Source organism: Anolis carolinensis, chromosome 1 (assembly GCF_035594765.1).
Source record: "Anolis carolinensis isolate JA03-04 chromosome 1, rAnoCar3.1.pri, whole genome shotgun sequence".
NCBI classification, from domain to species: domain Eukaryota; kingdom Metazoa; phylum Chordata; class Lepidosauria; order Squamata; family Dactyloidae; genus Anolis; species Anolis carolinensis.
This window is the reverse complement of record NC_085841.1, coordinates 267,104,614-267,176,702: the sequence shown is the minus strand read 5'-3', so window position 1 is coordinate 267,176,702 and position 72,089 is coordinate 267,104,614. Positions and strand designations below refer to the sequence as shown.

The 72,089-nt window shown below is 40.6% G+C and overlaps 1 protein-coding gene across 2 annotated transcripts; it reads left to right on the top strand.

The window, feature by feature from the left end:
- Positions 1–21,997: 21,997 nt before the first annotated feature.
- Positions 21,998–47,713, top strand: igf2 (insulin like growth factor 2). 2 transcript variants are annotated; one of them, XM_008107927.3, is made up of 4 exons: positions 21,998–22,364; positions 33,756–33,918; positions 42,231–42,397; positions 43,514–47,713. In XM_008107927.3, the coding sequence occupies exons 1-4, from the start codon at positions 22,206–22,208 to the stop codon at positions 43,751–43,753; spliced, it is 729 nt and encodes a 242-aa protein (XP_008106134.1). In that variant the 5' UTR covers positions 21,998–22,205; the 3' UTR covers positions 43,754–47,713. The 2 variants fall into 2 exon arrangements, with proteins under 2 accessions (XP_008106134.1, XP_003214806.1); XM_003214758.4 differs by lacking the exon at positions 21,998–22,364 and adding an exon at positions 22,511–22,659.
- Positions 47,714–72,089: the final 24,376 nt, after the last annotated feature.

Sequence of the window (72,089 nt, the reverse complement as noted above, 5' to 3'; positions counted from 1 at the left end):
AGAGAGGGTGGGTGGGCACTGGGCGGGCTGTGAAAGGGAATTTTTAGAGAGTGTTTGTTTAAATATTTTTTAGCTTTGTTGGGGGGTGTTTTAAGAAAAGGAGGAGATAGCCTGACTGCCTTGAGTCCCCATGGGGAGAATTCAATTCCTCCCCAGCCCTAACTATTTCATTGCTTCTCTACTCTGTCTTGCACCTTCCTTCCCTACTCAAAATATATATATTTTTTTACAAATAAAAGTCATTTTTTCTTCTTGTTCACCTCTTTGACTGACTCATTTATTCCCCTCCCCTGCCCTACCTTCTGACTTGTGTGTACTCCTGCCCCAGTTTACCTGGTCTGACAACCGTGTAGAAATACAAAAGCTTGGGAACAGTATTTATTTTTATTAATAAAAAACTTTTTAAAATTCATATAAATTGTAGGATGTGTGGATCTTTGTGACAGTTAGCAGGAAGGATGCCCTGCTGCTGCTCCTATACTGTCACTGTGCAGAAAATTCAGGGGATACCTAATTGGGTTTTTTTTAAATGAGATTTTATTTTTAGAAACTAAGAATTTCCTAAAAATCAGTGGATGATACAGATGTGTGATCTATTAAAAATGGTCCAAAAATCATTGCAAAATGGGGGTGGGGAGGCTGGCATTTCTTTTCTAAAGTGTTTTCAAAGTATAGTTATAGAAAAAGTTATTACTATAATGAGAGTAGCGAAATTTTGTTACTAATTCGTTATAGTAATTGTGCATAAATTACTATAATTGGGGAAACTTTATAGGTTCCTTTCTCCCTCATTTTTAAAGCTATTGGAGTGAATCTTGCTACAATGGTAGAACACATTTACCACTGTTAGCCCACCAAATTTCAGAATGTTTCCCTTATCCATGGACTTTGGGGGAATTTTCAAGGTTTTTATAAATGACATTATAAAGAAAACTACAAGAGCTACTGTGTTTCCCTGAAAATAAGACAGTGTAAGTTTCGATTCTTAATTTTTTTGGTGTGGGCCATGCCCATGTATTAGATATTGCTTTATAAGTACAAAATGTAACAAATTTGATCAGAATTACAAAACAAATGAAAACCTGATATAACCTTTGACCCAAAGATTCTGACCCAAACATTCTGAAACTTGGGGGGCTTGCAGTAATAAATGTGTTCTCCAAGTGTGGCCATTTTCAACCTGATAGTCCTAAAATTGATGGAAAGGGAAGCTGTCAATGGGCTGGAACTTCTGGCTGATGAATCGAGCAATGGTATTTTCCCCCTCCCAATTTCGAGTAGTTTCTGAAAAACGGAACACCAAAAATGGCACAGAGTTTTCCTGAATTGCACACCCCTATATACCATAGTACATATTCTGGAAGCAGTAAAGTCCTTCAAGAGAATGTCATATTTACCATACCCTCCAGCTGTTCTGACGTGAGAGAATTAATTGCAAATAATCCCCTGCTGTCCCACCTTTTCAGATTCATGTAAAATGGGTGAACATTTGCTGTCAGTCAACTGAGAAGAGGGGAGAGGAGAGGAGGCAGCAAAATTTTGCCCTTCCCTTTAGACACAGGAAAAAGCAAACTACTGTATCCTCTCCTTGCCTGTGTGTCCTTTCTCATTAATAGTTTTTGCCCTCTTGATCACACTCTGATGTTGCTTGGCCACGCGTATCCCAGTTTTCATCCCTAAACAATTGAAGAATATCTCGTCTTTTCACCACTGCTGCCCCCTCTCTTGATGGCTGCTTCTTATTCCCCACTGGCTTCCCTCCCACTCTCACAGCTGCCACTGCTCCCAAACCAGAATCATAATTGCTTCCTACATCCTCTTAATTCTCCTTCTCACTCAACAGCACATCTTCTTTAAAAATGTTCATATAATACAAGCTGGATATGTGTGTGCATCCTAGAATCAGTGGTGTCTTACAATTGATGAAATATGGTATAATAAAATAATGAATATATGAAATTGCCAAAATCAATTCAAACCAGAACATATTATTTTGGGTCTAATGGATGAACAGTTGGAAAAGAGTAATAGAAGACTATTCCACTGAATTACCATGGTGGCAAAATTGTTTTATTCACAAAGATGGAAGAATTCAGTATTATTTACCAGGGTGTGTGTGTGTGTGTGTTGAAATTACCGAATTTATCTGAATTTGATAAATTTGCAACTTTAATTAGAGAGAAAAAAAATCATGGGTGACATTCTTAAAAGTTTGGCAGCTCCTCATAGACTTTTTTTGCAGAAAAAAGAAAATGATCTGATAACTTTCAATTCTGTTGGTTAGTAGGAACTAGTTAGCAGAGGAAGTGTAGTTGTCAAAAGAGAAGTGCGAATGCACATACCATATATATCTTTGTGTACATTGACTTCATGAATAAGTTGAAGGCAAGTTTGGGTGCAAAAAATATGGATTTTGATATGTTCTATGGATGCAAAAGGGGAAAGCACCAATGATAATTCAGAGGGTTGGCTGCCTTGGGCTCCCACCACCATTTCCTCACCCAGGCATTCAAAAAGTCCAGAAGCAACACCACGGTGCAGAGAGTGCTTCTTTTACATTCTTCCAGGATTATATATATATATATGAGTTAAGATTGAGTACTCTCGTAAGGTCTTTTTGGGTTGATTTTTTACTGAAAGTGACTTATACATGAGTACATAGAGTATGTATAACCACTAAAAGAAACTGCTATTCTATTTTTTTAATTGTAAGAAAAATGTGCAAAATGTTTTTAAGCTGCTTGCACTTTCCTAGCACAGATATTCTAGCAGTGAATTACAAATGGATAAAGTATTAGTTTGGAGCTTTATCCTGCCCTGATACTCATAGGATTGTCTAGGTCGTTGGTTCTCAACCTGGAGTCCCCAGATGTTTTTGGACTTCAGCTCCCAGAATCCCTTAGTCAGCATAGCCAGTTGAATTACTCAGAATGGCTCACTTCTTTTCCTAACTCACAGGGGTTTTTTTGTCTTGTTTTGTTTTTGATTGTTGCTGCAAGGATAGAAAATATATAATCTATATAATGCTCTCTGGATAAATATTTGTGAAGTATATTACTTTCATATTGCTTTGTTAGTCTCTTACAACACAAAAAAGAGAAAGGGAGGGAGGGAGGGAGAGAAAAGCAGCACCTTTAAGACTAGCTTTTTAAAAATTTACAATGAACCTTTGTGGCTATAAACACACTTCTTCAGATGCAGTAGAGTGAGAGATCAAAGTACAGAGTGAGATTGCAGTGACATTATAGGCTTCATGAATGAAGGGGCAGTGAATTCTTTTCCTCATTGAAAAAGGTGTTTGGTGGTCTACACTTTCTGAAAGACACAGGGTGGCCAATAGGTTTAATTAGCAAAAGCCCACCCAGCATTCCCTACTAGAAAGCTATACAAACTACTAGGAAAAAAAGTGTGAAAAGGGGGAGAAGAGAGAAGATAATACAGTTACACAATAGCCAGGTAGCCTTTGAAGGAGCCTCATACACTTTAAGCCCTGGGTTTCCCTCCATCTAGATTAATTCTGTTTACTCCTTCCCCCTTTTTTTACCATCACTCACAGCCATTAGCTCTCTTGTTTCTCCTATCTTCATCCTACCTTTTCTCTTTATTACATATCTACAGAAGCAATCCCAGCCAATGACTTTCCCAGATGTCATCAGACATCAGCTCTTAGAAGCTTCAACCAGGATGGGCAGTTACCAGGAACATTGGGAGCTGTGGCCCAACAATTTTGTGGGGACACAAGCTTGGGCATCACCAGTGTAGAGGACGGGATTATTTAACTAAAATAGCAACAAGGTCATTGGGCGATGTTGGTAGTTCTGGTGGAAATTGATGCTACAATTTTCTATTTTGTGCCATTGTAGTTTTATTGCTGCAGTACAGCATGACAACAGAGAGTCCAATGCCTTAGCAAAAGATACATTTTCTTTTAAAAACCCGTATGTCCCATGATGAATTGTGTCCTACCATCTCTTTTTTTTTAAGGACACCATAAACAGATGAAAAGGAGGTGAAAATTTCCCAGCTTTAATTTGTCCCCCCCCCCTTTTTTTTTTTTTGCTTAACATTAAGTAAGCTCTAAATGTTGGATCCAAGAGATGTGAAGCAAGCCACTTTCTCTAAACAAGGGCCAGAGATGTTATGGTTGACACATACAGGCTTGCTTATATTGGTTCACATGATAGTCATCTCTATGCGGTAAGCCATTCATGTGGATCAGGCAATATTTTTGACACTACAAAAGATTCAAAAAGAAAGAAGAGAAGAGAGGAAGGGATGGGGAAGGGGAAGGGAAAGCGAAAGCGAAAGCGAAGGAAAGGAAGAAAGAGAATCGAAGGCAAAAAGAAGGTGAAAGTAGACCTGCAGGAGCATGGAGAAAACTATTCCAATATGTGAGTCATTGCACTTGAACTGCTGCATATTCCATGATGGTAGCAGCCATCATACTGAGCAGTTTATAAGTTCCCAATGAAGTACTCATGTACTGGCCCTTGGATTTTAAGGTTTTCCATATAACACACAGCAATGTGGGCTTGATGAAATTGACAGCAACCAGGCAATAATATCATGCAGATCAAAGGGGGAAATGTTGTCATGTCAAAATAATAATAATAATAATAATAATGATAATAATAATAATAAGGATGTGTCACACCTGGAGCTTCTTCATCTATTCTCTGCTCTTTTCATGTTTCAGTAAAGCACTTACTGAGATCTACAAGGGAGCCCAACTCTCTGAACAGCTTGTAAATGATACAACTATATATTTTTTACAAGCTGTTAAATTACTTCTCGTAAATAGGTCCACATTATACACAACATCACTTCCTGAGAGTCCCCCTTCTCTGCCACACAATATCAATGTAAGGGGATGGTTATTTAAGGACCTATATTTAATTAAAGGTAAAGGTAAAGATGGGGGTTGGTGTTCATCTCCATTTTTAAGCCAAAGAGCCAGCATTGTCCGTAGATGCCTCCTAGGTCATGTGGCCGGCATGACTGCATGAAGCGCTGTTACCTTCCCACCGGAGCAGTTTCTATTGATCTACTCACATGTTTTCGAACTGCTAGGTTGGCAGAAGCTGGTGCTCACCCTGCTTCCAGATTCGAAGCAAGTTCAGCAGCTCGGCAGTTTAACCCACTGCACCACTGGGTTAATTAGGTTGGAATTATTTGCTATCAGATCTTCAGTTTATGGTAATGCTATGAATAAGAGATCCTCAAGACCCCTGGTTTTTTTTTTAGGAAAATTATTTTTAATATAATTAATTTTTATTTACATACATTAACAACTTACAGTGAAACAAAACACAAAAACAATGAACATTTTACAAACACATAACTCCATCACCAAGGCCTGAACAAGTATCATTTCCTAAGATCCCTGGTCATCCAATATGTAATGTATTTGAAAGTTCTCAATAAAAGATTTTTTAAAAAACAAAACAAAAAACAAAACACACACACAAACAGGATCACCGGTCATCAACAGCCCTGCTCAGGTACTGCAAACTCAGGACCAGGACTTTCTTGATTGAATCAGTTCACCAATAATGTGGTCTTCCTTTTTTGCTACTATCTTCCACTTTGCCAACCTTTATCATGTTTTCCAGTGAGTCATATCCTCGCATATGTTCCGTGTGATAGCCTTACTTCGATTATTTCAGCCTCTAGGGCAGTAGTTCTCATCCTTCCTAATGCCACAATCCCTAAATACAGTTCCTCATGTTATGGTGACCCCAACTATAAAATTATTTTCGTTATTACTTCATAACTGTAATTTTGCTACTGTTATGACTTGTAATGTAAATATCTGATATGCAGGATGTATTTTCATTCACTGGACCAAATTTGGCGCAAATACCCGATATGCCCACATTTGAATACTTTTGTGGTGGGGGGGGGGGGGGCTTGATTTTGTCATTTGGGAGCTGTAGTTGCTGGGATTTATAATTAATCTACAATCAAAGAGCATTCTGAACTACACCAATGATGGGATTGAACAAAAATTGGTACACAGAACTACCATGACCTTGAGTTTTAGAGTTGTAGTTCACCTACATCTAGAGAGCACTGTGGACTCAAATACAGTAGAGTCTCACTTATCCAACACTCGCTTATCCAACATTCTGGATTATCCAACACATTTTTGTAGTCAATGTTTTCAGTACATCATGATATTTTAGTGCTAAATTTGTAAATACAGTAATTACTACATACCGTGTTTCCCCGAAAATAAGACAGTGTCTTATATTAATTTTTGCTCCCAAAGATGCTCTAGGTCTTATTTTCAGGGGATGTCTTATTTTTCCATGAAGAAGAATACACATTTATTGTTGAACAAAAAAATTGAACATTTATTATATACTGTACAGTAGTTGTCATCACAAACTAGCATAACCAGATAAACTATGAATCCCATCAAGAATTTCTTGTTACTACAATTATTTCCATGTACAACACTCTATGGTATCGGTGTTCTGTTCGGAGGTCATGCTTCCAAACAAAACCTTTGCTAGGTCTTACTTTCGGGGGAGGCCTTATATTTAGCAATTCAGCAAAATTTCTACTAGGTCTTATTTTCTGGGGATGTCTTATTTTAGGGGAAACAGGGTAGCATTATTGTGTATTGAACTACTTTTTCTGTCAAATTTGTTGTATAACATGATGTTTTGGTGCTTAATTTGTAAAATCATAACCTAATTTGATGTTTAATAGCTTTTCCTTAATGCCTCCTTATTATCCAACATATTCGCTTATCCAACATTCTGCCAGCCTGTTTATGTTGGATAAGTGAGACTCTACTGTAATGATGGATCTGGACCAAACTTGACACAGATATTCAAAATGTCCAAATGGGCACACGGGTGGAGTTTGGGGAAAATAGACTTTGACATTTGGGAGTTGTTGCTGGGATTTCTCTGCCAAAGGGGTTCCTAAGCCCATCAGAAATATGTGTTTTCTAATGGTCTTCAACGACTCCTCTGACACCCCTCTTACAAGCCCCCTCCAGGGGTCCCGACCCCCAGGTTGAGAAACGCTGCTCTAGCGAGAGTTTAGGCTTGATTTGATCTAGGATCTATGTGCTTGCTTTTTTTTTAAAGCAGTGGATATAACTCTTTAGCATCACATTTCAAATGAATTGGTTTCTTCTTATCAGCTCTCTTTGCTGTTCAGTTTTCATGCCCATACATTCACATTGGATTTATTGATTTATCTGGATAGTTTTTCAATAAGAAGTAGGTATAGTTAAACCACAAGGTTTATTTATTTATTGATATACAAATACTGTGGACTATTTATATAATTGAACAAAATATTCTCTAGTTACACTGTCTTCATAATATCCCCACTGCTCCCACTCAAGCTGTGTGATATTCCCATATCATTAAAAATGGAATAACCTTAATTGCTATTCACTATTCTTCTAAAATACCAACAAGATAAGATCCATGGTTCAATTCTACAGAATAGTATAAACTGTGAATAGCAAAATCCTTTTATAAATAGGGAGAAAGATGCCTCTAAAGGGAAAGATGAAGTCTAATGTTCTCCCCCTTTTTTAAATGTGAGTATAGTTGTACAGGTTTTTGTGAGAAGGGATTAAGAGTACTAAAGTTGTGAAATAATATAAGAGGGACCTGAGTTTTCATCATTAATATTGTCAAAAGACTTATAATCATTAGACTGTAATTATAAAATTACAAACAACAGCAGCTGTATTTCCCTATAGTATGTCCATTGTATAAAAAAAATGGAAACTGGACATCAGAACTGTCACAACAACCTGCTCTGCTTTAAAAAATCTTGTAATCATTCACCAATTAATAAGAAATGTTCATTTTCCTCAATTAAAACAATTGTTAGTAAAAAAAAAAAAAAAGCAGCTGAGCAATTTTTTTATCTTTCCCCACAGAAAAATATATATGTTGAAATACAATGACAATCTGTGTGTGTGTGTGTGATGGAATTAAAATTATTTTTCTATGAGCAATGGCCCATGTCATTCATTGGTAAAGTCAGGTATATAACATGATCTACCCCATAACAAAGGAGCCCCGGTGGCAAAGTGTGTTAAAGTACTGAGTTGCTGAACTTGCAGACCGAAAAGTCCCAGGTTCAAACCCCGGGAGTGGCGTGAGTGGCCGCTGTTAGCTCCAGCTCCTGCCAACCTAGCAGTTTGAAAACATGCCAATGTGAGTAGATCAATAGGTACTGCTCCAGCGAGAAGGTAACGGCGCTCCATGCAGTCATGCCAGCCACATGACCTTGGAGGTGTCTACGGACAACGCCGGCTCTTCGGCTTAGAAATGGAGATAAGCACCAGCCCCCAGAGTCAGACATGACTGGACTTAACGTCAGGGAAAACTTTACCTTTACCTTACCCCATAACAAGGGTTCACTGCAAACTTCTAGAGACTTGTTGCCACTAATAGCTGTCCACTTGACCTCACAGAGAAAGTACAATTCACCCCAAACACTGAGGTCCTCAGTTTTTCAGAACCTGAGTGGCAACCACCTTTTCATCAGCTGTCCCAAGACTGTGAAATGACCTGCCAGTCGGTAGAGCTCCAATAACTAAATCAGCTGTCAGAATTTAAGACATAAGTGAAGACCTGTCTCTTCTGGCAGGCCTCCCCAGACAGTTTTAATGACAAATGTTAAATTTCCATTCTATGACTAATTTTTGTGTGTGTATTTTAATATGTATTTTATGGAAATATGTTTTAATATGTGTATTCTATGGAGTGTTTTTAAGTGATTATGTGCTTTGATTATGTGTTTTAGCAATGTTATTACCTGACTCAAGCCATGAGGAGAGGAGGGTAAGAAATGAAATTAATAATAATAGATTTGCACAGTTAAGACAGTTTAATTCCACTTTAACTGGCATGGCTACATCCTAATGGATTTCCAGGATTTGTAGTTTGGAAAAAGCCTTAACATTTCTTGCAGAAAAACTCAAATAAGTTCAGTCGTTTTCTAGCAGTGAAGTGTACTTATCTTCCTAAACTACAAACCTGAAGATTCCACAAGATGAAGTCTATGACCATGAAGGTCATGTCAAAATGTTACAACTGTCTACTTTCTATGTGTGCAAGCCATGGAAAATAGAAGAACCAGTAAACTCCACTTATATTACCTCTAGGTCCTTTCTCTAGGTCAAATTCACACAATTAACCAATTTTTGGGAGGGGAGAGGGTAATAGTGTGAATTGGATCTAGAGGAAGTAGGCAAGAAAATGGATAGCAACTAAAAATGGAAACTTGGTGGCATCCAGCTCAAATAAGAAAACACAAAACCAAACAACACATTTTCTTAAATTGGCAATTATATTTCTGTTCTTTGGTACAACTTTCTTTCTAGTGGACTTTCTATCACTCTTTGCATACCAAAACAGAGATCTAGCTATAATCAAGGAACATGTGCTAATGACACCAATGCCATTTCATCAGTGTGTCCAGCTAAATCCTTGTTATTTATGGGCATATAACATTATCTCTGTTTGCTACAGGACATGGATAAAGCCTCCACCCTGAGAAAGCAGGTAAACACCATCCCTTTGGTGTTCACAGTTGAGCCTTTCACAAGTTAATCTCTCTGACAGCATGACACACTAGAATCTCCTATCTCCTTCTCTTAGGCCCACTCAAGGAAAAAAGACAATATGTTGATGAGAGAACAAAGTGAAAAAGTGGAGGAGAGATACTAATTCCTTGAGGTAGGTGGGGAGGGAGCATTAGTTGGGGGGGGGGTATTTTGTGGTCAGCTTTTTGTTCATCTCTAGGCTGTCAGTTTAGTGAGTGGTCCTTGTCTTTTGGCTTTCCAATGTTTGGCATTCAACTACCAGAATCTTCGGTGATTGGCCATACTATTTGAGGTTACTGTTGCAATCCAAGAGTCCTGATTTGGCATTATCAGTCTAAATTAATCCTCTGTTATCCAACTTTTCAAGTGCTTTCAAATCTCCACATTTTTCTTCCACTTCCCACTTCCTCTATTTGTCCTTAGCTTACTTCAATTGTTGCAAACTGAGTTCAAACAGCAGAAGTAGTTTGCACTCTATTAATCCAGTGGGTAGAAGAGGACAGGACAGAATCTGGTCCTTCTCAGAAGGCCCAGACAAAAACAAACTGCTGCAGTCTCCTCTTTCATATTAATAACACTTGCTTTTCTCAACCATGTGTCTTGATGTTAAATTGTGGAATATTCTAAGGCACGTCTTTCTCAGAACTGCTGCTAATTTTTTTATAGCTGTCCAAATCCTGAGAACCAGTGCTTTAAGCAACATTTAGCCATAGAATTAGCCTTTCCCATATTTGAATAATCTATACTCTCAAAGGAGTTCTTCACTGGTAGGCCTTAGCATCTTGGAGTGGGATGCGGGAGAGAATGACACTGTCTTTAGATTAGAATTTGCAGACTTAGTTTTTCATCAGTAATGGCCAGAATCCTACAGCCGGAATAGCCTGTAGCCACACCAGGAGTCATTTCTCATTGTATAAATAGAGTGCCGTGATTCCAATTTAACTGATATGGTTGAATCCCAGAGAATCCTGGGACTTCTAGTCTGGTGAGGCATTAGAGGTCTCTTGCTAAGAGTTCTTCATGTTCCTCCCCAAATTGCATCTCTTAGGAATCCATAGAATGGAACCAAGACATTTAAAGTGAATCATATTGCTATACTTCTGCATTGTGAAAGAACCTTAGCTGAAAGGGTTATGGAAATTATAAACTAAAAATTGATATATCCAGGCTCTGCTTTTGAGTTGTTACAAGTTATTGCCCATGAGTTATTGCACTGGATAATACCAATCCTAGTGACGCCACTGGCAGTCTGTGCACCCTCCACTCAATTTTAGCACATTTCCCTTCTCCAGGTCACTGTGTGCTACCTAGCTTAAATATCATGACCAGTTGTGTAGGATATGATGGAGAAGACTGAAGAAGGAAGGATGTAAGAGGCATGCTGGCCACATCCTCTCTCAATGCTCAGAGATTATATTTATTTATTTATTATTTATTTCCAGCATTTATACCCCACCCTTCTCACCCGGGGGGACTCAGGGCGGCTTACAACAGTTGGCAACATTTAATGCCAAGAACATAATAATAAAACAAAAACAGTACATATAATCAATTAAAACTATAAAAATACATCATCAAAAATTATACCCATAAGAGGCTCCACCTGTGGGTGAAAACCCTGTTCATGTTTCTGTAAAAGTTACTCCGTCTTTCTTCTTTACTTGCCATAAGACTGAATTCACCAATGATCATTTAATACTTTTAAAACAGACCTGGTAGTACCAGGAATCATATTTTCATTTATTTTATTTTATTTTTGAAAAAAATATTTTCCAGAGGGAAGGGTGTCATTTCAGGGCCTCACCACAGTGTACTCAATTCACCTCCTTGAATATTATTCAAGTTGGATGCCATGGTGTAAAAACCATGTTCTCTCTTTACTATTCTCCTTACTCCTCCATCATGCTTTTCCAGCAGCTGAATATAAACATTTACAACAAAATGCACTTTAGCTTTTGTGGTTGGTTGCCAAAGGTAGTTGGCTCCTCACCTTGGTTATGATTATGAAACTGTATGTGTGTGTGGGTGTACATTATGTGTGTATCACATTATGGAGAAAACAAATCATTCACATTCCTCCTATCCTGTTCTACTCCTTCATTCTTTGAGCAAAGCCTTATTCATATGATAGAACTCCACTAGTACTACAAGACTATTTTGGAAAGAAAAAACACCTGGAAGCTGCCAAGAAAATGCCAGTCCTTGGCCTACACCCCTTAGATTCTTTCACTAAGCAGGAGACATGTCTCCAACCTCAAATGCAAAGGTTCACCTAAATTAGACACTTCATACCAATTTCCAGAATGTGAAATTCAGCTTCTCACACTGATTTATTTGCCATTGTTGTATTGGATGTTGTACATTCTGGTGTGGATGGGGAGAAAGCAATATTTATTCATTCACCCAATTGGCAGCATTGCTCCATTTTACTGTTACCCCACATATAACAGCAACATACAACACTGGAAGAAAATATCTTACAGATGCATACCTGGCATTCCAGAGCTCTTCGGTGGTATTCATCTTAGTCAACATGCTATGCTTTTAAAAAGCCGTTAGTTGCACAATCCAGATGTATCTCTAGCCGCCACACCCAGCTAGAAGTAAAATGTATTCTGTATGTCTACCCTAAAATCTTCATGAACCTCTCAAAGATTTGCAAAACATAATCACAGCATGCGCGTGCATCTGGAGGAGTGAATTTTCTCTACATCTTTCCAGATAATTGGAAATGTCTACTTAGTAGGGTAATGCTTTGAACCACCAAAGCAACAGTGACATCAAAATAGGAATGCAGAGTACCTGAAGGACAACTCCTAGAGCCACAATGAAATAATTCCTTGTTCAAAATGGCAACCACATAGTGTACACTTTGAATTGTAAGTGGCAAATCATTCACAGGTAGTTCTTTACAACAAGAAGCCTCAAATGTATTGACTTGTCATATTCCTCCTCTACTGCTCTTCTGAAAAGCTCAATGTGCAAACATGGAACAGTCTCAATTTATCCCCAGAGCACCCCTGTGAATGAAGTTGGGATACATGCAAGATTTGCAGATAAGGCAAGATTCAAACCATGGGCCTTCACCTAAGTCTATTGCTTTGTTGATTTCTTTTAGTAGTATGGTGTCATTTACATATCTGAAATTGCTGATGCTCCTTCCTTCAATGTCCATACCTCTTTTTTCCAAATCTAATCCTGGTCTATATCTGATATGTTCAAAACTAATATGGTGCAATGGTTTTAAAATTGGACTAGGACTTCAGTACACAAGAATTCAAATCCTGTTCATCTGTAGAAACCCACTGGGTGACTTTGGCCAAGTCACATTCTCTCGACCTCAGAGGAAGGAACTGGCAAACTCTTGGGGGGGGGGGGGATGCCAGAAACACCCCATGATAAATTTGCCTTAAAGTTGCCAGAAATCGGAAATGACTTGGAGGTGCAAAACATCAAAGTTTGCACATTAAAACATGTGTGTTTTACCATGTATTTGGAGATTTAAATCCACACTAGGAAGAGTCTTTGTTTTGAAGTTGATTAAAGTATTTATTGGGTTTCTGTGAGTCTTTCGGGCTGTATGGCTATGTTTCAGAAGCTTTCTCTCCTGACGTTTCGTCCACATCTATAGCAGACATCCTCAGAGATTGTGAGGTATGTTGTAAACTAGGCAAGGGAGGTTTATATATCTGTCTAAGGTCCAGGGTGGGGAAAAAGAACTCTTGTCTCTTGAAGGCAGGTGTGGATGTGGTAATTAAACACCTTGATTAGCATTTGATGGTCCTGTGCCCTGAAGGCTTGGCCTTTTCCTGCCTGGGATAATCCTTTCTTTGGAGGTGTTAGCTCTCCCTGATTGTTTCTTGTCTGGAATTTCTCTTATTTTCAGAGTGTTGTTCTTTCTTTACTGTTCTGATTTTAGAGGTTTTTTTAAATACTGGTATCCAGATTTTGTTCATTTTCATGGTTTCCTCCTTTCTGTTGAAATTGTCCACACATTTGTGAATTTCAATAGCTTCTCTGTGTAGTCTGATGTGGTAGTTGTTAGAGTGGTCCAGCATTTCTGTGTTCTCAAATAATATGCTGTAATTATGTATTTATATTTTAACCTCATTACTTGTTTTAACAACCATTTTCAAGGTAGAAAAACTTCCATGTTCTATCTTTAACATGGTTAATAAGCAGCATATAAATAATCTAAATAAGTTGAAAAACAAAAGAAAAATAAAACTCTTACAGTTAAAAGAGGCCTGATTCTATCTGGTAATTATTCCATCAATGTTTTAGCAAAATTTTGCAGGGTGGGATACTTTTTTGATGTAAATTGCCCAGAATCAACAAGCCAACATTTTCTAAGTCCAGGCTTTCAGCAAGAGTCATTCCCATCTATGCTCCCTGAGAACTTTGAAGTGGAGGTGTTAGAAATTAAACATGGGAGTTTCCACATGAGTGCACAAAACCTGTCATTGAGCGGCCAAAGATATTTCTTCAATGATCCCATGATGCTAATGGCTTGTCCAAGAATTGATACTGTTTTTCTACTATCACACAGTACAACACTCTCAATGGGCCAAATGCTGTTCAGAATATACTATATTTATGAGGATAAAGTTTACAACAGACATCTTCAAATTGTAGCCCTCCAACTTCCAGAAGCCCTAGCCAGCTTGTTCAATGGTCAGGGTTTCTGGAAGTTGGAGAACCAAACAGCTAGTGGGCTGCAGCTTGAGGATGCCTGGTTTGCAATGAGGAATGTATTCATCAAACAACCAGAACTGGAAATCCTCTTCATGCAAAACTGGAACTTAGTTACCACACAACTAAAATCAATCAACACACATTTGTAACCATTTAAACATCATGCTGCCCTATTTTTTAAATTCAGATTCTTTTCATGCATCTTTAGGGCTGAGGGAGCATTTGATTCCATAGCAACAAGGGTATATGAGTCTGGTGTTAGTGGTGTAGTCTGGGTTTTTAAACTTTAAATCAGTTCTCACTAAGCTCCCAAAATTTTCAGCACCTTGGATAGCTCCTTTAGATCCAGGCTTAGACCTAATGTGGATTCACTGCCCTATGATATAATCACCACCGTTGCTACTGTTTTTTTTAACTCATAGAAACTATAATCATTTGGGATTCTGTATCATCATATCTTTTCACAGATGAAACTCAATATAGATGTGGCCAAGCAATATCAAAATGTGATTATGGCAAAAGTGATTAAAAAGGAGGAACAAAAAAGCTAGGTGAGGTTGCTGCAGTTTGCTTTTGCCTGAGTGCACTGGGAAAGACAAGAATCCACTTCCTACTCCTCCTCTCTATACCGATTTTGCAGTTTGAACTGTTGCAGTTTGGAACTGGAGTAAGCTTAGGACAAAGGGGGGCTGGAGGAGGAGGAGAGAGTACCTGGGACATTTTTAAAATAACTGAAATGTGGAATGACAGACGATTGAGACAGTTGGAGACATGCTGCAGTACTGCTGTCATGCTGGGGGAATTAGTAGTTTTTTGTGCGGGAGGGGACATTTATCATGAAGGGGAATTACATGCTGTTATAGGTATCATTTTGATAGGTCTATTCTCCAAGCAAAGTTTTGTTAGATTCTTCTTTTAAAGGAGAAAAGGAAAATGTTTTGATTAATAGCTATATAACTAGGTCAATCTGTCTTTTGTGCTCCACTTCACCTAATTCTCTACTGAAAGGAAAAATGAACTTAATTTTCATTAATATCCAATCAACACATACAAAGAAGACAATTATAGGAACATATTAAGAGACTGGGCAGGTACTACTGACTCACTTGAAGACTTGTTGTTGCTGGCACGGAATTAATCCTTACTTGTTACACGACAGAGTTATCACAGATACTTGCTCAGGACTGCCTTTGTTTTTAATCACAACTGTATCCTACCCATATTTTCTGATTGCAGTTGTTTGCGCCAAGCCAGTCCCATACCCCAACAAATTTCATGTACTCAAGGGAGATGCTTATAATATTTGTATGTTGTTGTTGTATTTGTATGCCTTCAAGTCATTTTATGAGTTATGACAAACCTAAGATGATCCTATCACAGAGTTTGCTGGGGTTGGGAGTGTGTGATTTGCCCAGGGTTACCCAGTGGATTTTCATGTCCAAGTGGAAATTCAATTCCTGGTCTCCAAAGTCATAATCAAACTATACATCACACAGGCTCAGGGTAGGAAATAATCATTGAATTTGTAATCTCTTTTTTTTTCAGGCAAATTTTCCCAATCTCTGCTCCATCACTGCTCAATTCAGAATAAAGCTGTCATGAAGGCTGTAGCATTGAACTCAGAAGTAAAATATAAATATAATATATTCCTGCTCCAGTCACCTCCCCAAATTGTTGCTGCCATTTCTATCTTCTCATAAATATTTCAGAACAAGAGGAAGACCAGAAACAAGAAGATGGAACCTTGGACCTCTAGATGTTTAGAGCTTCTCCCAGAATCCACAACTAGGCATAGTGGTAGTTCAAAACATACAATTTTTCCACTCCTTTGCTAGGAAAAAAATGTTGTTTATATTATGTCAATTGGATTCCCTCTCACCTACTTTTTGATTATCTAGTGTCTTAGATACTGATCCTGGAGACAATGAAAATTACCAACGGGTAAGCGTTTACAATTCAACAATAGACATGTTTTTGTAATGTTTTTCAGATTTTGCATTTTCTGTGTGTATATTTTGTAGTATAGTCTGATCTGTGGCAACTCCCTTACAATGGACAATATGACTTGTAATTTGGACCCAATACATGCAGAAAATAACTTCAAACATTTCAAAAATTAGAACTCAGTCAAGTGAGGAACTACATGTCAATGAGCCCAAAGTGACTGATAAAAGAGTAACTATAACTAAGCCTTAGGCTAAAGAGCTTCGTAACTGAAAGCTTGTTTACATGTGAAAGCAACATGTGCAGGAGCTTTATAGAACCACCACACCTTTCAAGGTAAGCAAGGATAATGCTTTCTCTGACCCCCCCCCCCCCCCACCTCTTCCCACTAGAAAGCCAGGTCTTAGGACAGCAATTTTAATGAAGTTATAAATAACTAATAAGCATGCCAACCCCAAGGAACCATGCCATGGATTAATTTTCACGAGATTTCAGAAATGACCCGCTGTAATACGTATATATGTTAATGGAATGTTACTCATCGCAGCTGGATGATTGAAGTTCATATGCATTAAAGAGTTATATCTATAATAAAAATGGTTAATAATTCAAGATTAGCTGCTCTCAAGCAGTGCCAAAGCCAAGCAGTGGTGTTGATCCCTATCCGATCGTAGATCGGTATTATATAAAGGATAAGAAAATGCATACCTTGCTTCCCTAGAAAGTTACTTCAAACAAAAACAAAAATGAGAAACGAAAGAAAAAAAAGGTAAGAAGCAAGAAAAAGATTATCAGCCTATGAGAAAATTGTATCTATGTAATATTGTATCTCTTCTTCAGATCTTAATGGAAAAGCAGAGCAATTGAGAAAAAGAAATCTAAACAGTCAGTTTTAAGGAGAAAACCCATTCATCACGAACAGCATCTTTTTTTTAAAAAAAAAAGTCACAGTATGTAATTGCTATGTTAAGATCGTTGATGTAGATGGCTCTTCTATCCCTATAGGAAAGGCAATTTAGATCCAGGATAATCTCCCCCCATGGTACTGGAAAAAAATATAAAGAAAAGCCCCAACATTCAGTTATAGTGGCATGAGATCTAGGTGAAGAGCACAAGCTCCCTTTGAAAAAATGTCATATGTGTCCTTGTTCCACATCACAATGGACCTTATATCTCTGCAGAAAGAAATTTCATTGAATTTTCAGGCAGTGATGAGCCTATTTAGGACAACTCCTTTACTAAAGCCTGGAGTAAATTTGACAACTCTATTTACACAGAATTCTAGGTCTTTCAGTGAGATTCTGGGCAACTAAACTTGTATAGAACTGCCTCCTTTGACATTCCCAATCATGCACAGTCCTGTAATTGTGGTTCAATAAAAGGGCTACCAATGAATACTCTACCACAAACATCATAAGAGCTGCAAGGCCAAGAACAAGCCATGAGAGTAAAGACAAAGATGAACTCAGAGAAAAAGTGTTTTTAGCAGACATCAAGAGAATCACTGACCGCATACGGAAGCTGATGAAGAAACATCCTACAGACTACAGACCCACTAACAAACTCCAACAAATGATATGTTCAGCAAAGGACAAGAGGGATCCTCTCACCTCTGCAGGAGTCAACCATATACCATGCAGCTATGGACAAGTCTACATAGGGACCACCAAAGGCAGCATTGCCCAAACACGAATCAAGGAACACGAAAGGCCCTGCAGACTACTTCAACCAGTGAAGTCAGCCATAGCTGAGCACTTGATGAACCAACCTGGACACAGCATATTATTTGAAAACACAGAAATGCTGGATCACTCTAACAGCCACCATATCAGACTATACAGAGAAACCGTTAAAATCCACAAAAATGTGGATAATTTCAACGGAAAGGAGGAAACCATGAAAATGAACAAAATCTGGCTACCAGTATTTAAAAAACTCTAAACAGTAAATAAAGAACAACACTCAGAAAACAGGAATTACAGACATGAATCAATCAGGGGCAGCTAACACCTCAGAACAAACGATTCCCCCAGGCAGGAATGAAGACATTAATGCTAATCAAGGTGATTATCACAACATTCACATTGGCCTCCAACAGACAAGAATTCTTTCTCCCACTCTTGATCTTCCACAGATAAACCTCCCTTGCTTAGTTTTCCAATATATCTCACAAGCTTTGAGGATGCCTGCCATAGATGTGGGCGAAAGGTCAGGGGATAATGCTTCTGGAGCATGGCCATACAACCTGGAAAATGCACAACAGCCCAGTGATTCTGGCCATGAAAGTCTTTGCCAGCAAACTATTATTTTATTTTGCTGTTTGTGTTTGTGATTTTGTTTTCTCTGATGCTTGGTAGATTTTGTTGTCACAAATGCTAAAACGATATGGGCTAGATTTGGCTGTCAAATGCCATGGGGAGGCCTAGGAGAGTGCTTGCCGCTCAGTCTGTATAGCATTTTGGGTCAACCACCCCAACTCCTGCCTTGTCTGTGTTTGCTTCCTTGCACTGATGCTGACGGGCCCAGCTCTGTGGGGTACTACTGACCAGTGACCACCACTAGGCGGCTGAGTAGAGCTTTTCCTTCTTTCTCTTACCCCAGTTCCTTATGAGCATCTCCGAGTCTTTGGAGTTTTGTTTTTGAAACTTTGGTTCAAGCTTATCTCTGACTCTCTGACTAATCTCTCTCTGAGAGGGTTTCTTGGTTGACTCTGTTGTGGCTGCTCCTGTTTTTAATCTTTCTTAAGGTTGTCACAACTTTAGTCAGGGGTTGTGTAGTTTTAAGCAGAGATGATAAGCATTTGCAGAATCCTGTGGGGGCATCTTGCAGGAGTTTCAAAGTGCTTCCTAAGGGATCAGGGCAGTTTAGGTTCTGGGTTTATCTTGAAGAAGCTGCAGGTCTATCTTTTCTTCGGCAACAACTAATTCAGGTCTGGGTTGCTGTGAGTTTTCCAGGCTATATGGCCATGTTCCAGAAGCATTCCCTCCTGACCTTTCACCCACATGTATGGCAGGCATCCTCAGAGGTTGTGAGGTCTCTTGAAAACTAGGCAAGTGGGGCTTATATATCTGTGGGATGTCCAGGGTGGGAGAAAGAAATCTTATCTGTTGGAGGCAAGTGTGAACGTTGCAATTGGCCACTTTGATTAGCATGAAATAGCCTTGCAGCTTAATAGCCTGGCTGCTTCCTGCCTGGGGGAATCCTTTATTAGGAGGTGTTAGCTGGCCGTGATTGTTTCCTGTCTGGAATTCCCATGTTTTCTGAGTGTTGCTCTTTATTTACTGTCCTGATTTTAGAGTTTTTTAATACTGGTAGCCAGATTTTGTTCATTTTTATGGTTTCCTCCTTTCTGTGGAAATTGTTCACATGCTTGTGAATTTCAATGACTTCTCTGTGTAGGCTGACATGGTGGTTATTAGTGTGGTCCAACATTTCTGTGTTCTCAATAATTTCCTGTGTCCAGGTTGGTTCATCAAGGGCTCTGCTATGGCTGATTTTTCTGGTTGAATCAGTCTGCAGTGCTTTTCATGTTCCTTGATTCCTGTTTGGGCAATGCTGCGTTTGGTGGTCCCTATGTAGACTTGTCCACAGCTGCATGGTATACACTAGACTCCTGCAGAAGGGAGAGGATCCCTCTTGTCCTTTGCTGAATGTAGCATTTGTTGGATTTTCTTAGTGGGTCTGTAGATAGTTTGTATGAAAGGCACTTCAGACTAATTCAACCAGAGAAGTCAGCCATAGCAGAGTACTTGAACCAACCTGGATACAGTGTATTATTTGAGAACACAGAAATGCTGGATCATTCTAGCAACTATCATGTCAGACTACACAGAGAAGCCACTGAAATCCACAAACATGTGGACAATTTCAACAGAAAGGAGGAAACTAAGAAAATGAACACAATCTGACTACCAGTATTTTAAAAAAACTCAACTCTAGAATCAGGACAGTAAAAAAAGGACAACATTAAAAAAATGGGAATTCCAGACAGGAAACAATCAGGATCAGCCAACAACTTCCCAGGCAGGAAGCAGCTAGGCTTTGAAGCCGCAAGGCTATTCAATGCTAATCAAGGTGGTCAAATGCAACATTCACACTTGCCTCCAACATACAAGAGTTCTTTCTCCCACACTGGACCTTCCACAGATATATAAACCCCACTTGCCTAGTTTTCAACAGACCTCACAACCTCTGAGGATGCCTACCATAGATGTGGGTGAAACATCAGGAGAGAATGCTTCTGAAACATGGCCATACAACCCGGAAAACTAACAGCAACCCAGCCATTCTGGCCATGAAAGCTTTTGATAACACAAATTCAGGTGTGCTTTGGAGAGGCAGGTTCAGCAGGACACTACCTCTGCTCTTACACCTGAGTGGGGGTGAACCGATCTAGGGCAAAGAAGGGGGCCTCTGGCCTCCCCACCCTATCCCAGAGCAAGATGATGCCAGGCCTTGCCTGTGGTTGCCTTTAAGACATATAAAGTTAATTTGTAAACATTGAAACTGTGGCCTATTCCCCTATCTTCACTGTGGATGGAGGAGTAATAGCCCTAATCAAATCATTGCCAGCATGTATTGGAAAACTTCCTTCCTCTTCATGTCACCAGCCCGAACTCTGATTGCATTAAATTAAGATTAATTCAATCAGTGAGCTTCACGGGTAATCATTGCTCAATGTTGGGAAGCCCCAAAGGGGCTGACATTCTCCAGCCCAATACAACTGACTTAATCCAGCAAATAGATTAAGGAGTATTCATATATGTGTGTGTGTGTGTGCATATGTATGTGTGTGTATACACACACAAGAATACCCCTCAATCTGTTGTCGAATGCTTTCATAGCCAGAATCACTGGGTTGTTGTGAATTTTCCAGGCTGTATGTATAAACCAGGGAGGTTTATATATCTGTGGAAAGTCCAGGGTGGGAGAAAGAACTCTTGTCTGTTGGAGGCCAGTGTGAATGTTGAGATTAATCATAATCACCTTGATTAGCATTAATGGCCTTACAAGCTTCATTCCTGCCTGGGGGAATCGTTGGTTCTGAGGTGTTAGCTGCCCCTGATTGATTCATGTCTGTAATTCCTGTTTTCAGAATGTTCTTTATTTACTGTTCTGATTTTAGAGGGGTTTTTTTTATACTGGTAGCCAGATTTTGTTCATTTTCATGGTTTCCTTCTTTCTCTTGAAATTATCCACATGTTTGTGTGAGGATGCCTGCCATAGATGTGGGTGAAACATAAGGAGATAATGTTTCTGGACCCACAGCAACCCATGAAAGCCTTTGACAACACATGAAACTGGAATAAATGGAATAAATGCACAACAACCCAGCCCTTAATCTATTTGCTAAATTAAGTCAGTTGTATTGGGGCTGGAGAATCCCTTTGGGGCTTCTCAACATATAGACATGGTATTGCAGGATTTCAGATATTTTGCCCCTCCAGGGAAGCCCAAACTAAAAATCCCCTCTCTTTTCTGTCTGCGTGTGTATGTCTATAGAGGGGGCGGGAGGGAGATTTTCTGCATGAAGCAATACCCAAAACCCATGAAACCTCTTCCCACCCCCTTTCCAAATGGGAGTCTCAGGAGAGCTTTTTTTAAAAAAAAAGAAAAAGAAAAGAAAAAAAGAGGGAGGAGGTTGAGGGAGGGAGGCGAAGGAGAGGGGTTAGATAACCTCTGCAATTTTATTGGCTGGATTACCTTGATAGTTAGAAGTTTGAGCATGCCCATTGGATGGGTGTATAAAAGAAGGGACAGTGAGCGCTCTCAGCCTGTCTCCTCAGTTGTGGAGCAGTTCATTGAAACCAGAGCTGCTGCTGCTTCAGCTACCGGGGAGCACCAAGCCGCAGCCCCAGCCCCAGCCGCCCCCGGTCCAACCTGGGTGGGAAGCCAGCCTGAGCCAAGGAGGCAGCGCCAGCCAAGCAAGCAGAACCTTTTGGGGCTGCTGGGGGTCTCTCTGTGGTTATTCTTCTGCATGATAAAAAAGGGACTTGCTCAACCCAACCCAACCAGCCATCCAGCCACTAACATGTCAAGAGAAGAGCAGCAGCACATGGGGGAATGCAACGGCAGCCACGCCGCCTTGCTCCAAATCTGCACGCAAGAAGTTGAGAGCCCCTCGGGCAGTTCAAAGGTAAGGGGAAAAACAAACCGTCCGGAGGCTGGTTATCGCAAACGGGGAGGCTGGGCAGTGTGGAAAGAGAGAAGGAGGAGGAGGAGGAGGAAAAGGAGGAGAGGAGCTGGTGGGTGAGCAGCATCCCAACAGCCCCTCTGGCCGCCACTTGGGTGGCTGGGGCGGCGGTGGGTCTCCCGGGCGCGACCCTCCTCCGACAGGCTCCCTTCTCCTCTTCCTCCTCCTCGTCTCCCTTCGCCTTTTCTTCCCCACCTCGCGCGCTCCGGAGTTCACCGAAGGACGCGCGCCGATTTGGGTGAGCCGTGCACTGCGGCGGGGGCTGAACCCAGAGCCAAACAAAGCTCCCAAGTCCATTGGGTTTGCGGGGAGCGGGGGGGGGGGGTCCGCTTCGGGGACTCTTTGCGGCGAAGTTGGAGCGGGTGTCGGGAAGCCACGGGCTTCGGCAGCACTCTTGGCGCCGGCGGGGAAGGGGCGAAAAGGATCCCACCCAAACTTCCAGACTTGTTTTTCTGCACACCTTTCCCTCCCTCCCCGCTTCTCCTCCGAGGGCAACGCGCAGCCAGTCGCGTCCGGCGCGCAGCCTTCGCCTCCCCTTCGCTGGATTTTTGCCTTTTCAAAGAAAACTTTTTTCTACTTTCCCCCCACTTTTCGGGTTCGCGGAGCAAGTGGGGAGGGGGGCTGGCTCTGCACTTCTGAGGCGGCGACACTAGAGGGAACCCGAGGGATGGGCCCGAATTGAACCGACTCGCTTTTGACTTCTTGCGAGGCTCTTGCAGGTTAAGTCTGGCTGGTGAGCAAGCGAGCGGGGAGAAGGCGGCGGCGGCGCGGTTTCTGGCAGCCCTCGCCAAAGCCGGGCAGTGGTGGGTGGGCGCCTCCAGGGCTTGTTTTTTTATATCCTGTCAGAGAGCATACTGCCAGTCGCTTCTGGTGTGAGAGAATTGGCCGTCTACAGAGACGTTACCCAGGGGTGTGAGACCGCTTTTAAAGGCTGGGTGCAGGTGGCACCCCAGAAACCAAGCAGTCCCAAGCAGCAAGTCTAAGCTCAGAGCGCCTCAAGTTTTGTGAATGGAGCTGATGGCCCGAAATCGCAGGTCCCATTTTTTGAAAAGTATGCTTTGCGTCTGTTCTGTATTATCCGAGCGACGGTGGAAGTACACACACACACACACACACACACACACACCTCCAGGTAGTTCTTGAACATTGATAAGTCTGGACGATTGTCATTTGGGGAGTAAAAGGCAAAGGGGATCTCAGACTTTTTGAAGCCTTTGGAGATTGAGGAGGCAGCAGTCCCAAATGGGATTTGGATGCCAGGTTTGTGTCTCTCTGCCTAAGGACATGCAAGGTCCTGTTCTGGTTGTAGGGAAAACAAACCCACGATTTGCTTATTATTGTTGTTACTGTTACAGAAGTATTGCCTGCTTTACTCAAGCTGCTTTGGTGGGAAGCAAAGTTTGTAAAGATTGTTGGATTTGATGTGGAGAACACACAGTTCTTTTGCCCCAGTGGTTATTAAATCCACTTCTTTGCAAAACATAACAAAAACAAAACCTTTTCGGGCTTTGAGGAATGAAAAGTCAAAGAAGGATGTGGGAGGGGGGGGGGGGGAGAGAAAATGCAGCCAAAATCCAAGCTGAGAGTTAACTATTGGCATAGGGCCTTCAACTTTGTATGGATATTTTATTATTATTTTCTCCTTTCTTCTCTTCCAACTGCTTTTCCCCTGGAGGAATTGTTTGGAGAAACTTGGAAAGGTTTTAGCACTGCACTGAGCAGGAGGGATTTGGGGCACACGAGGAGACTGTAGTTTAATCTAAGTGTACCAGCAGATGTGTCTCAACTGCTTTCTGCCAGTAGTATGTTAACTGGATTCCCAACTGGTTGACTCAGAATGCTGACTGTTCAATAAAGAATTGGGGTCTTTAACTGAGGCACTTGTCTGGAGAGAAGGGAAAGATGCTACAAATACATAGGATGGTATTCTCAGCTGTATAAGAATCTTACTTCATTACTTCCGTGCTTGCTAGCCTTTGCCAACTACAGAGAAAGTTGTTTGCTTCTCCCTTTGAAAGCCGCTCTAGCTGCCTCTGGTACAACAAGGCTGAATGGAGGAAAGATAGCAGAGGCTCTCCTGCTTAAGGGGAGGCAAGGGGGGAAAGGATTGCTTTTACGGCTGCCAGAATCTTTACTGCCAGAATCTTTAATGGAAGGACATACAACTGGAATCTCACTCCTGGCAAAACTTGTTGCTTGCTCAGTCACTTTCTTTCAAGTGAAAAGCTGTTTACCTGTGGTTTCCAGAGAAGGTCATTCACTATAATGACTCTGTTTAACCCTCTGAGTGATCTAGAGCAACCCAGGGAGATGAATGGGACTGTTATATGGAGCTATCTTTTCTGTAGTGAAAAGCACCAGGTCTTTAAAGTGTGGAGGGTTTTCTTAACTCCTCTGTGGAAAAGGGTGTAACAGAGATATTGCCTCCTGAGAGCAGAACTCCAACTTGTGCTTTGCTATGACTTTGTCCCCTCAAAATCCATGTTGTTGTTGTTTCATGAGTAATGTGGTAGCTTAGACTAGCAGGTTTATTGTGGCAGCAGCTGGCTTCATCAGCTGTATACAGTGAGGAGGAGGCTGTGAAGCAAGATCCTTGAAAACAGGCAGATGGTAGCAGAGGCTATTTTGGCCTCCGATGGCTCTGCTGGGCTATGAGGCAGTTGCAAAAAATACAGCAAATTCAAATGTTGGCATGGCAAGGAGGAACTACACGCCAATACATTGACATACCATCTTCTTTAGTTGCAACTGAGATATGCATACATCTAACATAATTCAGGTTTTGGAAACAAATCTGGAAGGACACTAGACAACAAGTTGCTAACTTGGGGAATTAAAACTGATCAGTCAGCTTTCTGAAGAATGACTTTTACATTTCCACATCCTTGTGCCTGCTAGATGAGTTTGGAGAGTTAAGCAGTACTGCTTCCCTTTTTTAAAATGCGTTTTTCCAGAATATGAATGTTCATGCAATAGATTTACACTTTGGTGGGGCAAAGAAGCTGTACTGTGCTTGATTCACCATGGCAGCGGATACTTCTCTTCTACCAGTGGGTGGTGACTGTTAATCCAGACTTTAAAGTAGATATCCAGGAGTTGAATCTTGTCCCGCAAAATAGTTTCGTTACAGCTTTAGCATCTTGAAAGTTTGGATTGTGCACCAGAGTAGGTTAACTATCCCACTGATATTAGAGCCATTAGCTGCACTGCTTTTTCATCCTTATATAGCCCCTGCCCATCTCAATTAGACAGTTTTGCTAATAAATCCCCTTTGAGAGAACTAAAGGTACAAGGTCTGGTGCTTGAAGACAGTGACAAAGGACAGTTTGGGAGAAAAAATCTCAAATAATTATATGGCAAAACAGATCAGTGGCATTCAACTTTGTTTTTACAGTATATCTCTGTGTGTGGAAAGAACAGATTGGAAAAATTACTTTTTCAAATGACAGCTCCAGCCAACATTATTGGCACTTGGAAAAGCAACTTTCCCAAGCCCTGAATGATCTGGGCAGTGAAAGGCCAAGCTGCATAGAGCTGAATGAAAACTCTGTAGTGACAACCTTATTTGATGCTGTTCCAATTCTGAATAAGCTTAGATTCGAAGAAGCATCTATTTCAGGCATGTTGTGTTGGTTCTCAGCCCATCCAACTTGGAGGCAGCATTTCCAACACCTGGAAGTAGAAAAAAGGCTTTCCCCTTCTGTCTTTTTTGAAAAGACATTTATAAGCCCCTTCAGTCAATCTTTCAAGTAAGTTTACAAAAGCTGCTAGCTAAGCTATTACTTATTTAGAGAAATGTAAGTGAGTTAACTGATCTTAGAAACTTTGAAATCACTTAGGTTTTGGGGTGTGAAGGCATTGCATGTGAATCTGCATATAGAAGAGGCATTCTTTACTAGGCAACAAAGAAGGATAGATGCTTCTTCTAAGAAACTGCTTTCCAGCTCTTGTTTTTTAAAAACTAAACTTTTTTTTAATTTGCCCTCAAGTGACAGGTGAAATAGGCTTTCTGACTATATTTTCTGTTATTATTTATCACACTGACCTGTAAGAGGGGAACACATGCATAATTTGTTCTAGTTTGCAGAAGTTTCCATGTCAAGTTCCCTGGAAGCATCTCTTGCTTGTTCTTGGAAAAGTTTTTTTAAAAATTTGTGTAACTTCTAGTAGTCATTCTAGTTGGGGAATGTTGGGAGTTAGTATTCCGAAAAGAAGTACCCCTCCTCTGATTTTGCTCATTGCAGGTGACATCTCAAATGGTTGGCATTTGAGATTAAGAATGCATCTACACTGCAGACTTAATGCCTTGGCTCAATGCTATTGAATCATGGGAGTTGTAGTTTTGTGGGTCACCAGCACTCTTTGACCAAGAAGACTAAAGACCTTGTAAAACTATGATTTCCATGACTTCATAGCATTGAACTAGGGTAATTAAAGTAGTTTGAAAATGAATTATTTTTGCAGAGTAGATGCACCATTAGTGTACTAATCCCAAAGTGGGTCTTGCCTGTTGAGTGTGTGACTAGCAGTGTTATTATCCTTTGGGTCTCAGTCCTGAGAGAAAATGGGGTATATCCTCCCCATCCTCCTCACAAGGAAATGGTAGCAGCATCAGTGATTATTTCCTTCCCAGTAACAATGTACTGTTGTAGTCCAAGGTATTTTGACAGAGAGTTTATCTTAAGCAATTAAGACCCATCAACTTTACAAAAAAACTCTAGCTCTGCTAGAGATGAAAACAGACAAAGAGACAGATAGAAACATGCATTTTGGATTTTCCCTGTGGGTGTTCCTGTCAAGATTTTGTGATCAGATATAAAGAATTGACCAAGGCACTACTGGGGGCTATCTTGTGAACCTTTCAATACCACCTACTCTAATATACTGAAATCAAGGCAGTATAATTGTCTTCCAGATGTAGAAGATGGCAACACCAGCCACCTCTGCCCATACACTCCTGTCCTTTTCTCTCTCTCCCCCCACCCCCCAAATGAGATATATGCCTTGCCACATATCTAGTGCATATGAATACTCGGTTTTTCGACAAATACAACTGATGCAGAATCTTGAGCTTTTCTAGAGGAACAGGTATTTATGGTGATTTTTCATGTTATTGAAGCACTGAGCTTTCCTAAATAATAGTTCTAACTACAAAGGTAAATGGAGCAACTTGCATAGGTGTAATTTCACCTTTCATCCATCTCCAAGATCTATTGCAGTGGTTTTCAACCTGTGGGTGCCCAGGTGTTTTGGCCTACAACTCCCAGAAATCCCAGTCAGTTTACCAGCTGTTAGGATTTCTGGGAGTTGAAGACCAAAACATCTGGGCACCCATAGACTGAGAACCACTAATCTATTGGTTTGCCTGTGTGCAGGTGTATATAAATCCACAATGTAGAAATCTCTGAAACAAGCAAGCGTTGGCAAATCAGCACCAAAATTGAGCTTTATCAACTTTATCAAGTTGATTACCATGACATTCCAGGACTTTTTGGTGGTGGCAGGTCATTTCATGCCAATCAGATAGGCAATCCTCTCTGAGCTGTAGTCCAAACTACTGAATACATATTGTGAAATTATGTCTGAAAAGAGTCAGTCTTGGGTATCCAGTAAAAGTTGGGACCAAAACCCGGAATGTTTTGTTTAGAGACAATACCTTATAATGGTTGGAGAGCTGGACTGGGAATTGGAATATTATCCACCCAGCGATTCACAAAACTTGCAGTGTGGGCATGTCAGTTTCCCCATTCCCCAGTATGGCCTACATTACAGGAATGTTGCGAAGATAAACAACTATGTGCCCTTCCTTGAACACAGTTGAAGGAAAGGTGTAACATGATATAACTGAGAACCAAAGAACTATTCCTTGGGATTTTCAGAAGAGCTATGGGATTAGACTTGGGGAGCAGAAGTGGGAGCTGGAGGAAACCCATTGGATCCTAATTTATGTTATGGTTTGCAGAGAGCACAGTGACTGACTGCCGATAGGCCCATGGCCACATTGTCTGTTAAGATAACTACTAAGGTTTTCTTATCTCTCCTGCTCCATTGTCTCTAGCCTCCAATGTACGTAGGGAATGCAAAGACACAAGCTTGTTTGGTTGTTTGCAGAAGATTCATCTGGGGATGAGAAAGAGCAAGGAGGTCAGTGCTAGGTAGTAAACAAGTATTTTCTACCTCCCTTGCTCTTCGTCAGCCGGTTTCCTATTACGGTGATGATGAGGCAAAAAGCGGGGAGTTGGGGACACCTCAAGGTGAACATTGCCACTGAGTGAGCAGTATCTGAAAAGGCTGCAATTGAGTGAAGAAGAGAGATCACAGAGTTGAATTGTACACTGGTTCACACCAGCATCCATTTGAGTGTTGGTTTAGATTACACATACCATTGTTCCCTTTGCACCGCATTTATTGCAGGATGCTTCCAAAATGCTCTTCCTGTCTCATCCCACCAACAGAATAATAATGTAAGTGGACATTCTTTTTCTTCCTTGCCCTTGGGGGGGGGGGGGAGGGGAGTATTTTTTGTGTGGAGAGTGACAGGGAGCATGATGTATTTATTGACTTCTTGACTATATGAGACTAGGTATTTTCTAGTCTCATAGAAATCTGAAAGATACAGGTTTTTCCCACCCCAGAATGATGGAGAATTGAGGTTACATCACCATTGTTGATTAATTGTATGTGTGTGTTTCTCTCTCTGAAACTCCTCTTGCATTAGCTTGGGTAGGAGATCTGTTCTGTTGATGGTTCAAATAACTGGAATCAGTGAAAGAGGGGGAACTAGTTATCACAGTGAGTGATTTCCTGATGGTCTCCAGAAGTTTGGGGTCAAACTCCCATCAGACCTGTTCATTGTATTGGTTCCAGCTGATGGGACTTGTAGTATAAAACACCTAGAGGGCATCAGATTGGAGAAGGGTGCTCTAAACTGTGCAAGCACTCTGGCTGTTCCTTCTCTTTCTCTTCTTTGAAAAAGGAAGCCATCAACTTCTACTTTAGAGGCCAGATAAGGAAAAATCATACTAGCAGAGCATCTTTAATGGTTGTATTTGATAGTGGTAGCCTTAATTTGATGTCACATCTCTCTTCCTTCATCACATTCATTTAAGAAGATGGAAAGTGTCCAGAATTCAATTACAGTGTTCCCTCACTACTTTGCGGTTCAATTTTCGCGGATTTGCTGTTTTGCGGTTTTTCAATAAACTCTAAAAGACTACTATAAATCATAAAAATTACAATTTACAGCCTAAGGAAGGGAGGAAGGAGAAGCCAAAGGGAGAGAAAAGGAGCCCAAGTGGCAGCAAGAGGAGAAGGAGGTGATTTATCAACACACGATTGGTTGATTAAGACTTAAAATAGTATATAACTACTAAAATAATGTATAAATATTAAAATAAATATAGTGTCCCTACTTCACGGATTTTCACTTATTGCGGGTGGTCCTGGAACCTAACCCCAGCGATAAGTGAGGGAACACTGTACAGTTATTTTTACGGTATTGGCAAAATACCGTTCTGTGGGTAGGGTGTGTGTGTGTACTTGTATCAATTTGTATTGTTGGTAGAAAAGGGCTTTTTAAACAGACACATCACTGACAGTTGCAGCGACTCCGCGAGGTGGTGGAGGGTAATTTTGGAGCAGATAGAGGAATAGACCTTATCAGTGAAGGAAGGGGGATTTCAAGAATTTATGAACCTCAGTTAAATATTCCTAGATTTGAGGCCTCTTGAAAAATAAGCAAACATGCTCATTTAGTCAGTTTGTCAAACATAAAAATTAAGCAATCCCTTGTGAGAAATTGACTGTGACAAGAATTGATGACAAAGTTAAACCAACTGTCTGAAGCTTGCCATCGGGCAGTCAGACATTAATTACCAGTAGTTGAGGTTGGGACTTTTGAGTGTCCTTAAACCTCATAGGCAAATGTGATAGCATGCTGTGTCTGTACACCTCTGATGCTCAGAAAACTGAGTTCTGATTGCACAGGAAAATCATCAATTATTTTCTTTCCTCTGTAGTATGACAGGTAGTGTTAAGGAAATGTTCTGGTATTAATTCTAACTCACTGAGATCTTTTCTATCACTTGGAATTTGCTTTGCCACTGTACAACTTCAGGTGATTTATAGGAGGCTCAGGTAAAGCACTTGGAAAATACTATTGCTATTGCTTCTCAGTCTTGGTGAACTATTTGTATGTTCTCCCTCTACCACTTGTAGGATTTGGGTTCAGCACAAATTGCCATGAACATGTGGGAAAGTGACATTTTCAGGCAGCAGTTGTCCTCAAAGCTAGGCTCTATCTGTACTGCTTTGAGAACCTATATGTTTGGCCCTATAGGGAAAATAAGGACACATTTTTTCAATCAGAAGGAAGCTAGCAGAAGAAGGATATGCAAAAATACTATAGCTGTTGTATTGTTGCTGAATGTGCTATATTGATGCTGATTGTGGATCTCCTATGATATGTCTAGTCTAGCTGAAAGCTAGATTTTAAAAATATGGAAGAGATGAACTTAGTGGCTTGCATCCAGTATTATCCTGGAATCTCCTCCCCTCTGTAGCCTTTGGAAATCAGCTTTAAAAGTGTTTTCATTCCTCTAGAATAGGATGTTTTGAAAGGTGCATGGGGAGGGAACAGCAGTGAACTGGTGAGATCATTCCCTTCATAATTCCATTGATGGAAGCAATTCAATTCCAAAAGTGTTTTCTGGTCAGTCTGGAGAAGGCCAGGTGAGACAACAGATTTGGGATTTATAAAAAGTAAATAAAGGATTAATTGTTAAGTCATTTTAGTTTTTGGGCCAGGTAGATGGAGACAGAGAACGAAAAACAGAAAGCCCAACGTATGAAAAGAATCTGCTTTAGATGCTGGGTACCATGAATTTGGGGCTATGGGTATCAACTGCTATTTCCAAATACAAAATGCCTTCGCCAACCCAGAAGTTATAGAACATAAAATCTCATATTTATTAGGAGAGTGAAAAACCATAAAGGAAGAGAGGGATAATGGGAATTTCAATATTTGAGAACACAACAAAATGTTAAAACAATATCTTGCTACATTGTTGTTGCTTTTTGCTTTTGTTATTAGATCCAGTGTGCTAATTCAAAATTAAAACCAATCTAATTGTCATCCAAAAATCTGTGCACTTTGAGCAAAGATGGTTTTTCATTCACTTGTTGTAATAAGTGACTCCAGGTTGATGCATAAACAGAATGAGTTTGTGTGCTCTATGTATGTTGGCTGCTGCTGCATCTCAGATCATAAGAGGCTGCTGGGTATGTATGTAGGAAAAATATTTCCAGTGAATATTCTGAAACAGCTGTTGGTTCAAATCCAACTTGGAGTATTTGTTTTAAACTTGAAACCAGAGTGTTTTGGATCATTGGTATACTTTTCCTGCTCATTAATGTAAGTGTTGTGAGACTACTCTCTGCCTTAAAAAGTCAGGTTACTTCTACCACTGGGGACTGAACATACTATAAATTACTGGAAAGCTGGTAATCTAGGATTGGTAATATGGATTAATGGATAGAAATCTGGCCTTGGACTCTGTCTAGGGTCATGTTAGAAAGCTTGGGGCTAAGCCAGGAATAGATTGAACTAGATCATGGATAGAATTCAATCCAACTCTACAAAAGGTCACCCTGTCTGTTTTGTGCTGTTGTGATGACCATATATTAGCCAGCCTTCCAGCACTGTAACATTTTCTTTTAAAACCTTGTTAGTTCTGATTTAAAGTTATCACAAATAAGAGTCTGGAACTAAGACTGCAAAATGTAATCATTTAAAAGGCTAGATCAAACAGAATTAATTAACTGAATCAGACCCCAATTGATCAAGCAACAGGTTCTAAACCTTGTCTACATAAACACCACATACTTACACAAACACTGCCATCTTAGAAAAACTGCAGTCAGCACACACAATCTTGAAAGAGGCATTTCTGTTTTTCTCACATGTTTGAGAGGCTGCTCCAAGTAAGATGATGTCTGTGATGATAAGTGTACATGAAAAGTCTCTTGCTTCAGAAACATAAAGTGTGTGCGCATTGTATAATTGCTTGATACTACTTTAACTGTGATGGCTCAATTGTATGGAATTCCATGTTTTGTGAGTTATTTAGAATTGTTTAGTGTAGTGGTCCTCAACATGTGGGCCCCAGATGTTTTGGCCTTCAACTCCCAGAAACCTTAACAGCTGGTAAACTGACTGGGATTTCTGGGAATTGTAGGCCAAAACACCTGGGGATGCACAGGTTGAGAACCACTGGCTTAGTGGATTTCAAACAACAGCATTAGAACTCTCTGGCAGAGAATTCTAAGTGGTAAAATTCCCATGATCAAAATATTACCAAAATACTATAGTTTGTACTGTAGAAAAGGACTAGAGGTCTGATTACTTCTGATCTTCAGTATCTGTTTTTTAGTACAGTATCTGGAATGTTTAAATTCTAATGGACATGATACCATCTTCCATAATATCAGAAAAATAAATGATGTACAGTAAGATCCTCATAACCTCAGAAATCATATCTACAATTTTGCTTACCCATGCCCAGGGGAAATGGTCTCTAGGGGAATTTGCCAGTTCTTCAGGAAATTCTATGATTTGCTTTCCCTCAAAATTATCTTAGAGTCATTCTGGAGGCTCTAGCAAATCCCTAGGAAGGATACCTCTCTGAGACCTCTGGGTCCTCCAGGGCATGTTATGCCAGCCCTGCATGTCAGATAATTTAACTGTATTTGATCTCATCCATGCTTTAGGTAATTGTGATCTGACCAGGAATATATAGAATCATAGAATCATAGAATAGTAGAGTTGGAAGAGACTTCATGGGCCATCTAGTCCAACCCCCCACTAAGAAGCAGGAAATCGCATTCAAAGCACCCCCGACAGATGGCCATCCAGCCTCTGCTTAAAAGCTTCCAAGGAAGGAGCCTCCACCACAGTCCGGGGGAGAGAGTTCCACTGCCGAACAGCTCTCACAGTGAGGAAGTTCTTCCTGATGTTCAGGTGGAATCTCCTTTCCTGTAGATATTGTCTTAATAGACTTTTGAAATGAGACCATGGATAGAAATAGATATGATGTAACCAGTGGTTTCCACTATGGCCCTTCTGATATACATCCACCCACTGTCTGTCTTGTCCATTATACTGATCGGCATGTGTGAGATATATATCTCGGCCCTTTGAAGGCAACCATAAGGCTAATGTGACCCTCCCTGAAAATGTGTTTGACATCCCTGACCTAGCTCATCTTAAGTTGCCAGCTGTCAAAATAATAAAGAAAAAAATTAATGTTCAATTATTTTTGTATCTGTGTCTTGTAGGCACCGAATATGTGCACCTCCAGGCGGATTCTGTTGCTTGCGCTCACCTTCCTTGCATACACCATTGATTCTGTCTCTGCACATGGCCCTGCTGAAACTCTCTGTGGTGGAGAATTAGTGGACACCCTGCAGTTTGTTTGTGGGGACAGAGGTTTTTACTTCAGTAAGTATTGTCTTGCACTGTGGGGTGTTTTTTTGGGTGGGAAATGCATGCTTTTGTGGGAGGGAGGAGAAAAGATTCTCCCAGGAATAATGAAACTGTACATTAATTTGGTGTATTACAAGTTTTAAAACATGGATATGAAGCAACATCTCAGTAGTCATCATATATTCATTGTCTATACATTCAGAAAGCTTAGAAATATAGGTGTAATGGTGGGGTGCAGGGAGGATAGTGACACTGTGCCTTTATGATCAAGACAAATAATCTCTAGGCAATTGAGAATCACAGATTCTTAAAGTTGAAAAGATAAAAAAAGATAATCTAGTCAAACACTCCTGAAAGATGTATTTGTTATTTAGTTCTATCTGACTGAGAAATACGTCTTTATATAATCAATTTAATAAAGGTGATATGTAACACAGTGTAACATCTTAATTTTGAAATACTAGTTCCTGGTAATTTCTAGTTCATAGTCTGTAATTTGGAATAAATTTAAGTTCCATCCTGCCAAAAGGGGAAACATTAAAAGTCCCATAGATTCCAATTATTCAGTACTTAGGATAGCTATTTTTCTAATCACAGCCTGGAAAATTTGCTACAGCTCCTGGCATTGTCTATTTTGGCAAGGGGATTCTGGGAGCCATAGTCCAGAAGGGTAACTTCACCAAGTCCAGCTTTTAATTCAACACTGTTTGGTATTTCATCTACCATAAGATCAACTTTAGTACAGTATGTAAATGACAAGGTAGCTACAATTAGACATAATTTCATCTGCTGTTTCCATGCAGATCAGAGGTTTTTGTGGGCTGGCACTAAATTATTTTACTCATACATCTAAAATCAATGTAAAGTAAATGCTGAGTGTATAATCCACTCTACATAGTAAAATAGACTCCCCACCATTCAGTTTTGCAGTGAAAAATAAGACAGAAATATTGCTTTCCGATGACACAACCCTTCAACTTCAGTTTCCTATTAACAATATATCTGCTAGATCACAAGACATTTGGCCCTTCACTAGAGGGATAACTACTACAGTAGTCTCACTTATCCAAGCCTCACTTATCCAAGCCTCTGGATTATCCAAGCCATTTTTGTAGTCAATGTTTTCAATATATCATGATATTTTGGTGCTAAATTCGTAAATACAGTAATTACAACCTAACATTACTGCATATTGAACTACTTTTTCTATCAAATTTGTTGTATAGCATGATGTTTTGGTGCTTAATTTGTAAAATCATAACCTAATTTGATGTTTAATAGACTTTTCCTTAATCCCTCCTTATTATCCAAGATATTCGCTTATCCAAGCTTCTGCCGGCCCGTTTAGCTGGGATAAGTGAGACTCTACTGTACTTTGAAAATTAATGCATCACATTTCTTAATTGCATTTGGCCCCATAACCACTATGGAAGATAATTTGTTTCAGTCATGATTCTGCAGGTGAGGTACTAATTTACCCAAAGTCATTGTAAAACAGTTATCTTTAAGTCATGTACATACAGTTCAAACATTTTAAATGTTGAAATCTTGATCCCCTGTATTATATACTATTGGAAATGATAGCAAGAACAATTGGTAAGAGAGGAGACACAATTATCACAGGGTCTAAGCGGGATGTGTTCATCATTAGAACTGCATCTTAGAAGTACAGGGATCACAGCCTGCCATTTGATTTCTAAAGAGCTATGTCTGAGGTCAAAGCGCCACCAAAACATGAATCCTTTCCTCTGGAGGGTTTGCCCCCTAAATCAAGGTTTAAAGATATGCTGTATTTACTTAGTATTTGTGGAGATGGTTTTACATATTTTCAGAGGCATCACCTATTAGATTCATTTGTCCCAAGGCAGAGGCCTGGAACTCAAAATGAACCTTGACTAGTGGGGTATCATTCATATTGCTGACTTCAATGATTTAAATTACAAGCAACTTTGGTCAGGTACAAAAAGTTACCGAATTCTGGTCTATGTGGTTCAATCATAAGAGAATGCATGGAATGTTTCAATTTAGCACACAAGAAAATGCCAAACTTCCTCTTCCATAAGCAGAAAGGAAGCATCTTCTATGTAGCATGAAAAGCTGTGCAACTAATTGTCATGTCACATCTGGCATTCCAAGATGCTGTAGCCTTGTTTTCCATGTTGTAAGTGGTCTGAAGTCTCTCCTGAAAACATTTTTAAGTAGGGAAGTTGCTTTTTAGGCTCTTTAATCTACAGCTCAGTCCCAAACCACTAAAGGTCAGGACCCTAGCAGGGACAATTCATCATAGCCCTATTGAAGTCAGACTTTCCACTAAGCCTTAAAGAGCAGTGGCTCTCTGATGTTTCAAGGGGTATTTCTTATTTGATAGTGGGTGGGAAAACCTGGCGGCTGCCCTGAAAAAAATGGAGATGTCTCACTAAAAATGCTTCTGTATAGGAAGCCATTAATCAGCAACAAACTCAGTTCACCCCACCCCATCTCTTAGCAATATTTTCAGGAAATGTGTTGTCGAAGGCTTTCATGGCCGGGATCACAGGGTTGTTGTATGTCTTTCGGGCTGTGTGGCCATGTTCCAGAAGCATTCTCTCCTGACGTTTCGCCCACATCTATGGCAGGCATCCTCAGAGGTTGTGAGGTATGGAGAAAACTAAGCAAAGAGGTTAATATATATCTGTGGAAAGTCTAGGGTGAGAGAGGTCAGTGTGAATGTGTAGTTAATCACTTAAATTAGCATTGAAAAGCTTATCTGCTGTCTTCTTCCTGCCTCTGGGGCATCCTTTGTTTAGAGTCGTTAACTGCCCTTGGTTGATTCATGTCTGGAAACCCTCTGTTTTCAGAGTATTGCTTTTTATTTACTGTTCTGATTTTTGAGTTTTGTAATACTGGTAGCCAGATTTTGTTCATTTTCATGGTTTCTTCCTTTCTGTTGAAGTTGTCCACATGCTTGTGGATTTCAATGGCTTCTCTGTGTAGTCTGACATGATAGTTGTTAGAATGGTCCAGCATTTTTGTGTTCTCAAATAGTATTCTGTGTCCAGGCTGGTTCATCAAATGCTCTGCTATGGCTGATTTCTCTGGTTGAATTAGTCTGCAGTGCCTTTCATGTTCTTTGACTCTTGTTTGGGCGCTGCGTTTGGTGGTCCCTATGTAGACTTGTCCACAGCTGCATGGTATCCGGTAGACTCCTGCAGAAGAGAGAGGATCCCTCTTGTCCTTCGCTGACCGTAGCATTTGTTGGATTTTCTTCGTGGGTTTGTAGATAGTTTGTAGGTTGTGCTTCTTCATCAGCTTCCCTATGCGGTCAGTAGTTCCCTTGATGTATGGTAAGTACACCTTTCCTCTGGGTGGATCTTTGTCTTGACTCTCATGGCTTGTTCTTGGCCTTGCAGCTCTTCTGATGTCTGTGGTGGAGTATCCATTGGCCTGTAGAGCCCAGTTTAGGTGGTTGAGTTCACCTTGGAGGAGGTGAGGTTCGCAGATTCGCAGAAGGATGGAGTGGCCATGGGGAGCCCTCTCAGCCCAGTAGTAGCAAATTTCTATATGGAATACTTTGAAAAACAGGCCCTAGAAACAGCACCAAAAAAGCCAACTGTTTGGTTCAGATACGTAGATGACACCTTCACGATTTGGAGCCATGGAGAGGAAGAACTCAGCAAGTTCCTGGACCATCTTAACAGCATCCACCCAAACATCCAATTCACCATGGAAAAAGAAAAGGAAGGAAAACTGCCATTTCTAGATGTTCTGGTCATCCGCAAACCCAATCAACAATTGGGCCACACAGTTTACAGAAAACCTACACACACAGATAGATACCTTCATAAAAACTCCAACCATCACCCAAGTCAAAAAAGGAGCACAATCAAAGCCCTGACAGACCGTGCACAAAGAATCTGCGAACCTCACCTCCTCCAAGGTGAACTCAACCACCTAAACTGGGCTCTACAGGCCAATGGATACTCCACCACAGACATCAGAAGAGCTGCAAGGCCAAGAACAAGCCATGAGAGTCAAGACAAAGATCCACCCAGAGGAAAGGTGTACTTACCATACATCAAGGGAACTACTGACCGCATAGGGAAGCTGATGAAGAAGCACAACCTACAAACTATCTACAAACCCACGAAGAAAATCCAACAAATGCTACGGTCAGCGAAGGACAAGAGGGATCCTCTCTCTTCTGCAGGAGTCTACCGGATACCATGCAGCTGTGGACAAGTCTACATAGGGACCACCAAACGCAGCGCCCAAACAAGAGTCAAAGAACATGAAAGGCACTGCAGACTAATTCAACCAGAGAAATCAGCCATAGCAGAGCATTTGATGAACCAGCCTGGACACAGAATACTATTTGAGAACACAAAAATGCTGGACCATTCTAACAACTATCATGTCAGACTACACAGAGAAGCCATTGAAATCCACAAGCATGTGGACAACTTCAACAGAAAGGAAGAAACCATGAAAATGAACAAAATCTGGCTACCAGTATTACAAAACTCAAAAATCAGAACAGTAAATAAAAAGCAATACTCTGAAAACAGAGGGTTTCCAGACATGAATCAACCAAGGGCAGTTAACGACTCTAAACAAAGGATGCCCCAGAGGCAGGAAGAAGACAGCAGATAAGCTTTTCAATGCTAATTTAAGTGATTAACTACACATTCACACTGACCTCTCTCACCCTAGACTTTCCACAGATATATATTAACCTCTTTGCTTAGTTTTCTCCATACCTCACAACCTCTGAGGATGCCTGCCATAGATGTGGGCGAAACGTCAGGAGAGAATGCTTCTGGAACATGGCCACACAGCCCGAAAGACATACAACAACCCTGCTTTTCAGGAAATGGTGGTGTTAAGAGTGATGTTACAGAAAGAACATTTTATGTTGCTTTTATTTCAAAAGCAGCTATATTAGGCAAAAGATCCAGGACCATGTTAGGCTTTTAAATGCATGTGGGACAGTGATTGAGGCTTAGAAAACTTTATTGCCACTCTTGAGTTCGTGTCGAAAGGATAAACAGAACCCCCCTCTCAAATATAGGTAAATGAGCCTTGCATCCTCCTTCATGTTGTAGGAGAAAGGAGAGAGAGAGAGAGAGAGAGAGGAGAAAAGGCGTCTGACTTCTGTAAACAACAGCTCCTGTTTCTTCCTTTCCAACAGCTGATAAGAATTTAGCTCTTTCCAGCCACTTATGCTGACAAAGCACATTCTCTCTCTCTCAATTTCTGCACCCATCAGAATCATACTAGGAAAAAAAGGGGGGAGTAAAACTATTTTGGGGGGAGGGGTTTGGAACAATGGCCGCTGCTGCCCGGCCATCTGACAAAGGCTCTCTTGTTGGTGCCCACATTCCTCTGACGGGGGAGAGGAAGGATTGTTTACACCCAGAGTCGTCTTCCGCTTGATTTGGTGCTTGATTGATCAGACAGAAGTGGTGGTTAGGGGTGTGTGAGGGGAAGGGGCATAGACTTTGAAGGATCTTACAGTGATCCAGAAGTGTGGCACATAAGCCTCTACACTCTGCAACATGCATTTCCCCCTCCCTCTTCTTCTCCCTGTCATGCATACACATACACTCTCTATTTGATATCCACATGTGGATTTGTACCATGAGCTCAGACATTGTTATAAGGAATGCAGAGTAATTGTAATTCCTGTTTAGGGAGGATAAAAAAAGGAAATGTATTACGGAAGAGAAACTCAAGATTGAGCAGAAATCAGCATCTAGCCACATGCCTTGTTTTTTGCCCTGTGTACATACATGTAAGTGTGTATGCATAGAGGCTGTAAACACAATTGAATATGACCCCCTGGCCCTTTCCTTGAGAAAAGGTTCAAAAGATTGCTTGACCATCTGGACTGATAAAGCTTACTCCTGGGTTTAGGCAGGCATGAACACTAAGGGCGCTTCTAGACAGGCCCCAAAATGTGGGGCCTGTCGGGCTTTTACCAGAGGTGTCCAAACGACACCTCTGGTAAAAGCAAATTAATTAGATACCTGGTAAGACCTGGATCTTTGGTAGGATCAGGGCCTTACCAGGTGTGGGGCCAGTGTGGATTGGATCCCTGGACCCAATTCACACAGCCCTCTTGGTTTTTTGAGCTCCATGAGCCTGGAAAACCTAGATCCCCCCCCCCCTCAAACCCTCATAAAAGCCCTTAAAAGAAGAACAAAACTTACTAGGCTTCCATTAAGGTAGTCTTGGAGTTGTCCTGGCATGTCAAAATGATGCACCAGGAGGGAGGGGGGAGGGAGAGTGGTTTTCCTCGCCTCCCCAGCCTCCTGGCATTTCATTTCTACATATCAGGAGAACTCCAGGAGTACCTTAATAGCAGCCTGTTATGTTTTTTCTTCTTTTAAGGGTTGTTTTGGTTTGTTTTTTTTTTAGTGGCCCCATGCCATCCTAATAGTTACTGGGATGGCATGGTGATACCCCCCCCCCCCCCCCCCGAGAAAGCCCAGGTTTTTGAGGAGGGCATGTGGATTAAACCCTCTTCGGTGCAAGTTGAAGCCACATCTAGAAACACCCTGAGATCTTTGGAAAGGGCCACAATAGGAAAAGCTTGAGGAGGAAACTCCTCTTAATAACCAATTAAATACATTTAAAAGGAGACAATAAAATAAAATGATTGTAGAAATGCAGAGGGCGTGCAACTATTTTCAAATGAAAATTGGTACATGGTGCATCCTGGCTTTGAACAAAGATACTCCCGTTCAGATCTCTTTTTAATTGCCAAGTAGTTTTAAGTCAGGTTTGGGGAAACTTTGATGCTCCAATCTCTTTGCCTCCAAGTTCCATTATCTCCATCTAGCATGGTCAATGGTGACTGAGAGCTGTAATGCAAAGCTTCTGGTTACAGACTTTTTCTTGTTCAGAAATCCACTATCCCACCTGTTCTTGTCTGCAGTATGGGGAAAATTACCAATATAGGCAGTTATTATCTATTATATGGGTCAGTTTTGAAGATTATTGAATTAAATTTCAAGTACCTGTGGTTACATGAATTACAGACCAGGGCTCGTAATTTGATTTTTGTGTAAAAAAGAGGAAATTCCAGCCATTTCCCCCCATATTACATCAGGCTGTACCTTCTGAAATTCTCTCTTCCCTACAATTACAAAGTCCTGGAGCCCTGCCCTCTTTTTCAAGGTCTGCCCAATGTATGTGATATCCTTTGAACACGTGGAAGTCATTTTTCCATGTTCTGTTAAGCATTATTATTACTGGGTGCTCCTACCACTGTCAATCTTTGGCAACCAAACTGCTTTAGGGAAGCCAAATCTGTATGATTCAATGGCAAAACTATTGGGAAAATACACTGTTTGTTGGAACAAACGTTCAGGCTAAACAGGGTCACCACTCTGGACTCTGCTTTTAAACTAGGAATGCACTGTCTTTCCATCATTGTGTCCAGAGGTAGCTTCCAGGCTGGAATACCCTAAGATTCATAGAATTGGAAGAGACCAGAAGGCCGTCCAACCCAACTCCCTGCCATGCAGGAAAACAAAAAGTACTCTTGCCCCTGTTTAAAAGCCTCCAAAGAAGGATTCTTTTTTTTTTTTTTTGAAAAAATGATGCATTGTGTAGATATTTATGTAGCATATTAGCCAGACAGATTTGTCCATTTGCTTGATTTGATAATGGCGACCTTTCCTAAAAACTGCTTGATCAGCAGCTGTCAACAGCAGCAGTCTATGGCCCCTTCTACACTACATATAAAATCCAGATTATCTGTTTTGAACTGGATTATATGGCAGTATAGATTCATATATAATCTGGATTATCTGATTTGATAATCTGGATTGTATGGCAGTGTAGAAGGGGCCTATATTACTACTTTAAAAAATCCAGCCTTCTGGAGAAAAGCTATGATATGCATAAACAAACTTCCATCCTTAAATCAGTTCTGTGTTAAGCGTATTCTTCCTCATGGCTGTGGTGCCCAGAGAAATGTAAATGGCTTTCTTCACCAATGCAATGAACAGGCACTCAAAGGATGGAGCAGAGCTGGGCTAAGATGATGGAGCTTGAGAACACTGCTTCCATCAGAACTAGTGATAAATCCTAAATAATGGATAAACAAATAAACCAAAATAATTATTAGTAATTGGTGCTTGGCATAGCAAAAGCAGCAGTTGGGTGTAGGTTCAAATTCCATTTCTAGCACCCATTAGTGAATCTAGAAGCTGTAGTCTTAATCTCTCTCTCTCTCTCTCCCCCCCACCCCCCGGCTTCATACCTTAAATGTTTAAGATGTGTTATGTGCAGAATAATTGTGTATTTTCCACCCTAACTTAAAGATATATCTCTATTGACAGGCCGGCCTGTGGGCAGAAACAGAGGAAGGCTCAACCGTGGCATTGTGGAGGAATGCTGCTTCCGGAGTTGTGATCTCAATCTGTTGGAAACCTACTGTGCAAAATCAGTCAAATCAGAACGGGACCTCTCGTCAACTTCACTTGTTGTCTTACCAGCACTAAACAAGGTGAGTGGCGATACTATCTGTCCTGCCTCCCCTTGCCATAGTCACAATTCCATGGTCACTGAATATGCTCCATCTTCATTAAGCTATGTGGGGGTGGTCACTATTTTTCCATGCCAAGAGTTTTGTTTTGGGTTGGTTTTTTTTTTTAAGCTACTACAAACATAAGCATTTCTCCAAATCTTACGATTTGTATGTTCTTAAATGCCTGCTTGCCCACCTAATGTTTTTGTGTTGAAATTGTTGCTAAAGAAGCAACTATTTACAGGAACTACTGAGATGCACATTTAATGGTGGATATTTTGTAACATTATTGAAAACGTTAAGGGAGAAGAATAACCCTTGGCAACTCAGTTAAGCTGCTTTCAGCACAACACAGAAGACTGTACATGTATTATGAGCAGGGCCGTAGCCAGAAAAGAAATTCGGGAGGGGTTTTGAAAATTTCGGGGGGGGGGGGGTTTAACCCCTAGCACACACCCCTAGCACACACCCCTCCCCACTACAAACCTGTCAATATCTGCTTGAGATAGTGCCTGGAGGGACTCTTAATGTTTTGTGTCTCATAGACTTAGCATGGGGATTTGGTTAACCAGTTAAAATTCATGAGTAAACCAGGTTTTTTTTATAACCTGAAAAATTTCGGGGGGGGGGGGGGGGGTTGAACCCCTAACCCCCCCCCCCCCTCGCTAAAGGCCTGATTATAAGCATAAAGATATTGGTCTGAAAGTTGGCTAGAAAAAGCTAGGGACTAATTTCACTGTAGACAGCAACAGAAAATCATAGAAATAGAAAAAAAATCCTATGACATGAGCTTTATGGCCTGGAGCTTTTGTTGTTTGAGGAAGGTGCTATAACAAAAGTGTACACTGCAATAAATTAAGTCAGACTGAGGTGCTAATACGCTTTTCTTTGTTTGAGCCACACATTTTAAAAAAAGACCATGCTGTTAAAATTATCTGTCCCATGATGCAGTTTGTTCATTTTATTTACTGTAATCATTTGATATTACATCCAAAGGCTGGCCATTTGTTTTGGTTAACTTCAACCAACAGTTATTTTTATTGTCCCTGACTTATTGGAGCTCACTCCTTTTCTTCCCTCCACATTTTCCTGCAGGACCCCTTTCAAAAGCCCTCTCATGCTAAGTACTCAAAATATGACATATGGCAGAAAAAGAGTTCCCAGCGTCTGCAGAGAGGAGTCCCCAACATCCACCGTGCCCACAGATATCGATGGCAGGCCGAGGGACTCCAGGAGTCTGAAGAATCCAAGATCCATCGTCCCTTGATGGTTCTGCCAACCCAAAAGCCTCTTGTTGTGCAAACCACCTCAGAAACATCAGGCAGCCAGAAGTGAACTGTGACAAACAGTCTGCAAAATGGATTCTTAATATTATTATTAATATTATTATTTTTCCAGTCTCATGGGAGACCTTTCCCAGGCCTGGCCTTACCCTTTTTCTCTCTCCAAAACCAAGGCAGAGAAGAGGGAGGGCAAGTGCCCTTTCATACTGAGGAGCAACAGAAAGAGGGCACCGTAACACCAAACAACTGACATAGAATGGGATTACAACATCGGCGGTGGCAGCAACAGCAGCAGCATTTCTGTGGCATTGTCTTTATTATTTTTGTTAAGAAAAGATCTCTTGGTTTTGTTTTTTTCCTGCCCAGTATTTTTTTGCCTTTACTTAAAAGGGACAGTTAAGGCACTTGAACTGTTTATTATCGGGCCACTGCCTTTTAGTCCATATGCCGACCAATGAAGACAGAGCAAGAGAAGATAAATGACACTGGGAGAAGCCCAATTTGTGTCTACATTGACAATAAAACAGAAAGGGGTGTGTAACATCTGAGACTTTTACATTCTGGCCTTGTTTCCATCCCATTATGTTGTTGAAAAGTCCCAGTTAGTCTACAATATGTGTTTTTGAGGGGTTCTTTTTTAAAAAAATTCTTTGCACGTTTTTAAAAGCCAGAGAAAGAAATGAGAAGGCCCACTACCTTATTTTTAATTACACAGTTCCAAATGTACTTGCACCTTTTTAAAAATCACAGATGAAGTGAGAGAGAGAGAGAAGAGTGAACATAGGTTCACTTTAATGGAGGAGGCGTATGCATTGCACATTTGCCACAGATTTAGTTGAATTATATGAAATATATATTATATATAACTTTTTTGTTTGGCAGAAAAAGCACTATTTTTAATGGGACCATTTTTGTGTATGCGTAGTTAACTGAAGAGGGATTGTAATGTTTTAAATGTTGTTATGGTGCTAATGTAAGTTGGACGGGGGGAAATCAATCCAGAAAATTACAAGAGGGAGGGGTGGGAAGGACAAGATCTCGAATACTGAACTTGAAATTTTTTTAGCTTTTCGTTTTAGGAAAGTGTGATAAGTGTTCTTTTTTTCTCTTCTGAAATATAGCTTGGTCATGACCATATGAGCTAATTGCCTTTCACTCATATACATAAAATGCATGCACATGCAGAAACACAAATACATCTATACGCATTGTAGATCAAGAAATTCTTTGTCTTCCTTACAGCCTTCACTCAGTCTTATCTCCAGAACCTAGAGCATGTCTACTGCAAAGGTACACACGTGTGCTTTGTGAGTAATCCCATTGGATTTCATGGAACTATTCACTGTACATAGTGCACCCATTGGCCTTTGTAGTGTGAGGAGCACCATCCTATTGAGTTGGTCATTTTTCCCTGTCTTCCTCTGACATTTTCTCTCTGACATGATAGCTACTTTTTAGGTTAAAAAAAAATTGACTTAAATGGGTGGCTCACACAACTGACCCCATCTGTTTAATCTGCTGTTTTTTTTTGTTTTGTTTTTTGCTTCCTTCTTCCTTGTCAGCAATAACAGACAACCTGCTTGAAAATATAAATTTTCCTTCTTTCTGCTCCAGTGAGTAGGAAGTGTAGTTTAATTTGGCTTTGATAACACAGCAAATGAAGGGCTAAGGAAACATAACATATCTGAGGGGGTTGGTCCCTCTTCATTCTTGCTTTCTTATCCCTCATTCTTTGTGGTACAAACCAGAATTTGACTTGAGGCATGAAAATAGAGAAATTAAAAAGCCTATTCCTCTGATTGATACCCAAGCCTTGATTAAAGTTCAAATTTTAAATTATCAGTTCCCTGCCTATTCTATCAGTTAAAAATGGGAAACCAATCTCCCTATCATATATACTGAGCTACTTAGGCAAAGGGGGGGGACAATCTATTTGGTTCTTTACCTGCTTTGCCTTATATATAACTATACATTTTAAAGAACATACAAATTACTTGAATTGTAGCCTTTTCTCTTTTTATCTCTATTATCAGTTTTTGGAATTTGCATCTTGCAATCTTGAGCCATGATGCCTTTAAAGGTTTTATTTTCCATGGCACTGCAAAACAACAATTACACCCCAAAATGGGTTATAAAGGAAGGGAAAAAAATAAATTGCTCTGTAAAACAAGGCCGAGTGGAGAGAGACCAGCCAAAGGAGATTAAAAGTTTACATTTGCAAAACAAAAGCTTCCCATAGAAGCTCTTTACCAAAATATTTCCCCCTTTTTAAAAACAGTAATGCATAAAATATGCTTCACTCACAAGTATCAAGGCTTCTTTAGAATTTCCTATATATATGTATATGCTATAAGGTAAAAAGCAGAGAAATCACTTTTTTTTTGCAGCATAACAGTAATGAAAGGGATTTATCTATAGTCTGGGAGATCAGTTTTATAATATTCTTAACAAAGCCGGGTCCCTAAGAAGTTAAAAGTATGTGCTTTATTTGAGCTTATGAAGTATTGGCATAAGTCGATGGAATGTTCATAAAGTTAAATACCCCTCAAGTGCTTGTCAACTGGAGGAAAGTTTCAGTAGCCAGTGGGCCAGGATGAGAGAAAGTGCTCAACTAAGAAAATATGCGGGTTTACTGGCTTTGGAGCACTGCATCTTGGAAGTTGGTTCAATGCCTCTCTAGCTGTTTAAAAGAACAGAAATCAAGGTGGTTGTTAGAATCCCCTTATCCTGTTACAATTATTTACTTTAGTGCCAGAAAGAGTTTGAAATGTTTCCTATTACCTTGCCAATACCTTTGGGGAAAAATAAAATATGGAGTGAAAGCCAAATTTAATTAAAATCTAAATTCCACGGCAATAAATCTGGGCAAGAATACTTAAATCTGATCAAAATAAACATGTTGGGTGGTACCTTGGCTAGTCAGTTTTCCTTTCCAAGTTGACATTCACTGTTAAGCATTTGGTCCTATGCATGCATATTTGGGAGCCACCCTTTTTTAAGTTCAGACACATACAAACTAATGTTGAGCCAGCCAGAGGAAATGTGTTCTAGTACTGAGGTGTCTTCTAACTATGCTGAAGGGAATGCTCCATTGTTCAGATCACCTAGATGCCTTGGAAATATTAATTTGATAATATTTCATATTAGCCCAAGAGACATTGCACAAACTGTCCTTAGGCCAGTAATGGTTGAGTGAGTGATCTAAGTGTATGGTATCTTCAAGCCTTCTTTAGCAGGGCACGTAATGAATTTGGTGAGGTCTCCTTGATAATCATAAAAGAGATCAAAAACAGTACAAGAGAGAGGGAGGGTGGCTGACTTTACAACAGCAAACAACACAATTCATTCAGTGTAAATTACTTGTACTGGTATAGCACAACTGATCCCTAGGGCATTTCTAGTTTACCGACTAGTTTTTTCCCCTTTCTTTTTTTTTTGGGGGGGGGGGGGGTGGTGGTGGTGGTGGTGGTGGTGGTGGTGGTGGTTCTTTTTTCTTTGGCAAGGTGGGGCAAACCCACTTTAAAAAAATACAAAACATTGCTGGAATCCGTACTGGTCTGATTTCTTCCACCCCTCTAGTGCAAAGCCACAAGCACTGGATAGGGTGGGACATGGTTACCCAAACTGGTTCCACCATATTAACAGTCTCATATCAAGCTTCATTCATTTCATCCTGCCTGATTGCAAAGGCTCAGTGTTTTGGTGATAGACCTAGCTGCCTCTGCACTAAATGAAGGGAAGAATTGTATTTGTTGTTTTGGAAAATTTTAAAAATGTTTTTGGATTTGTATGTGTGTGTGTGTATGTGTGTGTTTCATTGTATGTATTATTGTCTGCTCAAGTTTTATATGATGGGGTGGGGTGGGAAAGAGGGTGGGAAATGGGAGTTGATGTATCTTGAAATATTCCACTTGTGTGCACTCAATATGCAAGATTCAAACTGCCCGGATTCTGCACCTATTGTACTTTTCATTTGTAATACAGTATCAATAAAGCAATCAGTTATAATGTTCATATGTCTCCATGTCTTTGTGTAAGATATGTTTTTTCTTACAATGGTCTTGGTTGGCAGAGAAAATTCAAATTAATCCTCTGCCATGTAATTTTTGAGCTGCTTCCAGTGGTCTATGGTAAAGGCAAACTACTATAGCCTGTCCCAGCTGGTGTATTCTTCCTCTTGAAAAAGTTTTACCTGGGTTGTTGTGTGTTTTCTGGGCTGTGTGGCCATGTTCCAGAAGTATTCTCTCCTGACATTTCACCCACATCTATGGCAGGCATCCTCAGAGGTTGTGAGGTATATGGAGAAACTAAGCAAGGAAGGTTTATATATCTGTGGAAGGTCCAAGGTGGGGAAAAGAACTCTTGTCTGTTGGAGGCCAGTGTGAATGAACAAAATCTGACTACCAGTATTACAAAACTCCAAAATCAGAACAGTAAATGAGCAAAACTGAAAACAGAAGAATCCCAGACTGAATCAATCAGGGGCAGCTAACGACCCTGAACAAAGGATTCTCCCAGGCCAGGATATGAAGCTTGGAAGGCCATTTAATACTAATCAAGGTGATTAATTACAACATTCACACTAGCCTCCAATAGACAAGAGTTCTTTTCCCCACCCTGGACCTTACACAGATATATAAACCTCCCTTGCTTAGTTTCCAACATACCTCACAACCTCTGAGGATGCCTGCCATAGATGTGGGCGAAACGTCAGGAGAGAATACTTCTCTTACATGGCCATACATCTCGGAAAACACAACAACCCTGTGATTCCAGCCATAAAAGTCTTCGACTTCTTGACCACACATTGCTGCTGCTTGCAGGTCTGGCCTCTGTAACAGAATAGTTACTTTTTTGCCTACATCTCCCAGAAAATGCCAGTCAGCAAGGCCAGTGGGATTCTGACAATTGTCCAAAACGGTAAAACTTTAAGCCTCTCTTCTTACTACATGTACCTAAGTACTTAGTGTGTCTTCCACCCAGGTGGAGCTTTGCTTGGCATGTAGTTAAAATAACACAGTTAAGAGACAGAGAAGCAGGTTTAAATGTTGATAACCCAAAGGGTATGATGGAAAGAAGGGTACACAGTTGCTATAATAACACTTAATTTATGCTATACTGAAAATATGGATAAGTCTAAAGTTGAAACTTGGAGTCTGGGTGACATGGGTTCAAGCACTTGCTTTCCAAATGATAAAAAACTCATGGGCGCTTTTAAAAATGTGTTCATTGCTGGTGAACCAAAAAACTGAAATCAGCAATATTTATGTTGGTGATGCCTCAATTAGCAATTGACAGAATTACAGTACTCTTATGATGGTGCTTACAACTATATTAGGTTGCTGCACCAAGAGCTTTACCAGGATGAAGGAGATAAAAGGCGTCCTGGACCCTATGGCATTGAGCAGTTACCGGCCGTTTCCCAACCTCCCTTTTCTGGGCAAGGTTCTGGAGCAGGTGGTGGCCTCACAGCTCCAGGGGTTCCTGTTGGAGACTGATTATCTAGATCCAGCACAGCCTGGCTTCAGACCTGGCCATGGCACGGAGGTGGCTTTGGTCGCCTTGGTGAATGACCTCTGCAGAGAGCTGGACAGGGGGAGTGTGTCCCTGTTGGTTCTCTTGGACATCTCAGCGGCTTTCAATACCATTGACCATGGTATCCTGAGGCGGCTTTCTGGAATGGGTATTGGGAATGTTGTGCTGCAGTGGTTCTGCCCCTTCCTGGAGGGCCGCTCTCAGTTGGTGAAGCTGGGAGATACCTGCTCAGACCCCTGGCCTTTGACCTGTGAGGTCCCGCAAGGTTCTATTCTTTCTCCTATGCTATTTAATATCTACATGAAACTGCTGGGTGAGGTCATCTGGAGTTTTGGAGTTGGGTGCCATCTCTACACAGATGACACTCAATTCTACTACTCTTTTCCACCTGATTCCAAGGAAGCCCCCCCCCCATGTCCTGGACCGGTGCCTGGCTGCGGTGCAGGACTGGATGAGGGCTAACAGGCTGAAGCTTCATCCAGACAAGACAGAGGTCCTCCTGGTCCATCAGGTGGTTGATCGGGGTATTGGTTAGCAACCTGTGCTTGAGGGGGTTACACTCCCCCTAAAGGCGCAGGTCCGCAGTTTGGGTGTCCTCTTGGACTCGTCGCTGACCCTTGAGGCTCAGGTGTCGGTGGTGGCTGGGAGGGCATTTGCACAATTAAAACTTGTACGCCAACTGCGACCATACCTTGAGAAGCCTGGCTTGGCCACGGTGGTTCACGCCTTAGTCTCCTCTAGGTTGGATTACTGCAACGCACTCTACGTGAAGCTGCCCTTGAAGACAGCCCAGAAACTTCAATTGGTTCAACAGGCGGCAGCCAGATTGCTAACAGGAGCACATTATAGGGAGCAGACAACCCTCCTATTGAAGCAGCTCCCCTGGCTGTCGATAACCTTCCGGGCCCAATTCAAGATGCTGGTCATCACCTATAAAGCCCTAAATGGTTCGGGTCCAGCTTATCTTTCTGGATGAATGGATTTTAATCTTGGACATTCTTAAAATTTTACATAATGTGATTTTATTTTGTAATGGTACCTGTTTTATATGAACTTTTGTTTTGTAGATTGTTGTATATGAATTGTTGTTTTTACATTGTTTTTAGGCATTGAATTTTTGCCTATTTACTGTAAGCCGCTTTGAGTCTCCTTGGAGAGAAAGGCGGGGTAAAAGTGATGTAAATAAATAAATAAATAAATTATCTTTGTGATCACATCTCTTACGATGAACCTCCAAGAACCTTGAGATCTGCCGGCGAGGCCCTCCTCTCGCCCCCGCCACCGTCTCAAACACGGTTGGTAGGGACGAGGGAAAGGGCCTTCTTTTCGGCGGTTCCCTGGCTCTGGAATTCCCTTCTGAGGGAAATTAGATCAGCCCCAACGCTGGCAAAAAGGATTGAAAACTTGGTTATTTCAGTGTGCGTTCGATTGAACAGGCAAACTGGACGCTATTCCTCTCCAATGTCGCCATTCATCCTATCTACTGTACCTATTGGCCCAGGTCCAGAAATTGAAATGACTGCACACATATATTTCACCACCTGACCCCATTGAATACTCTAACAGTGCTTATTGTTCATTATGTTTTAATGGTTTATATGCTTGTTTTACATGCTTGTTTTATGCGTTCTTGTTTTAAATATATTTATATTGTATTTTTATTATTATTAATCCTATGAAAACTTCATTTCTCATCTGCCCCATGAGAAGCACTTCTTTTCCAGTTACTCTATCTTTTGCAATTTCATCTTCACCCACTTAATTTAATTTACTGATTCTATATGAAGTCCCATCAAAAGTTATCTCAGGTCCCTTCCACACAGCTGTGGAATCCACATTGAACTAGATTATATTGCAGTGTGGACTCAGATACTTCAGATCAAAGCAGATATTGTGGATTATCTGCCTTGATATTCTGGGTTATGTGATTGTTGGAAGGGCCCCCAGTCTCCTAGAGTTGAGGAACTGCTATGCAATGAGGACTCTATGGATGCCAAGAAGAGGGTGCCCAGCTAAACTTATTACTTCTGACCTGAATCTTGTAATTCATCAACCCTGGTGGGAATTTTAAAGGGGAGAGGGGAGTCATTTTGCAAGAACAACAGCATTCAAGCAAAGTAGGCACTCAGCAAAATAACTGGACCAGTAAAATTGTTCACCCTTCAGCTTTATAGCTTATTTAATTAATACCTTAATTCCAGAAAAAACATTGAGTTGAGACCCGAAATTAAGGGAGTGACTTTTAAGAGTATACATTTAATTACTTTACCCCTTTTTCATGGACACGTTTTAACTTACTTTATGATTGATTTAACTCAGTTATTTCACAAGAGAAGTGCAGACAGGGCTGTGTTCATCCTGCTCACAGTTGAGGAAGGCATCAGTTTGGGAGAGGCTAGTTATGTGAAAAGACTGGGGCTGTAAGTGGGAAGTGAATCCAGGCATGATGGGGTGTTGAGTCCCAGACAACATTAAAGCATTAAGTCTGCATTCCTAAACCTAAATAAGAAATAAGATATATTAATGCAGAGACGTCTGCCTTTGAGTAGAACGTCCTTGTTTATCATCTGTGTTGAAAGAGGCACATGTAACCTTTACTGAGTTTGAATTGCCAGCTGCCTGTAGCCAACTTCTCATGATTAGGCAGAGAGGTAATAGAGCACATAATCACTACTGTTCATTGTGACTTTGTTTAATGAAAAGGACTGAAGTGAACTTTCCTAGATATCCATTCCATAAGAAACAATGCTTCACAATTCTAAGAGTGCCAGAAGAAGCTGAACAAAATATATAGGCTCTCAATATTTTAGACAGCAAATTCTGGAATGAATCCGTGGCACAAGTTCAACTCAGATTTTTTTTTCTCCTATTTGTGCAGTGCTAGATGGTTTTAATGTGTTGCATTACATTCCAAAATTCCTAGCTATTGGTAAGTTTGGCCAGGGCTTCTGGGAGCTGAAGTCCAATATACTTGGAGGACTGAAGTTTGAGAACCACCAGGCATAATGTTGAGTCCTATCCCTTTCAGCACCTTGGAGAGATCATTTAAAGATGAGACTAAAGCCTGGATTGGATTTACCACCCCAATGACTATTTGCCAAATATATGCACAGGGAGATCACACAGTCTGCCTGTCTCTGTGTGTGTCTCAGACATACTCCTGTCCACCCATGAGCATAATAGAGCATCAGCTATTTTACACATATTAATGTGGTTTTCAGTAACAGAGTTAGCACATAATGTACAGCTTGTCCTATAAATGCCCCTGTCCAGAAGATCCGTTGTGACGAATGTATAAGCCAGAGGTTTTGTTTTATAGAGAATAATCCTCTATTTGAAAGGCTGTCCAGTTTAAGTCATATCTAAAGATAACAACGAGGTTAGCAAGAAAGGGCTTTAAGTTTAATGTTGCCCATCAACATTTGATACCTGGACAGCAGACTGAAGAAGCACACAGGTCATCTGATCTTCCCTAGTATGGCAGTATAGCTTGTTATCTCTGTAAAACCTTTTTAATTATTTAAGGCTTGTGCCTGCACACACAAATAATACATACAAAAGCTTTGCTTGTCCCCTTTTTAGGTAACACAATTCCTCTTTTTTTGGTGGGATCATTAGTGACTATATAGATAAAATATAACATGTATATGAAACACAAACATACAATAAACACATGAATGTACATTTTTATAAGATACAAGGAACAGGTGTCACATTGCACTAAACAGGAAAGGCTTGCTAAAATACCGTGTTTCCAATATATGCCTAACACTAAGGATATTTTGGAGCATGTCAAGGTTTTGATGGAAAAGCATTCAACACAGCAAGTGCCACCATAATAAATTCCCTGCTTCCAAACAGGTATCAGAAACATGCGGGAGCCCTCTGTGGATGACCTCAAAGTCAAAATTGGTACTAGAAATAAATCCTACAGATCTTAGCAGGATTTACTAGAATTTGGGACTATGCAGAAACCTGATTTTGGGGGAAATTTGATCTGTGGAGGGTTGTTGCTGTCATATATGTGTCGGCAAAAGTATAATTTATTTTTAAGGAGTACCAATTTGCCAAGAATAACTGCAATAGTTTGTAATCTGACTTAATGTCGTTTGGGCCCAGTCTGGCATTGAAGTCTCCAGTCAAAATCACTAAGGCTTCTGGGTACATGGCAGTCATTTTTTTAATGAATTCTAATAGTTTAAGCCACCTGTTCTTAATATGTTGTTTTTGTCATAGTGGGGGGAAATACACATTTATTAACAGCCAAGCAAATAGGCATGATTTAATGACCAGAGTCATTGCAATATTGGGCAAGAGATCAGTGCCAGAGATGATGACACAAAGTTTTGTAGAAATTAATATCCCAAGCCCTCCCTTAGGGCGACCTCCCCCTAGATAGAGACTTAATGTCTCTATCTCTTCTCTCCTCCTTAGTCTTTATTTTCTGATATCTTCATGTCTTCACTCATAAGTATGCACTTCAATCCTTTCTGTCCCACTAGGTCTTTTGCCTTGACAGTGTAATTTTGCAGTTTTTTGGGAGCTTTAAATGTCATATAAACTAGCCTGCAAATCACAAATATGTCTAATACATGTTTATTAATTTAAAATAGTATCTTCTTTTTATTCCAAATGCATATTGGAAGGGCCTTTAGTGAGTAAACACATTATTATATTATTATATTTGTGATATTTATATAAATGAACAGATGCCCTTACTGTTATTATTCATTGTGTTGGCTGTGCCTCATGTTCTCCTCGGTCTGTTTTACAGTTTAAACTGGAGAATTTCTAATACAAATACTCAAATTTTGCAAAAAAATAAAATAACAGCAAACAATCCCCAACCCCTTTTTTCTACACGTTATGAATGCAAGACAGAACATAAGTGCTTAGATTGCAAAAAAGCACTGTATACTTCATACCCTCCAAACAATTTCACAGATGAAAACAGAGTCATATGTCTCCAAATAACATCAAAGTGTGATCTAGAGGGCAAAAGTTAGGAGAGGCTGTAGCAGTTTGCTTTTGCCAGAGTCCACTGGGAAGGATACGGTTCTGCCCCTCTCCTCTCTCACCTGCTAAATTCAGTGAAAAAAAGAAGCACCGTTGCAGGGTGGGAGGCCTCAGTGCGAAGATGACGCCAGCAAGGGGCTTCTTCTTCCCAGGAGCCCCCCCCCCCCCGCTCGGAGGGAGAATTTCCCGCCACTGGGGCAGGCAGCCTATCAGCAGCCTGCCCCTTCCCGCTGCCAGTGGGCTAAGGCCCACTGCTGATTGGCTAGGGTTGCCCTTTTAAGGCGACCCCTTGCCAGGCGCAGGCACCACGCCTGCTTCTTTTGTCTTCATTGTCTTTGTGGTGGGAGGTGTGTCTATCTACCCATGCAAAAGGCTGCGCCCGACTTACCGGGAACAACCATTGTGGAGTGGGAGGCCTCCCTGTGAAGATGGCACCAGCAGCGGGCTTCTTCCCAGGAGCCCCCCTGCTCGGCGGGAGCATTTCCTGCCATTGGGGCAGTCAACCTATCAGCGGCCTGCCCCTTCCTGCCGCCAGTGGGCCAGGGCCCACTGCTGATTGGCTGGGGTCGCCCTTTTAAGACAACCCCTTGCTGGGCCCAGGCACCGTGCCTGCTTCTTTTGTCCCTCCCTCCCTGCCCCTGCATTTGGTTTATTGTTTTCTTATGTTTCTGTCACAACTTCCAGGTTGGCGTGTGGCATGGGCCCTGGATCTGGTTTGCCTCCCACCCTATTGTAGATGGGGGAGTGCTCAGTTTGCCAGAGATGTGGGGTAACGCTGGCTCGGTTTATTACACGGCTGCACCCTGGCGTGCTTGGTATCAGTCAGCATTGGGCTGACCAATATTGGATCCAGGACCCATGCATGGCGGCCAACCCTTGTTACTGTAATCAATAAACAAGTTGTGATCAGTTTTTTTTTAACCAAACTACGTGTCTGTGTCTTCATTGTCTTTGGGGTGGGAGGTGTGTCCCCCTACCCACGCAACTACTTCTGCACTTTGAACTCAATTTTTATCAAATGAAGAAAGCTAAAGGCAATGAATGGAAGTGGGAAGAAGGGAAAAAATCTGGGACACTTTAAAAGCAGATGAAAAACTGGGACAGAGGATTAATCAAGACTGTCCCTTGAAATCAGGACAGGTGAAGGTATGATATTGATAAATAATAGATAAGTAATGGTGGCATTCTTCTTACCTTGATAGTTTTCCACATAAAAGAAAGCCAACAGAGAACCCACCAAATCCATATCAAGAACTGGGTGAACATATCTATTATTTTAAGATTGTTTTTGTTTGTTTTTTTTGTGTTAGGAGCAACTTCAGAAATTGCAAGTCGCTTCTGGTGTGAGAGAATTGGCCATCTGCAAAGACGTTGCCCAGGGGATGGCCAGATGTTTGATGTTTTATCATCCTGTTGGAGGCTTCTCTCATGTCCCTGCATGGAGAGCTGAAGCTAACAAAGGGAGCTCACCCACTCTTCCTGGATTCAAACTGCTGACCTATCGGTCAGCAGTGGTTTAACCCTGCCATAAGATTGATTGAAAAGACAGAGAGAGCAATGGATGTCTTAGTAATCTAATACAGCAAATTTGATTATAGGCTATTTTGAGAGGAACATGTTCAATGTGACTTAGTATAAAATTTCATCATAATACACCAATGTATGTTTGTGTGTTTAGAAAAAAACCCCATTGATTGCTTAAAGATGATCCACAAATGTGCACTTATCACAAAGACCACATTTTACCCACTCTGCATGCTACCCCATTTATAACAACGTCAAGGTGTCAGCTGGGCCCAATTTATTGTTTACCCATAATAAGAGAAGATAAAACAAGTTCCAGAGATCTGTTTATGAGTCAGGCTATCTACGGTTATATAATTAAACAAACCTTCCTGCCAACAATTTTGTTGTTTGGGGGCGTGGGAGGAAAAAGGGGAAAGACAATTAGATCATTTCTCAAGGCTGCAAGGTTGCACAATAAAGGCTTTGTGCCACTCTGCCATAAGCCCCCAATTTGGGCACTTAATGGCATCTCTGGGCAAGCCTCTTTTTAAAAAAAAAATAAAAAAAATCATAGCTTTTAGGTGAAGGAATGTAGCAGGAGCAACAGGGGAGGAGAGAAGGAAAACAAAACTCAGTGAAAGGATGCCAGAATAGGAATCAGCCAGGGGGAGATGACTGAAGCTTGGAAATGTGATTGTATTCACTAGAGGTCCCAAAATATCCCAAACAATCAGCTGCCAATTATAGCTAGGGATTTTGAATAACATCATCAAAGAGTAACTTTTCCCAGCCCTGTATATAACAGACGTCTGCTGCATAATAAATGATGGAACATTCACTCAAATTTTCTAAAATTTATCAGATTATTGGTACACCAGATTAAATTGCTATTCTTTCTTTCCTTTGCAAGTTATGCTAAGAAGCTCCCATTTGTCAGGATAGCAGGTATTAGGTGAACACTCAGTTTGTGGATTTGCACAGAACTTGGAAAGTCATTTCTAAAACTGTTACAGTTCCAAAGGCTCAAAAAAAGTTAGTTGACATTACTGTTAACACTTTAACATTTTAAAGACACAAGTATTTATTTGCCAGTTTCTAAAACGTTATTACTATAGTAGTCTTTCATTGATTGGTCCAACCAAAAATGCTCCAAAAACCATTTTTTAGGTTCTGGTTGCTTCTTCAGAAGTCAAAGACATTAAATATCATTCAAGATCATAAGCAATTGCAATGGTTTGAATCCATTTTATTGCCTGGATTATGCACTTTCTTGTCTTCAAGTGGCCTACATTATAACCCTCCAGACCATCTTCACTGGTAACAACAAAAACAATTCCTTGACAAAATGTAGACCTGAGATACAGAAAAAAATTTTCTTCTCCTTTATGATTTTTAACACTTTTTCCTGATAAAGAAACCAGAAGAGTTTTGAAAACTTGCATGATGTATTTTGTGCATTTTTGGATGTACGGTGTTGTGGATTTTGAATGTTGTATTTTGCTATGTGCCCAGTACAGCTACCTCTCAATATGTCTTCTAGGTTACTCTTGTTGCTTTTTATAAATCTGAATGCTACAAGTGTTATGATCAGTCACAACAACCAGAGGAGCGCATGAAACATAACATGAGTCAACACAGGAACCATGTGATATTCCTCCACAATTTGAAAGCTTAGAACAGCACTGACATAATGATAAATTAATAAAAGAAATTACAGTTACACTGGAAAAAAAGAAACAAAGTTATGCCTTGTCAAGTTATAACTGTTAGGACATGTTGTTATTCCTTAGTTATTATGGAAACAAATTAATTACAATTATTGTAACTAATGATTTGCAAATGGTTTATTCCATGGACTGGATGAGGCCACAGAAATGCTAGGCTTCTTGGATTAATTATTTTTCATAGTCAAACATTTTCTTGATTAAGCACTTTATCCCACTCTTGCTAAGTAACCTTCATATATTCATGAATGCTTCTGATATCTAAACCATTTCAAATATTAAGTGTGAATTGCAGTCTGTAGGCACACTACTCTTTGGCAGAAAAAAATACAGAGTTTTGTGGAACACTGAAACCTAGCAATTTACTACATTTATTATATTTAAAATGCTTTATTTATTATATTTAAAATAGTTATTTGTATATTTAAATGGTTATGCTGATGCTTTTATGTTAAGCCACTTCAGGGAGAATAATAATAATAATAATAATAATAATAATAATAATAATAATAATAATAGACTTCATTTTTATCATACATATGAATGGTTGCCTTTGACTGGAAGATACACATAGAGATATGCATGCATAATCTGTGGCGAAGTCTCCTTCTCAGGGAGGGGTGGGGTGGGGGGTTAAGCAGAGGCTGGATGGCCATTTGTTGGGAGTGCTTTGATTATTTGGGTTGGACTGGATAGCCTTTGAAGTCTCTTCCAACTCCATGATTCTATTTCTCTCTCCACCTCTCTGTTCTCCCACTTTCCCCTCATAAAAGTAGTCAGAGAGGTAGTGGGGGGGGCATCCCCACCCTAATAGGAATTTTACCACCCCCACCAGAACTTTTGCTTCAGTTCTCACATTTTCTGCATTGCAATAACTTCAAACTTCAGGTAAGTTTTTAGAAATATAGAATGGACACCCCACTCTCCCAAAAGGCAGAGGGGACAAGCAAGTTTTCCAAGGGAATGTAACACAGTAAATGCAAGAATTCTAATTGTGAATAATCTTATTGTCTTACACTCTGCAATGATAGAAATTTAGAACAGAAAGATAATCTTATGGACAGGTGGAATTCTTATTTGGGAGGGGATTTATTTTTAGCCTTCTGTAGCAACAATCCTGGATGTAAAATTTTTTAAAATGACAAGCAATCAGCCCAAAGAGCAATTAAATGCCAGTGTACATTTATCCTTTTGATAATTCTCTCTGTGGAAGTTCTGACGGTATGCCTCCTCTTCTCTTTGCCAAGATGAACATGCCCAGCTTCTTCAACCTCTCTCCTATGTTTTGTTCTCTTACCATCCTCATTGCCCTTATTTCAACTTGCTCCAACTTATCCATATCCTTTTTTAAATGAGGCATTGAAAAATGAACATAGAACTACAATGGCATTCCCATTTCCCCAAGAAAGGGCAAAATCTTGCTGCAGGATTAGGACCTTTCCTGGTGTTTTTTAAAGCCAGGATCAAGCCATGTTAAGTGGCTTTTCCTGGGTTCCTTACATTATCCTCTGTGCATTGTATGGAAACATCAGTCTGATGCAATTCCCACACTGCCTTGTAAGGTTAGGTAAAGGTTTTCTCCTAATGTTAAGTCCAGTCATGTCCGACCCTGGGGGTTGGTGCTTATCTCAATTTCTAAGCCGAAGAGTCGGCGTTGCCTGTATACGCTTCCAAGGTCATGTGGCTGGCATGACAGGAGCGCCATTACCTTCCTGTCAGACAGTCCCTATTGATCTACTCACATTTGCATGTTTTCAAACTGCTAAGTTGGCAGAAGCTGGAGTTAAGAGTGGGAGCTCACCCTGCTCCCTGGATTTGAATCACTGACCTTTTTGGTCAGCAAGTTCAGCAGCTCAGTGGTTTGACCCACTGCGCCACTGGGTTTACACTGCATTTTATGGCAGCGTAAATGGGACCTAAGAACAGCTAGGATATTGGTGGGTGAGCTTTTCCTGCTCCTCAAACTGGCAAAATCAAAGAGGTTCCTTATAGTTCAGATGTTCCTTACAGTTCAGAACCTTGTATGTACTTATTAAATTGCAAAAATCATATAAATGGTGGTGAGCGGGTGGGAAAAACAGCTGCTACATCAGAAGGAAGAAAGAGAAATAAGTAAGTAAATCAACAAAATAAACACATTACCATGATCCTATCATTTCCCCATTTTGGATGGTTTCTTCGTCAAAATACAATGTGTCCTCTAGATCCATGGGGGTTTGGTTCCAAAACCAAGTGTGGAAGCTCAAATTGCAGATGATTGTGTTCCATATTATTAAATTGTGGTGGTGGCAGGCTCATTGTTACTTCAGTGTATCTGTGTTCACATTACTGCCATTTTATGTATAGTTTGAGACAATGTATGATAGATAGAAATCAGTGATCTGGAGCCCATGGATCCTGAGGTCCACTGTTATATTGCAGCCTAATAGCAATTCAAAGGATAGAAAGAAGCAACTGCACCCTCAATTCTCCTGGCTGTTGTTGTGCACTTGTGGGGCAAGGGGCGTTGCACAGGCAGGTACAGGGAATCTTCTTCTACAGTGTGGCCAAATCTACATATGTTGAACTTGTGCTCTGCCAGAGTGTTTGTTGAGTCTCATTTTTTACAGTATCTTCAGAACCTTTCAGCTACTGACCACAACTCAAAAGAAACTTGCTTGGCAGGAAATGCACCCAAAATTCTGAGATATCTTTTCCATGCAACTGAAGATTATTCCATGCTCTCACTTTTGCCTGGGTATTAAGAGTGGTTTATGCATTACAATTATTGGAGCCCTATTCAAATGCTGTGTGTGAAACTGAATGATGCCTATTGCATGTTGTATCCTAGCTACTAAGGATGAGTGTTCATAAAACAAAGGCAGAGGGGGATTTATTACTGGCACAAACTTTGCTGGGTTTCTTGAGCTGCTGTTTTGCAGTCCTGCCCATGGAACTTAACTTTTGCAATTTTGTTGCTTTTACTGTGATCATGCTGGATTTATGCTAGCTTCTCTAGCTCTTTATTTCTTGAGGTGAAATTCAATAGCGTTTTGTTACTTACTTAGGTAAATAGATGTTTTTTAAAAAGAAATATTAGTTTCATTTGAGACCTTCAGCTACACTTCATAGCTGGAGATGGTTAGCTCTATAAAACAGTATTACCAATGCTTGGTTCCAGAAAATTAAGGTATGACTTGATGGAAACAAGTCATGCTTGACAAACATGCTCGAAACATGTGCTATGTTGCTTGGGTTGTGGTCACAGGGTGCTACTGTCAAAATTCCTTATGCAATTTCACTAGACAAACTTTTTTTCCTTTTCAAGCTGAAAGATTTTGCAAGAGAAGACTAGATTTCCAACATACATACATATGAGATTGACAGGCCAAAGTTATGTAATGTCTCCACAATTTCCTTTTTTACCTTCATTTTTCCATATAGAAAGTCCCAAGCAGACTGGCAAAGGAGATTCTTCGTCAGTTTAGTGTCTCACTGCATTTCCAGTTGGCTTGCAATTATATTTGGAAAGAGCATGAAGTGATTACTTTGTCAAAGTTTGCTGACTTTTGATGCCATAGTTTTCTTGTGCATAATTCTTAGCCACTCGTTTTTTTTGTCTTTTTGTATTTTTGGGGTGTGTGTGTGACAATTGTTGTTCTCAGAAACCCATTGAAAGTTTTAGTTACATCAGCCATTTCCTGTCAAAAAGTCCTGGCAACCTACATGGATTCCAGACTTGGGTGTTTTAGCAGAACATTGGTTTCAAAAGATAATCACAGACCGTTTCCCATTACAGAGTTATAACACTAAGATTCCACTTTCCACCATGGCTGTATCCTATGGAATCCTGGGTCTTGCAGCTTGGTGATACATTACAGATGCTCTTTGACCAAGAATACTTCAAGATCTCTCTTTGAACGGCATATTCCGGGATTTCATAGGGCAGTGAAGGTGGAATCATTGTACCACAAAGGCGTAATGTGAACAGTCCCCTAAGAAACACAACCTACGAACTATCTACAGATCCATTAAGAAAATACAACAAATGCTACATTCAGCAAAGGACAAGAGGGATCCTGTCCCCTCTGCAGGAGTCTACCGTATACCATGCAGCTGTGGACAAGTCTAAATAGGGACCACCAAACACAGCATTGCCCAAACAGGAATCAAGGAACATGAAAGGCACTGTAGACTAACTCAACCAGAGAAGTCAGCCATAGCAGTGCATGTGATGAACAAACTGGACACAGTATATTATTTGAGAACACAGAAATGCTGGACCACTCTAACAACTATCATGTCAGACTACACAGAGAAGCCATTGAAATCCACAAACATGTGGACAATTTCAACAGAAAGGAGGAAACAATGAAAATGAACAAAATCTGGCCACCAGTATTTAAAAAAACTCTAAAATCAAAACAGTAAATAAAGTACAACTCTCTGAAAACAGAGGAATTACAGACATGAATCAATCAGGGGCAGCTGACAGCTCAGAACAAAGGATTCCCCCAGGCAGGAATGAAGCTTGCAAGGCCATTAATGCTAATCAAGATGATTAATTACAAAATCCACACTGGCCTCCAACAGACAAGAGTTCTTTCTCCCACCCTGGACCTTACACAGATATATAAGTCTCTTTTGCTTAGTTTTCCAATATCCCGCACAATCTCTGAGGATGCCTGCCATAGATGTGGGTGAAATGTCAGGAGAGAATGCTTCTGGAACATGGCCATACAACCCAGAAAATGCACAACAACCCAGTGATTCTAGCCATGAAAGTCTTTGATAACACAGTCCCCTAAGAGATATCTCTTATAATAAGAAACATTTTCCAACTCTAACCACAAAAATGACACAATACCTGATTTCATATGACTTTTGAAAAGGTTCATATTTGAATAATAACAAAACCAAGACTCATTATTTTCCTGTACACTTTTCCAGAATGGCCACAATCATGCAAATCATTTTTAAAATGATGCAGTTTGAGCAGGAGTCCCTGGTGGCACAGCGAATTAAACCGCTGAGCTGCTGAACGTGCTGACCGAAAGGTCAGTAGTTGGAATCTGGGGAGTGGAGTGAGCTCCTGCTGTTAGCCCCAGCTTCTGCCAAACTAACAGTTCAAAAACATGCAAATGAATGTAGATCAATAGGTACCGCTTCAGCAGGAAGGTAACAGCACTCCATGCAGTCATGTCAACCACATGATCTTGGAGGTGTCTATAGACAACGCCGGCTCTTCGGCTTAGAAGTGGAGATAAGCACCAACCCTCAGAGTCGGACACGACTAGACTTAATGTCAGGAGAAAACCTTTATTTTAACCTTTACAGTTTGAGCATTCCTTATCTGAACATCTAAAATCCGCCAAGATCCAAAGTTCTCCACATAGGTGGCTGAGATAGTGACACTTTTGTTTTCTGGTTCCTGATTTCCTGTACACAAACATTGTTTTGACTCAGCTGGATCCCAGCTGAGTTGTTTAAAATCTTGAAAGATGATGCTGGCAAGGTGATGCATGCCATATGCCAGCAAATATGGAAAACACAAGAATGGCCATCAGATTGGAAAAAAAAATCAATTTATATCCTCATACCAAAAAAGGGAAATGCTAAAGAATGCTCAAACTTCAGTACAGTGGCACTTATCTCCCATGCCAGTAAGCTAATGCTCAAGATCCTGCAAGGCAGACTCCAGCAATACATGGAGAGAGATTTTCCAGATGTCCAAACTGGGTTTAGAAAAGGCAGAGGAACAAGACACCAAATTGCCAATATCTGCTGGATAATGGAGGAAGCCAGGGAGTTTCAGGAAAAAAAACATCTACTTCTGCTTTATTGACTATTCTAAAGCCTTCAACTATGTGGAACACAATAAACTGTGGCATGTTCTTGGTGGTATGGGGATACCAAATCACCTTGTCTGTCTCCTGAGAAATCTGTATAAAGACCAAGTAACCACAGTAAGAACAGACCATGGAACAACAGACTGGTTCAAGATTGGGAAAGGAGTACAGCAGGGCTGCATACTTTCACCCTCCCTATTCAACTTGTATTCAGAACACATCATGTGATGTGTGGGGCTTGATAAATCCAAGGCTGGAGTTAAAATTGCTGGAAGAAACATTAACAACCTTAGGTATGCAGATGATACCACTCTGATGGCCAAAAGTGAGGAGTAGCTGAGGAGCCTTATCACCAAGGTGAAAGAAGAAAGTGCAAAAGCCGGGCTGCAGTTAAACATCAAGAAAACCAATATTATGGCAACCAGACTGATTGATAACTGGCAAATAGAGGGAGAAAATGTGGAGGCAGTGACAGACTTTATATTTCTAGGTGCGAAGATCACTGCAGATGCAGACTGCAACCAGGAAATCAGAAGACGTCTACTTCTTGGGAGGAGAGCAATGGCCAAGCTCGATAAAATAGTGAAAAGCAGAGACATCACACTAGCAATGATATTCCCCATAGTAACCTATGGATGCGAGAGCTGGACCATAAGGAAGGCTGAAAGAAGAAAGATAGACGCTTTTGAACTTTGGTACTGGAGGAAAATCCTGAGAGTGCCTTGGACCACAAGAAGATCCAACCAGTCCATCCTCCAGGAAATAATGCCCGGCTGCTCACTGGAGGGAAGGCTATTAGAGGCAAAGATGAAGTATTTTGGCCACATCATGAAAAGACAGGAAAGCTTGGAAAAGATCATGATGCTGGGGGAAATGGAAGGAAAAAGGAAGAGAGGCTGACCAAGGGCAAGATGGATGGACGGTATCCTTGAAGTGACTGGCATGAACTTGAAGGAACTGGGGGTGGCGATGGCCGACAGGGAGCTCTGGCGTGGATTGGTCCATGAGGTCACAAAGAGTCGGAAACGACTGTGTGATTGAAAAACAAGAACATTGTTTTATGCACATTATTATTTTGAAATATGGTGCAAACCTCTGCTATATTCATATAAAGCATAAATGAATGTACGGGTTGCATTTCCAAGGACTTTATCAAATGAACCTACTGTTCCAGTATAATGGTGTTACTGTTGATAATGGATACAAACTTGAGCACCTTCAACATCACACCTCTCTTCAATCGCGCAACTGCAGTGAATTGCTAATTTGTGATTGCACTAATTGGTCAGTTCATGATTATACCTCTGCACACCCTTGTAATCTTACCTTCCCGCACTACTACTGTTCCTTATTTTTTTAATTTTTAGTACAATTGTACAATTCTAACATTTAAAACAGAAAAGGCAAACACAAAATATGCAAGAAAAAGAGTCAATTTGGGAACAGCAAGGGAAATAGGAGGAGACGTCACTTTGCTGTCAGCATGCCAGTGCATATGCAGAAGAGAGGCATCACACCAAGGTAGGTGATGGGAATGATGTGGCATTGAGTTCCATTGACTGGTTTTATCTATAGCTAGAGATGAGAGACTCACAAGGGAAAGGCAGACCATCAGCAAGATGCACATGGCATTGTGTGACAGGATCCATTAATTGGTTAAGCGACCGAACCCAAAGGGTACTCAGCAATGGTTCCTCTTCATCCTGGAAAGAAGTGACTAGTGGAGTGCCATAAAGAGAGTTCAGTTCTGTTCAACATCTTCATTAATTACTTGGACATGAACAGAATTCAAAATGATCTCAACAGATTAGAGGGCTGGGTCAAAATTAATAAAAGGAATTTCAACAAGGAGAAGTGTAGGCTACTTCACTTAGACAGAAAAAACAAAATGCACAGGTACAGAATGAGTAACACCAGGCTCCACAGCAGAGTTACATGGGGAAATGTAGTGGAGAACAAGCTGAATATGAGTGTGATGCAGCAGCTAAAAAAGCCAATGTATCAAAAGGAGTATAGTGCCTAGATTGAGGGAAGTCCTGGTGCCTCTCTAATCTGCTTTGGTTAGACCTGGAATATTATGTCCAGTTCTGTGCATGACAGTTTAAAAGAGCTATTGATAAACTGGAAGGTGTCCAGAGGAGGGCAACTAAAATGATCAAAGGTCTAGAGACCATGCTCTATGAAGAGTGTCTTAAAGAGCTGGGTATGTTTAGACTGCAGAAGAAAAGTTTGAGAGGAAAAATGATAGCCATGTATAAATATGTTTTTTATCTTTTTTTATTTTAAATATATTTGATACATCCCAACAATAAACTATTTTTTGTCATACATAACTTATTTCAGTGTACATTATTCCAAAAGTGACTATTCCTTAAATGACATTTTAAACGATTCTCGGAAATGTATCACCCACCACCCCCACCCTCCCCCATTCCCCCCGCCCCCCTGGAACAGCAATACAAAATATTATCAATGCATCATTTTAACCGTGTGGAACGCCTGGTTCAAGGTGGTGTATCTTTCACCTCCGTCTATTTTCTCAATAAGCACGAACCATTTCCTGAACCAGTCTTGTTCTTTTAGGTTATTTGTATACTTTTTTCCTTTGATTGATGAAGTCATTAATTATATATTCTGATATATAAGCCCACCAAGTTTCTACATCCCATTTTGAATCATCCCTCCATCCTCGGGCTATCGTGGCTTGTATTGCGGCTGTCATATATTTTAGGATCTCTGTCCAATTATTATCTTCCTTTACCTTTATTGCAAGAGACATGTATCTGGCTTTGTCCCATATTAATTCTTTCCCTATTATTTCTTCCATTACTTTTCTTATTTTACTATAAAAGTTCTGAATTTTTCTATAGTCCCAACACATGTGGGAGAATGAACCTATTCCTCCACATTTGTGCTAACACTTGTTTGAGGTATTTCCCGTTATGTGTGCCAATTGGAGGGGGGTTCTGTACCATTCAGGGCCAGCTCTAGGTAATTTTCAAGTGTAAGCAAACAGAATTTTGTCCCCCCGCCCCAAACCAATCACTGAAAAATAAAAGCATTGGATAAGTGAAAATGTTGGATAATAAGGAGGGATTAAGGAAAAGCCTATTAAACATCAAATTACATTATGATTTTACAAATTAAGCACCAAAACATCATGTTTTACAACAAATTAACAGAAAAAGCAGTTCAATACATGGTAATGTTATGTAGGAATTACTATATTTGTGAATTTAGCACCAAACATTGAACCGGGATATAGGGCAGTGTGGACTCAGATAACCCAGTTCAAAGCAGATATTGTGGGTTATCCTGCCTTGATATTCTGGGTTATATGGCTGTGTGGAAGAGGCCTGAGGGTCCTTCCACACAGCCATATAACCCAGAATATCAAGGCAGATAATCCACAAATATGTTTCAGTCTACTTGGAATACACGAAGTGGTCCAAGAGTCCAGAAGAGCCTTGACTTCTCATATGACCATTATCCCACTTTCTTTGCTAGTTAACTTGAACCCAGTATGCTTTATTTTGCCAATTGTTTGCCTTAGGTCAGGCATGAGGCAAACTTTGGCCCTCTGGGTGTTTTGGACTCAAACTCTCACAATTTCTAACAGCCTACCGGCTGTTAGGAATTGTGGGAGTTGCAGTCCAAAACACCCGGAGGGCTGAAGTTTGTCCCATGTCTGCCATAGATAGTTGAGCAAATAGTTTTCATTGTTGCCCCTCGCTGTTAGAAATTGTGGGAGTTGAAGTCCAAAACAACTGGAGGGCAGAAGTTTGCCTATGCCTGCTGTAAAGTAAACAAATGCAGTTTGGCAGCATTTTTAAGTGCCATGACTCAATGCTATAAAATCCTGGAAGTTTCAGAAAGTCTTCAGGCTAGTGACTCCCTCCCTTAAGCCCAAGTATCTGAAGCAACCAATCAGGCCACACCTCAGCCCTCCCCGGGAACACTCGGAGAGCACGTTCAACCCCTTCCCGAACCTCCCACCCACCCCGAGTCCCGGCTTATGGCACTGAGGAGTCGGGCAAGGACTTGGGGCTGCTGCAGGAAGCGCCACAGGTCAAAGGGGCTGCCTGCCTTGGCCGCTCCATAGGCGCCCCCGTCGCCCTGGCCCCTGCTTTCCACGTTGCCACCCTCCATTCCTTGCCAGTGCTGGGAGCAAGCTGTGGCCTCCACACCCAAACTTGAGTGGCCTCCTCCTCAGGCCACGCCCCTAGGGAGGAGGCTTCAACTCCCAACAGCCTCACTGCTTTGGCTGATGCTCGGGGTTGGCGGGAACTGGAGTCCAAAACACCTGGCAGATTTTTATGTAATATCTCTGATTTCCCTAAATTTTTGTGAGGCCTGAAGTTTTACCAAAGTCCTTGACTGTTTTGACTATTGATTGTAGTGACTCTTCCACCTCCCCTAAAATTATCATAACATAATCAGCGTATAGATTAATCTTGATGACTTCCTTGCCCGCTTTATAACCTTTAATAACTGGGTTGTTCCTTACTGAGTTTGCTGAGGGTTCGATGGCCAGTGAAAATAGGGCTGGAGAAAGGGGGCATCCCTGTTTAGTTCCCCTTTTAATATTTATTCATCTGGTTTGTGCCCCATTTACTGAGATGGTAGCTTTGTTTTCACTATATAGTTCTTTTATTACCTTACACACTCCCCCCCCCCCCCATATTGCATTCCTCACAGAGTCTGTTCAAATATTTGTGATCTAACGAGTCGAATGCTTTGCAAAAGTCCAATTTTAATATAAGTAATTTTGATTTTTCCCCCTGTGGCTTGGTTCAAAATGTTCAAAATATTCCTTGTAGGGTCCGCTAATTTCCTGTTTTTTACAAATTCGTATGGATCTTCATGAATTATATCTGGAATTATATCCTTCAGTCTATTTGCTAATATTTTAGTGAATACTTTGTAATCCACATTGCATAGGGATATTGGTCTATATGAGTTAGGATCAGTTTCATCCTTATTTGGGTTTAAGATTGTGATAATTTCAGAGAATTTCCAAGAATGTGGTACTTTTTGTTTCTCCATAATTTCATTAAAGAATGTAAATAGGTTGGGAGTAATTTTGTCTTTGAATATTTTATAAAAGTTTGTCGTAAAGCCATCTGGCCCAGGTGATGAATTTGCATTTAGGTTTTCTATTGTTTTTTTAATTTCTGATTTAGTTATTGTACTATTTAGAATAGATTCTGATTGTGTATTTATAATTTTTTCCAAGAGGCTAATTCGATTGGTTAAATCTTTACCTTCGTAAAGTTTTTCATAGTAACTAGCCATAATCTCCCTGATTTCCTTATCTGTAGATCTCAGATGTCCTCTATCATCTTTCAGCTAAAATATTCTGTTTCTAGCTTGCAGGCTTATTTTCTGCTGTCCTGAAGACTAGGACTCAGAGCAGTGGATTCAAATACAGGAAAGGAGATTCCACTTGAACATTAGGAAGCAATTCTGGACCATAAGAGCTGTTCATCAGTGGAACTCTCTGCCCCAGAGTGTGGTGGAAGCTCCTTCCTTGGAAGCTTTTAAACAGAGGCTGGATGGCCATCTGTTGGGGCTGATTGGTAGTTCTGATTGGTAACCAAAGGAAAATGGATTATAAATAGCAGAAGTGGATTCTTTTTTCCTCCTTCCCCCATCCTCTCCTCCATTCCCACCCCCACTCAAAATATCTCAGGAAGTTTGTAATGCAAAAGGCAGCAGAAGTACCATATTAACTTGCAGATTCCAGACGTTATGCAACCTTCAGCGTTTCCAATTATGCTGTCCTTAACAATTCCTCCCTTCTCGCTCACACGTGCATTACATTACAAATATGCACATGATCCAGTGTGGTTTAACCTTTACCCTGTCAAAATGGAATGTTTCATTCTTTGAAGTATTCCACACTATATTTGTCCTGACAGGCTAAATATTTTGCCTCCTGACCCAAGGCAGGAAGAGACGGATCTGTAAAGACACCTTTCATGTCTATCACATTTTAAACTGTGTCTTATTTTTCCGTTGCGGTGAAACAGCTGGGTGGAATGCACTGATGGTAACACTGCTTCAGCTTTCTGCCTGCCAAACATGGTGATGACAATGATGATGATATACTAGTGGTAGTGGTGATGGTGATGAACAGGATTTACCCAAATGTGACCCTTGGAAACATTAACATTTCACAGAATGATTGCTCAGACTTTGGATAGTAAAGAATGGAAATAGAGGATACAATGGTCTGTCTGAACCAAATATGAGTGGCTTTCAGGAACTTGAAAAAATCTCTTTTCATCTGTGAGAGGTAAGCCAGAACATTTCAGTTCAATGTTGATATCTTCCTAACACAGAGACACAGAGAAAACATAGGTTAAAAATGAGAGATGGTAACATCTAGACCTCCCTAAAATTCTGTGATTGAGGCAGAGACATTATATGTCTAGACATGCCCTCATTGGTGGCTCCAATGTCAATGATGAATCCACTGCTGGTTTCTGTCCAAATTTTAAAGAAACTGCCCAAGGTGCTGAACTTTTAGGGGTAAGGCTTAACATCTTGGAGGGCTTCTTTGTAATTCCAAACTAAAACACAGCAAATACTGACATGAAAATCACCATATCCAACTGCATCAGTGTTATCTGTATATGTTGGCTATAATCTTTCTCCAGCATGCAGCCACAGGGACCGCAATTTGCTTCAGGTGGTGGTGGTGAAGTGAAAAGCCTTCTTAATTCTTTCCCCCATGGATAAGATAGAAAGAAATAAGGGTAAAATCTTTGGAGAAGGCTGTTTTTTAAAATAGATCTATCAATAACATCCATCTGGAAAATACTTTCTTGAATGGGCTGGATACTAAGTACTTGGCAGGCACTGATTTCAGAGGTTTAGAAATCTGAATGAGCATAAAAACACACCCACAACATTTGCATGCACACACATTCAAAATCTGTGTTTTCAACTGTGTGAGTCAGAAGAAGCTGAGTGCTTGGGTTGATCCCCATACTTTCTTGTGCTGGATGTTTACAGCAAAGCTGACTATCTGGAAAAGGACAAAAACGTGGTATTGAGTCCTTTAAAGAACGTTGCTCATGATCTGTATAGCCACTTCTTTTCAAAAAAATTACACTGTAGCTGTCTTTACTACCATCACCTCCTTCTCTTCCATTTCTTTATTTCCATAATCTCTTACTTATCAGTGGGGTCAGGTGAGTTGTGGTTTATAAATAACTTTCCGAAGCTCTCACTCCTCAGCCACTTACAACTAGATGCATGGACCATCCAATTGAAACATTTTTATTATTTAATTTGGTTTAATGGGTACTTTAAAGACAAAAACATTCTTAAAAGAAAATACTCTTTATAGGAATATCTAATCCATGTAATGGCAATGTTCATGTGCTGCATTAAATGAATATATGTACAAACATAGGTTTCTGGGACCTGGAATTTGTCCAAAGTCATTAATGTTTGTTGCATGTGTTTATAATAATTGTGTATGGTGTATACATGAGACTCTAAGATAAACATATCAGGGAGTAACTGCCTACCTGTGAATACTTTCCATTAAAATTTTCATTACATATGGAGCAGTAAATTAGAAATAGAGCCAGAGGGCACTTATACAATTTTGTTGATTTTGTTTAAACATGATTCTATTTATCTGTTATTAATAGTGGCCAAGATATTATTCATTCAATTGCTTCTGATTCTTCGTGGCCTCATGGACCAGCCCCCGTCAGAGCACCCCCAGCTCCTTCAAGGTCAAGCCAGTCACTTCAAGGATACCATCCATCCATCTAGCCCTTGGTCGGCCCCAATTCCTTTTTCTTCCATTTTCCCCAGGATCATGATCTTCTCCAAGCTTTCCTGTCTTCTCATTATGTGGCCAAAGTACTTCATCATGTTAAAAATCAGCTTGATACATTTGGTTGATATTTCTAGGGTTAAAATTAAGATATTTCATGTTGACCACTGCAAAACAAGGGTGGTGTTAGATATTTTAGCTGTCCACAGTTTCTTTTCATCAAAGCTTCCTTTCAGGAAACAGCATGATTTAATGATACAAACAGGAAGCATCTGCTTTCTCCTATATGATAATAAAATTAAGCTCTTTACTGCAGTGAGGAAGTAAAAAATAAAAGCCTCAAATTCTCCACTTTGCATTTCCCTAGCAAGCCCTTACTGTCATTGATGTAACTCCCCCCCCCCTCCCTCCACAAGACTGCTAAATAAGGAACAGGTGAAATGGGAGGGGAACAGTTTACACAGCCATGTCAATCAGTGTAGCTTGAGGAGACTCATGCAGCAGTTGATAAATGTTGATACAACAACCTACTATTAGCCTTCCACATTCACTAGGGTTAGGACCTTAGCAAAGTGGGGGAAAAAATCTACCCCCCCCCCCCCACACAAACACATACTTTTTAAATGTTTCTCTCTAGGGACCCCTAGGTCCTCCAGCATAGGTCTGTAGTTAACTTCCATGAAGTTGACAATACAGTTGGACTCGAAGACTTACACATTACTAAGGTAAAGGTAAACATTTCCCCCTGACATTAAGTCTAGTTGTGTTCGACTCTGGGGGTTGGTGCTCATCTCCATTTCTAAGCTGAAAAGCTGGCATTGGATGGGTTTCCCTCTGCCTCATTCCAAAAATGAGTATTTTCAACAACAGGTATTCATATGTCACCAACAGGATCTTACCCTGTGACTCCCAGAATAGCTGTTATAGTCCAAGACATTTTCCCCCAGCTCTGGCACTACATATGTTCATATCTAACATATT

Bases quoted from the DNA above. Each gene is read 5' to 3' on its own strand.
- igf2 (XM_008107927.3), top strand. From the start codon at position 22,206: ATGATAAAAAAGGGACTTGCTCAACCCAACCCAACCAGCCATCCAGCC. The intron at 33,919-42,230 runs GTAAGTATTGTC...CTCTATTGACAG, and splicing joins GGACAGAGGTTTTTACTTCA to GCCGGCCTGTGGGCAGAAAC. The intron at 42,398-43,513 runs GTGAGTGGCGAT...ATTTTCCTGCAG, and splicing joins TCTTACCAGCACTAAACAAG to GACCCCTTTCAAAAGCCCTC.